Source organism: Lissotriton vulgaris, chromosome 5 (genome assembly GCF_964263255.1).
Source record: "Lissotriton vulgaris chromosome 5, aLisVul1.2, whole genome shotgun sequence".
Lineage (NCBI taxonomy): Eukaryota > Metazoa > Chordata > Amphibia > Caudata > Salamandridae > Lissotriton > Lissotriton vulgaris.
The window spans coordinates 1,840,523,299-1,840,595,387 of record NC_141693.1 but is presented as its reverse complement, the minus strand read 5'-3'; positions in this window follow the sequence as shown (position 1 = coordinate 1,840,595,387).

Sequence of the window (72,089 nt, the reverse complement as noted above, 5' to 3'; positions counted from 1 at the left end):
CTTTGGGGGGGGGGGGGTGGATGGAGTGGGGTTATAGGGTCGCAGGAGGGGTAGGGGGTGTACAACACAACACCCCATGGGAGTGGGTATGGAGCTGTGGATAGCGTGGGGTAGGAGTAGTGCCACAGGGTCGGGGGGGGGGGGGGTGGAATGGTGCACAAAAATTAAGTCTTGGATGTTTTTTTTTATCAATACTTGGAATGTTAAGAATGTTAGGAATTTTGGACTGGTGTATTTGAAGCTGCATGTTGCTGACAAAAGGTTTTAGAGAATTGGTTAGAGGGGGGATCCATAAGGGCTCTGAGGTGATCTTTCTGCACCCCTTTGTGCTGATTGTTCTTGTATTATGGGTCTGAAAATTATCTCCTTTAACGTAAATGGTTTAAATAACAGGAAAAAAATGTGTGCAGTAGAATTATGGGCCAAATCTGAACAACCAGATGTGATCCTGTTACAAGAGACCCATATTCAAATGTCAAAAATCGAGGAGTTCTCTATGTTTAAAGCCTGGTCTTCTTATCGAGGATTCTCTTCATTTTCGGAGTCACAGAGGGGAGTTGCGCTCTTTTTAAATAAGAACCTACATGCCCAGATTGTTCACACAGAGCAGGGGGGGTCAGGCCGTTGGTGCTGGGCTTCATGTGCGATTCCGAATAGAGTAAGCCGGGTCACTTTGGTTAGCTTTTATGCCCCAGTAGAGGATAGACCAGAGACCTATGAGGAACTGTTTCAATCTCTTTTAACGGTCAAAGGTGATATTATCATAGGCGGGGATTTCAATATTACTATGAATGTGAAGTTGGACTCAAGCAGCTATTCGAAGAAACAATCCAAACCTAAATCCCTTCGATCTATTAATAATAATATGTCTTTATTCAATCTGTGTGACCCCATGCGCATTCAAAATCCATCCAAAAAAGAATACACCTGCTGGTCTGGCAGGTTTAAATCTTCCTCTCGGATCGATTTTTTTCTCATTTCACGTCAAATTAAGTTTTCTAACCAGACGATGCTCTACAATGGGTTCTCGGATCACGAGATGATAATTATTTAACTGGCATTAGTAGATAAGGTTAGAGCCCCCAAACGCTGGGTCTTCAATAAAAAATATCTGAGTGACGATATATGGGTGGCAGGTCTTAAAACTGAGATTTCTGAGTTTATTACTCGCAATATTGGAACTGCCCCTCTTAACTATGTATGGGACTCTCTCAAGGCTTATATTCGGGGGTTAGTGATCGGGAGAGACGCTGCGGATTCCCAAGCAGCCAGAAATAAGAATAAATTGCTTCAGCAAAAAATCCAGCCCTTGACTGTACTCAGGCAGCAAAACTCAGCTAGTATTGTTCAGGAGCAATTAAATGAGGCTAAAAGAGAACTTTGCCAACATTTCTATTCTCAGAGTGAAGAGATTTTCTTTAAGAGCTCGCAAAAAATGTACGCGGAAAGTAATTTTACCGGTAAACTCCTGGGCTGGCAGGCCAGAGAGCAAGCCGCTTCTAATCTCATTCACTCTATGAAATCTCCGGATACCTTAATAGATACTTCTGTCCCAGCAGAAATTGGAGAGATAATGGTTGCCCATTATAAGAAGATCTACAATACTCAATCTATTACAGACCGACAAAAGCTATTAAATTATCTAGAAAAAAAACTCCCTTCCTGTCCTTTACCCTATAGAACAATTCACAATGGTTAATTCATTTACCAAGGAGGAAGTAGAGCGGGTAGTGCAAGACCTTCCAAGAGGTAAGGCTTGTGGGGCTGATGGGTTCCCAACAGAGTTTTTCAAGACTTTTTTTAGTTCTTTTTCTGAACTTTTTGTGCAGTTGTTAAACTTTATGTTGGAAGGCGGCTCAGTCCCTGATTCATTTCGCGAAGGAACCGTAGTTAGTTTTCTAAAAAAGGGCAAACCTTCTAATGACCCGAATTCATACAGACCTATCACGTTTTTGAACATGGATGACAAAATTATCACCAAATTATTATCCATTCGTTTTAATTCTTTTTCTTCAGATTTGATTCACGCAGATCAAAATGGCTTCATTGCCGGTCGGCAACTTATGTCTAATACCCACTTTTTAATTGAGGCTCTAGATTTTTTTGAAACTCGAGGGGTTGCAGCTCTAATTTTATTGTTTGATGCCGAAAAAGCTTTTGATTTGGTGGTTTGGGAAACACTTTTTATTATTTTAGATCACTTTGGGATCCCAGTGGCTATTATAAATTTGATCCAGAATCTTTACTCAAGGGCCCAAGCTAACATTATTATTAATGCAGTGTCTGTGGGCTTAGTGTCGGTCAAGCGTGGTACCAGGCAAGGCTGTTCGCTCTCCCCCGTTTTATTTGCATTTTTTATTGAGCCCTTAGCAACCGCAATTAGGAAGTCTGCTTATATACTTGCCCCTATTACTTTGATGCCAATTATATGCAGACGATATAATTTTGTTAATTAAGCCTCAAATGCAATGCCAAACCTATGCTTTGCATATATTCGACGAGTTTGAGGCTCTTGGCGGCTATCGGATCAATAGAAAGAAAACCGAAATTCTGGTTTGCGGTGGAATCGATCCTGAACTCCACCTTGATTTAAGATCCTGCATTAATAATAAACCGAAAAGATACTTGGGGGTTTTCTTCTCCTGTTTCAGACTTATATAGATTACATTTTGTGCCCCTTCTTCAGAAAGTACGTTCAATGTTGGAAAGATGGAACCCTTTACCAATATCTTTTCTTGATCGCGTAGCATTAATAAAAATGTCGGTTCTCCCTTTATTCAACTTTTTATTCTCAACCATTTCTTGTTTTTTTACCTGGATTGTTTTTTGCTAAAGCAGAATCCTTGTTTTCATCTTTTATTTGGGCTAAAAAGATACCACGAATAGCCTTAAACACATTATATGAGGATAAGGAGCTAGGAGGGCTCGCTCTTCCTAATCTCAAAGATTATTACAATGACTATTTAGCTCAATTCCTAGCTAGATTTAAAGACCGTAACCAGAAACTTTTTATAAATTTCTTCTTTGATTTAATTAGCCGAGAGACCCAGATACCCTCTCCTCTTCAAATATTCAAATCACCCAAACTGGTTTGTTATAAGGTCTTGAATTGTTTTTTTAAGAGGCGCGTCGTGATGCTTAAAAGATATTCTCTCCCTTTTCTTAATCCAGTTTCTTCCTTAAACAGTGCATTTTCTTTTTTAGGGGCTGACATTAGTCCTGAAATATCAGAAAATTGGCACCGGATAGGGTTTACCATGTTAAAAGACTATATGAAAGATGGGGCTTGGATTACCCTGTCTGAGATGGCATCTCGGGTCCATGGACATTTTTTACTGCTGGGATCATATAATTTGATTTTCAGTGTTCTGCGTGAATTGGATCCTACTCTCCTTTCTCCTGCCACTCAGTTATTCAGTGAACTGTTTGTGGTTGTACAGGAGAAGAAACCAGGGGCATGGAAACGCTGTCTAACTTTGAACACGGCCCCGGATTTATGCCTCAAAGCAATTAATACATGGCAGGGGCAGGAAATTGTAGCGTTAACCTCCACTATGTGGCAGGAAATAAACAGACTGAACTTTTCCGTACTAAGAGGCGCTAATTGGCGCAGAATGCTGTTCTTTAGTAAATGGCTCTTGTATTTTACTCCGGCGAATGTAACTAAAATGTATCCCAATAGTTCACCTAATTGCTTCAGGTGCCTGCATTGTAATCCCGCCAATTGGTCTCATATTATAGCTCATTGTCCCAAAATAGTATCCTTTTGGGAGGATATCTTTGCGTTTCTTCAAAACTAATATAAAATTATGATTTCTGTGAATATTAAGCTGGTTTTGTTTGGATTTGATTCGGAGCTGATGTTAACAGAGCAATTAGCCAAACTAATGTATATAGCTATGGCTATGGCTAGATCGTTATTACTTCAGAATGGGCGTTCACAATATTGCCCTACTGTACATGAATGGCGCCATAAAATGGAAAGAGTCAGAAAATGCGAACAGATCTACGCTCAAAGAATTGGGGTGGTTCGGAAATTTGAGTAAAATCGGGGGATCGTATTTCGATTGATGCATTGTAATTGATTTGGCAATGTATTATTATTATTTCTGAATTTGTCTGGTTTCGGACGTAGTGTGTATATGTTACTGCATTTTTTCGTTGCTGTGGTTCATCCAAGACCTCAATAAAAAAAAAAAAAAATAAAGAAGTGGAGGTCCTTTGTTGCTGCCCTACATGCTAGTCCGCAAAAAGGCCAGTAAGTAAGTAAGCACTGTGAAGACAGAACTCAGTGGAGCGAGAGAGGCAAAAGCATCACATGTATTGCAAGCCCCACGATGCATGTCCTTCATTGCAGTAACATGCCAAGGGTGCTGTAGCGAGAAAATCTGCTGAATTTCCTCATTTGGTGCCTGCACAAGGGCAGGAGCCTTTCCATTGAAGGGATCTGTTTTTTTCCTCCGTTCTATGTCTGCTGGCTGGAGTTGATGAGGAGCTAAGATACCTTTGTGGCCTATGGTTGGTGTTGATTAAGCTGAGGGGAGAGTTGTTAAGTCCATGAGAAAAGATCCCTGTGGTAGTCCCATCAGCTTCTTCAAAGAGTTTTCATGTAAACATCATAATTACTAATGGGGGATGTTTCTGGAGGCAGGCATTGGACAGGACTCTATCACCATAAGCCCATCTTGCTACCTGTACCTGCTGGGGGTTGGAGAGGGTGGGGCAGGCACAACATCATGCTTATAAGCGTGCTTGGTGTCCCACAGGTGGGGCTGTTTCTGAAGGCAGATATTAGGCAGGACTCTATCGCCCGTAATCCCATCTTGCTACAATGTCAGGCCTGCCCCACCTTGGAAAAGGTGGGGCAGGCCTGACATCGCTCTTATAAGCGCAATATGTGTCCCAAAGCATGGTACGTGCCTGGGCGTGTGCCTGGGTTAAGATAGGGCCTGTCTGAACCAGTCCGTGCCTGGACAAGGATAAGCTGGGACCCATCTCTTACTTCTTCAACACAAGATTTTCTTTGCCTCCTAACATGGGAAAGCACAAGTCTATAAGTAATGCACGTGCACCAACTAAGGAGACTATTATAAATTACTCTCTCGCTTGTGCAGCAGAGGTAATTTCCAAAGAAATAGAATTAGCAGCAAGATGGCTTTCCTTTGTGAGTAATACTTCTATTACAGCATCACCAACCCGATCATATCCATTTCAAAAGGACCTGCTGACATCGTCAGGCAGGGTGTTCCCTGCGAGCTATTAGTAACAATCACAGTTCCCACCAATTGAACGTGCGGTCAAACGTAAAAAAAGGACTTAATATATGTTCAAATTGCTACATAAGGGTGTAAACACTTATGATGATCTTTTTAGACCTTCTATAGTGGAGGCACCTCCATTGACTGAGTTCTGTTCCAGGATTGATTCTGTTCTCAATGATTGAGCTAAAATTGAACATGATGGGGAGGGGGGTTGGGGTGGGGCCGGGGGGGGAGGGGGGAGGCCTTGCTCAGCCAAACATTCGACCGAAACTGACTTTGCACATGATGTTAATGTGTGGCCTCAATTGCCTACTTCTTGTACACACTTGGCTGTTTTTAATTAGACTGATTCCAAAGCTTATGTAAATGCTCATGTCTCATCAAATTTGTCCAATAGTTTCCCTATTTTCCAAGAAGGAGGGAGTTAGAAGTGATACTGGGTTCGCTCACCTTCCCGAACATCTAACCATACAAAACCATACAAAACATCAGGAGGGAATGTCATATAGATGCTGCTTTTCTATATACTGTGTTAAGTTAGCATGAGTTTATTAAGTGTTTAAACGACATATTTTTCTTTGGCTTCAGTTTGCACACAACACATAATTGTTATTGTAGCTTTCAACCTAGACAAAAGATGTGATTTATTTGAGAATAATATGTTATTGCTCTGATATCAGTCGTGCTTGGTACACTGTCTGAACAGTGAGTGCTGAACCCTCTAAGAATAACCTAACACAAGGTTGCTGGGAGCTCTGATCCTCGCACCACTAGACATAACACAAATACAGTTGCTGCCAACATTGGGCTCTAAGCGGGCTTAAGATAGAGTTACTGAGAATGCAAAAACACACTTGATGGTGCTTCGCATGCAGAGAGCTGGTAGCTGATGATGTGATCCTCTCCTCCTGACATTTAGAGGTATGGGCCCGCCCTGCTAAAACCCAAATGAGACCTTCTTAGATATAATATAGTATGCTAAATAGGGAGCGCGAAAAATAGGTGATACAAATTTCTATTGATTTTTGCATTATAATATGCTATCACCGTTTGCTTATTATGGATTAGTGACAATGCTGATAACTCTGATTTGTATAATATGTCTTCTTGTATTATATAAGATACTGCGTTTGAGAACCTTGCATTGAATAATAAATATTTCAAAATTGCACATGCCCTCTTTTACTCCACGTTCTGGTTTGAAATGATTATAGAGCGAAAGAGTGTTCATGTGTTCCACGATACCTGAGGTACCCTAAGTTCATGTTCTGGTTTGTCTAAGTCATTGGGAGTTTGTTATGACCATTGAGACACTGTAGCTAGCTAGGTAAGGGGATTTTGGATACTGAGGTGAGTTTTGGGTCACCCTAATTCACGGAGGTTCCTGATCTCTATGCACAGTTCTGTAAGAGAACGGAATCCCTGCTACATGGCGCCCATACGTTGTTGGCCTTATATCATGACACTCGAGTAGTATATCATTCAAACCTTAACCCCTTCATTCCCGTTTCCGGTAAACGGTGGTGTCGGAAAAACCTACCTATTTTTGAAATAGGTCTTTTCAAGCTGGAATCTTACTAAAACGGTTTCCCTGAATTACTACCCTGTTGTGCTACAAAGTACACTTTGTTTTTACACATTCCTGTGCAGTCATGGCACAAGCCGTGGACATCCCGCTGCATAGTCGCATTGCGGTGCGTGATCATTTGCGGGCTTATGATGTTCCTGTGGAAGGCTTGGCTATGGTTCTGGTGGTGAGTGCGGAACATGCTTACCCATACGAACTGTTTTATTCGTGGGTGACATTTCCGGCGGTGGACGCAAATTCTGGTGTGTTCCACTCGTACACTGCATCACCTGTACCTGCTGAATATGCTCTGTACAGAGCACAGGAAGTACCTATTGATGTTTGGCAGCATGGAGTTTGGTTTGGTGGCGCCCTACCCCACTCTTTAACCGCTCCGAGATTAGGTCCTTTGCCATTCCGGGCGCAAATTGGCCCGCTTTGGCTGGATTTACTCCTCACCCTAATCACGGCAATTGTAACTTAGGTGAGCTTAGGCGACTTCATGTAGTCGCTATTGCCGTGATTAGAGCCCTTGTACATTACACAAGTCGTAATGTTCATGGGGCAGCCCCTAGAGGTGCAGCCCTTCCTGCAGGGCAGGCTGGTTTGAAAATCAGTCCTGTCATGGTGAATTCCGTAGTAGGCAAGAAGCCCCAGGATAAGGATGATTTTCCTTTCTGGCTTGCCGAGAAATTTGACCAGCTGGAAGCGGTATTTCCGAATACGACTCCTGGTGAAAAACACCGGATTCTAACGCTTAGCTTGCCAAAGGATTTGGCCCCTGAGCTTGTTGACTGAGTCCTGGGGTAAGACTTTTGCAGCGGTCTATTCGAGTTGCTATGGCACCCCGTCAATGTCCAATCTGTCTACGGTCCTTAAACGTGTTCAAGATGATCACGGACCGGAGTCTGCGGTTGAATTGGGTATGCGGCTGTGTGGCACTTTTGATGTGGATCCTTCCAAATGTCAAGGGAGATGCAGTGAACTTTCAGGTGGCTAACGCGTTAAAGGCGATTCCCGATCCCGAGAAACCCCGACAGTTAGCAAGGATAATTGTGGCGGCTTATAAAACGGTTGGCCGCAATGCAAAGGGTCTTAAGCCTTTTTCTGATAAAGAGAAAAAGCAGCCCCAGGGACAGACTTCGGCAGCGGCGGTTCAACCCAATTCCAATAAAAAACAAAATTGGCCTAAAAAACAGAAACAGGGTAAGCAACAGCAACAACAGGCTCAGACATCTCGCCCTGCGTCTCCCTTGCCTGCGCAGTCGGAACGTGTTTATGATTTGCGCGACCGTGCGATGATTAAATCACCTGATCGGTTTCAGGCTTCTGACCAACGCTCTCCTCGTTCCTTTCAGGACTCATCGGCTCCGTCAAGCGGTGGTGGAGGGGGCGGCAGGGGCCGGGGTGGCCAGCAAGGACGTGGTTAGCCCCACCCGCGCAATGTTGCAGACAAGCAGGAGGGCTCTACGCCTCAGAGACCGCAGTTTGCCAAGAAGAAAGTCGCAGCCTTAACGGCGCATCGATATGCCCCAGATTGTGAGAACGCGGCTTCGGAATCTGACGTGGGCTCTGACCTTGCTGGACAGCGCGGTGGAGATTACCATAGTGAGAGAGGCCCACCGTCCACTACTGAAGGTGACAGCGACTGACACTTATGTTGTGATTGAAACAGCTGATACAAGAGTTGCTCCCCCTGATAGACTATTTGAAATTGTCCTGTTAATTGAAGGTGACATACAGCGTACCATAAAAGGGGTGTTTTGGGAAAATCTATCGTCTACGTATGACATTTTGCTTTCGGAGGCTGACTGGCCCCCACCGTTTGTTCTTGCAGCTGCGCGTGGGGAGGAGGTCTTCCTCCCCAGTTTCGCAAACACTGTTTCGATAGTGGAAGCGCTGCACTTTGCAGAAGAGTGGGCTCTGGCGCTTGCACCGGCTGTGTACCGCAATCAATGTGGCTGGGATAAATTGTCCCCAAGCCATGAGTATCCTTTACGGTCTCAGCCGCAGCCTCAACCTCAATATCCCATCCGACGTGAAGCAAAAGCTTCAGTCGTGGCAATCCTTGAACAATTGGAATATCAAGGTGTAATTGAAACATGTGTGTCACCGATGAATAACCCCCTCTTTACTGTGAGCAAACCGGACGGCTCATATCGTTTGGTTTTAGATTACCGGCATTTGAACTCGCATTGCCGTAACTGTGCAGTACAGAACACCCACGGCTCTGCCCTTGTGAATAGTCTTGTGGGTAAGTGGTTCAAAACCACGCTTGACATTTCCAATGGTTTTTATGCCCATAGTTTGGATGGTCTAAGTTCCCAATGGACCTCCTTCACATGCGGCAGTGTGCTAAAAATGTTTAGGCGTCTCCCAATGGGCTATAAGAATAGTCCTGGAGTATTTTCCGCCCGCATTGTCTCTCTGTTGGAGAGGGTCGACCTGGATGCTTGTTCTTATGTGGATGACATCTATCTCACAGACGACGAACTTTGGGAGCATCTTTGTCGAGTGAACAGTATTATTTGTAACTTTGCAGACATGGGTTACAAGTTTAACTTTGCAAAATCGCACATTGCAGAGTACACAGTGTTGTTTCTGGGCTATGAACTCAACAATGAAGGAAAAGGTTTGGCTCCTCACTTCCTGGAGAAATGCGCGCAGTTGCGCTCTCTGACAACACTGAAAAAATTGTAATCTTTACTGGGCTTTTTGAATTTCGGAAGAACATACATTCTGGAATATGCCCAGCGTATCAAGCCTTTGTATGCTTTGATACAACCATCTTTTTCATATCATGCTGGCTGCCTGAGCATTCAGCTATTCTGCAGTCTTTGCAAGCTGATTTGCTCGCTTCTGAATATTTACAGACTCGTGATAACCAGACCAACCTGGTGATAAGAATTGTCCCTGGGACGGTAGGTTTCACGCACCTAACTTATAATGAAGGAGATACAGTACTTATTGCTTACAAGTTACACTTGTACACTTCGGCTGAAATGCTATTTTCCACTGTGGAGAAAGTTTTGACGGATGTGCAGATGGCAATTCTCAAGGAACGTACCCTGTCACAGGGAAAACGCATGTTGGTTGTTCCCCCCTGTCCTGCCTTGGAAGCAGTTACGAAATCCAGTGTACCAAATTCCAAAGCTTTGCACCCTCGGTGGATTCAATGTGCTGCGTCCTTGACATCCCAGGATGTCACATTTATTTTTGACGCCACTTTACGGTCGCAGGAGTACTTACAGTATGAATTCGTTCATCCTGCTCCTTTAGCAATGCGACCCCTGGAGGATTTCCATTGCATCATTTACACCGATGGTTCGGCGCAGGTTGCGCATGGCTCTAAACATGCCTATGTTTCCGCATGCGCCATTGTGGTCGGTGCCATGGTGAACGATGAGTTCAAGTCCAGTGTCGTGCACACGCAGACGCTTGGGGACTGCACCGCACAATTAGCAGAACTTTGTGCTCTGATGCTTGCATTGGAGTACGCCGATCCTTGTATGACGACATTAATCGTAAGTGACTCTTACTACTGTATCCAGTCTTACAATGAAAACTTCTTCTTTTGGATTCAGAATGAATTTCGTGATTCCAAAGGTAGCACAATAAAACATAAAATGATCTGGGTCCGAGTGGCGGAACTTAAAGAAAAGTTACCACTCGTGTTTGTGATTCATACTCTTGGCCACCAGCGTGTGGGAGTCCACGCTGTCGGTAATTCGCTTGCTGATGAAGCGGCGAAGTCAGCAGTATCAAAATACTTAGTTGCAGCAGTTACACGGTCCTAAAGTAAGATAGATGATGACATCTTGGCGGCTGTTGCTGCCACTAAGAAGGGAGGTAAATATCCTGCGGGGTTCCCTTCGAAGTACACATACCACTTAAGTCCCGATAAGGTTCCTTATGTGAAAATTCCTGATGTTGGTGAACGTTTAATTCCCAACTCGGATCGCAGAACTATGTTGATTACAGCGGCTCATGAAGGTGTGGCGTCTGCGCATGCGGGCGTCTCAGCCACTGTAACTCAGCTACAACAGAGGTTCTGGTGGCGGGGACTGTACAAACAGACGCGCGATTATGTCCTTCAATGTGACATTTGCTAGCAGATTAAACCTTCAACTGCTGCGCGTCCGCCTCAGACACAGTTGTACATTTCTAATAAACCACTAGGATGTGTTTATTTAGATCACTGCGGTCCTTTTTCTTCTGATACTGCGTATAAATACATCTTAGTAGCAGTTGATTCATGCACACGCTTTGTATGGGTATGGCCCCATCGTAGCGCTGATTCACGAACTGTCATAAAGGATTTGCGTGTCTTTGTAGGGATTTTTGCCTGTGGTACCTTCTATTCGGATCAGGGTCCGGCCTTCGCCTCTAAGGCGTATAAGGATGCTATGGTTTCGTTGGGGGTCCAAGTCAAGTTTTCGTCTCCGTACAGACCTGAGGGTAACAGTGTAGTGGAATGAATGAACCGTGACTTAAAGCAATCTTTGACAGCTCGAGTTATAGGCACTGGCAGAAACTGGTTGGCCCATCTCAATGGCGTGCAGCGTGCGCTTAATAATCTCCCTAGAAGGTCTCTGGGTGGGCGGACCCCATACGAAATGCTCTTTGGTATCAAGATGTATGTCCCTGGCATCGACGGTCTAGACTGCAAGGCCCAGGCAGCGGCATATGACGTAGATGAACATTGCAATGTTTTACAGGATCTACAAAAGACCAGAGACAGTCTAGCTAAGGAACATTTGCCCTCCACATCGGATGATGCGTTGCAGATCCCGGTAGTTGGCTGGCTACCCCAAGTTGGTGAACTGGTTCGAGAGAAGATCGATAACAAGAAAGAGTTTGGTCCCTCATATCGTGCACCGGTTCGAGTTCTTGGAGTGAAGGGCACGAGAACAGTCATATTACCACCACTTCCAGGTTGTAAGGTAAAAACAGATTTATCTCAATTGACAATGTCAAGACACACAGGGTGGCCGATTCTTCATAGCATGACACCGGCAGTATCCTGTCCTTCCATGGTAAGGCACTCTGTGTTGGCCATTACTTCTGGTGCTGAGCCAGAGGTGTCCCTAGAGATGCCTGCTATTTCCAGTCCTTTATTAAATAATATTCCTGTTACTAACACTGATGAGCTGAACTACACCTATCCAACTGATTTATCAATGCCGGATTTGCAGACTCGTTTGGCCGGCCAGTCCAGATTCTCTTTTTACTCTGTTTCAGAACATTCAAAGAAACCCTCAACTATTGAAAAATATGCCACTTTATTTAACCTCTTCGCCGCTAATGACAAGGGTAACTCATCATGGACTTTCCATTGATTTCAATGGAAATTATATGAGGGCAGGAATAATGCCTTAGCAGTAAAGGGGTTAAAAAACATTTTTTAATTCCCCCTTGGACATACATTTGGATGATTCTGTTTTCATTTTATCTTTTTATGTCAATTGGTTTTGTGTTTTATTTTTTCCGTCTGATCGATGGCCACTATGTCAAAGAAAGAACAGGAATTCGGTACCTTAATGGAACATTGGCCCCTCTTTCCTGTTCAGATTCAGCACACAGACTGAAAAGAGATTTGAATACAGTTAACATTACTGCTTGGCCTGTTCTTGATGGGATTGTGTGGGATGCGGTTAGGTTTCAAATACATGGCCCCACTGAAGTGATTAATGTTCCAAATGTGCTTAGAGTAAACATGGGGGATGTGGTAAAACAAAACATACGTTCTGATGATTGGGATATTCAGGCCGTGGAAGCATTATTCTCTGATTTGAATTACTATGCTGCCTTTGATGCCTGAGGCTTTATACTTAGATTCTGTTAATTATGGTGATTTGTTTTGCTTTCAACATTATGGTAATCATTTTCTGCATAACACAAATTCCAGGAGGGTTGCTGTAAATTACACACAGTGGGAACATTGCCCAGCTCCATTGGGAGGCAGCTCCAGTACATTTCTGAAAAAATTCACTTATTTTACAGACTTTAATCAATCAAATCCTGAGTCATTTTATTTCAAAATGACTCAAAAGTCCATGTCCGAAGTTAGACTTACCGATACAAAATTGTTGTATTCGAAGTCCTTTCTGGACAAGTTAGCTGTAGATGGCTACGAGCTATGGAAAGGAACAATTGACCTCAAATCGGTTTGGGGTACCAAAGATTGGCAGGTACAAGGCACTGAGGCTTTGCACCGTGCATGTCTCATCCCGAATCACATGTTGTTTCTAAATTCTACTATTTCCCAGAACACATGCTTTGGATTGGCTACTTCTAAAAAATTAAATACACCAATTATCCCCGAATTGGAAGAATATTCAGGTTGGGGTAATTATACTGAATTGTCCATTCGTGAGCTACAAACTCTATTGCATAAATTCATCCTTTAATGTATCCAGTTTGGATCCGAAGGGTTGGCTGATGTGCCATAGAAGTGCTGACTCTTGCCAACGTCGTTTTCTGGGTTTGGCTGAAGGGTTTACACAAGTCAGACCTGATCCCCGTTTTGAAACTGATTATACTGTCACAACTTACTCTGTGGGGAAACTGTGTCAGAATTGGTTACAACATTCCACGTTAGCTGCAGTCAAACTACATCTATCTCAGTTAAATGATAATGTGGATTTAAATGATTTTATAAAAGGCCCGGCTAATGGTAGGTCTAAACGGTGGATTTATGCGGTTTACAATGAAATTTGGAAGTTTTCACAAATTGAGGCTGCTAAGCGCCTAAGGGCGATTGACCAAGCAAATATGGAAAAAGTGCTTGCAGTTGTCGATAACAGTATTAACATGCTTTCTTCCCGAATTTACACGTTGAATAATATTGTTTCTTCTGTGGTTGACATTGTAAATGATGAGGTGTCTGTATTATACCATGGTCAAAATCAATTGCGTTCTGTAATGCAGTTTGCATGGACACTACAGACTCTTAAGGCGGGCCGCGTGCCCTGGAGTTACATGAAGGTGTCCTCCCTATTTGCCCCATTTAATTTGACTGACAAGCAGCGCATGCTTTCAATGCGAGATGCATCATTTTCTATGTTACATATTGAGAAGTTAGAATCTTTACCCTTTTCTGTAGCTGAAGCTGCTGCTGCAACATGGCTTATCCATGGAGTTATTAAGTTACCATTTGCTTTGTACAAATTTACTAATTGTATGCGGTATATTGCAATAGGGCGATATGAACCATTAGGTAGTGCATTCCTCCATGAGGCATGGTCTTTACCATACACGTACAGATGTCTGAAAGATGGAAAGGAAGTGAATCTTAATGGTGAAGAATGCACCCAGTCCCCTGACCGTTCATTAATATACAGACACATCCAGTTGCATGGTTCTTGTAATCAGGACCGACCTAATTTAGCTTGTGTTTTGAAAGGCACGCCAGTCTCAGCAATAGTTCCCACATTTACTTTATTGACAAATGGTAGTTATTTGCTTTTGAATAACGAAGAGTGTTGTGGGTTAATGGTCGGTATCGCTTATGTGGTTACTGTATCAGAACGTGCGGTGTGTTGCAAAAATGTGCTATATCCTCCCACACATGGGAATTCAGATGTTTCCATCTGGCCGCGCATCCCAACCTTGAAAGCGGAGTTCAATGGAATGAGTAGAATAAGGGCTCTTTTGTCTCAAAAGGAAGTGGCCCTGAGCTCGGCCCGTGAAACTTATGTCCTTCACATAGCTAACACACGCACAGAGGTGCAGGCACTTTTAAATACTGACTTGCCGTTTCATTTCTGCGAGTTAGTTCATCAAATCTTTAATGCCTCCTCCACGTCTGGCTTAGCTCAATTTTTTAAATTGGTTAGCAGTGGACTCTTGACTACATTTGAAAAGATTTTTGGTGTCATCCCCGCTTTCTTCCATTCTATATTTTCGAGTTTGTTTGGCGGATTCCCTGTTTTGCAGGCATTCTGATATTATTCTGCTTCCTAAAACATGGATGTCCGTCCTGCGCAAGAATCCGCTCAGCTCCTTCTGACACTGTTTCGTAACCGGATGCTTGATTACTATGGCACCCTGCCGCTTGCGACTTTAAGCACGGCATTTGGATTATCATTTTGATTTTTCTATTTCACATGTGTCCAGCCTGTGTTTCATTGCCTGAGCTGCGATTTCGACTGGCCCATTGATTTGTGTCTCTGCTTGCCGATATCTCCTGACGTCGATTTTAATGACCTGATGGGCCCCGTAGTTGCTCACGAGTTGGTTTGTTCTGGCGAAAGGATTATGGCCTTGGCAGCGATGCATGGACTAATGGGTCAGTGGGACATACACGCAGCGGCGCATGAGTTTCTGGCACATAGCGTTATTGAGAACCCACCGAGTTGTCCTCTGATGTTGCTAGAGGATCCGGTGCTGGAGGAGCACGTATGTTCTTTCCCATTACTTAATTGGATGGCTGAACTGTTTTCGGATGATGACAGTGATTTCATGTTGGAAGCTGTTGCTGCCTATTTTGCATATTCTGTCCAATCATGAGAGGCCTTGGAGACTCATTATTTTGGCACGTGCCTTTTTAGTATTTTTTGAAAGGTGCCTTTTTCTTACAAACATTTAACTTTATATGATGAAGGCCAATGATTTTATATTAGGCCTCGAGTTCAAGACTTTGGATTACTTTTTGTTTGGCCACTATAGGCATTCGTACACATTTTTATATAAATTTTATATACACTTTTAGCTTGGCTCAATATTGTTGAACTCTGCTTTCATGTTATGTCTCTATTCTAGTATTGGTTTGTGTTTTTTTTTACCGTCCTCGGATCATTGGGGGGGTGGGGGGGTCATATAGATGCTGCTTTTCTATATACTGTGTTAAGTTAGCATGAGTTTATTAAGTGTTTAAACGACATATTTTCCTTTGGCTTCAGTTTGCACACAACACATAATTGTTATTGTAGCTTTCAACCTAGACAAAAGATGTGATTTATTTGAGAATAATATGTTATTGCTCTGATATCAGTCGTGCTTGGTACACTGTCTGAACAGTGAGTGCTGAACCCTCTAAGAATAACCTAACACAAGGTTGCTGGGAGCTCTGATCCTCGCACCACTAGACATAACACAAATACAGTTGCTGCCAACATTGGGCTCTAAGCGGGTTTAAGATAGAGTTACTGAGAATGCAAAAACACACTTGATGGTGCTTCGCATGCAGAGAGCTGGTAGCTGATGATGTGATCCTCTCCTCCTGACATTTAGAGGTTTGGGCCCGCCCTGCTAAAACCCAAATGAGACCTTCTTAGATATAATATAGTATGCTAAATAGGGAGCGCGAAAAATAGGTGATACAAATTTCTATTGATTTTTGCATTATAATATGCTATCACCGTTTGCTTATTATGGATTAGTGACAATGCTGATAACTCTGATTTTTATAATATGTCTTCTTGTATTATATAAGATACAGCGTTTGAGAACCTTGCATTGAATAATAAATATTTCAAAATTGCACGTGTCCTCTTTTACTCCACGATCTGGTTTGAAATGATTATAGAGCGAAAGAGTGTTCATGTGTTCCACGATACCTGAGGTACCCTAAGTTCATGTTCTGGTTTGTCTAAGTCATTGGGAGTTTGTTATGACCATTGAGACACTGTAGCTAGCTAGGTAAGGGGATTTTGGATACTGAGGTGAGTTTTGGGTCACCCTAATTCACGGAGGTTCCTGATCTCTATGCACAGTTCTGTAAGAGAACGGAATCCCTGCTACATGGCGCCCATACGTTGTTGGCCTTATATCATGACACTCGAGTAGTATATCATTCAAACCTTAACCCCTTCATTCCCGTTTCCGGTAAACGGTGGTGTCGGAAAAACCTACCTATTTTTGAAATAGGTCTTTTCCTGATCTCTATGCACAGTTCTGTAAGAGAACGGAATCCCTGCTACAGGAACTCCTATTGCGCTTAGCCATTTCTCCATACCAGCCCAAGGAGACCACCCTATGCTTTAAAAAGGAATCCAACCCACTAGGATTCCAAGTGGCATGCTTCATCATAGAGTCCTCATTCAGATACCTAGTGTATCTGGATGGGCTCAATCTTGCTAGCCAAGGGAGCTCTTTGGTTATTGCGTGGAATCCTAGATTTAAAATAGTATAGGGTGTCCTGAGAGTTTTTCTATTTTCAAAGGGCACCTGAAGTTAAAAACAGGTGGAGATGCACAAAGGAAGTCAGTATCCTCTTTATCCCTGGGTCAACATGCTTCAGCCATCACACCAATCAATGCCTCACCAGGCTAGTTTGCTTTTTTCAGGACCTCTCAAGGATCCTGTTAGTATGTGTGCAATCAAATGTGAAACTTCCATGCTCTAACATGCCATACATACCGACTCATTTGGTCTCCATATTCACATTTCTAAGTAGATATAGCAGAGACACAAATAATTAATCAACTACAACATCATTATATATATATATCTGTGTGTATCTTTATACATGTCTCCAAGTGATCCATGTGATTATTTAACATCAAACAAGACCAGTGTGTAAGCAGTACAAAGTGTGAGTTTACATCACAGTTCCGCTAAAAATGTGCACATACTCTGCAAGCACTAGGTTGGTATACAGTGTGCAACTATTATCCTTGCGAGTGCCATGATATTGTATGTGCTATACTCATCATGCATTTAAAGGGTGTTTTTTGGTCATTCTCCTTATAAAGTAGCATCAAAGGACCCATCAAAGCCTCCCTTTATGCCCACTTACTTCATCAAAGGTCTTTTACCAGCCGTGAACCTATTTGGTAACTTTTGCATATGTTTTTAGTGTTGTACTTTTATGACTATAATTTCAATTTGAATAAAGTATACTTTGATTCAGATTGTGAAATAAGTACTGTTTAGGCAATGTAAGATAAATAACTTTAAAGAAGCCATGGCTCTGTATTAGAGGAAGGACCATGAAATCTTTTTTCGACCAGTAGCCAGTGCTTGAATTGGGAACATAGAAGTGCAGGTTCTCTTTAGCAGAGTACCTGCTTGTTTGTGACAAGAGCTGGTACTCTCCAAAGTATTACGTCGCTCTTGAGAAGTGCTGGTACTCTCCCTTTCAACCTTTCAAAACAGAAAGTGCTGGTACTCTGTACCAGGCAGTACCGGCCCATTTAAAACACTGCCAGGAGATAGATATATATATATATATATATATATATATATATATATATATATATACATACATTTATTTATTTATTTAAGGTTTTTGTAGAGCGCGTAGTAACCCTTGAGCATCCCAGCGCTTGAACCTGAATTCAGGAGGGAACAGCAGCGGAAGGGGCTAAGAATCAGGGGAAAAGAAGAGTTTTCAGTGCCTTCCTGAACTGAAGGAGGTTAGGTTCAGTTCTTAGTCTCCGGGGGAGACTGTTCCAATGTTTGGCCGTGTGTACCGAGAAGCGGCAACCTCCACACCAAGCTTTTTTTACTCTGGGGACAGTGATGAGGTTCTCTCCGCTTGATCGAAGAGCTCTTGTGGCTTTGTAGGGAGTGATAAATTCAGTGAGGATGGGTGGACCTTTGTTATGGAGAATTTTGTGGGCCAGACAGAGGGCTTTGAAAGCAACCCTTTCTCTGACTGGGAGCCAGTGAAGAAGCTTCAGAGCTGGCTTTGCCGAAGATCTGGCAGGGGTGTGAGTAAATAGTCGGGCCGCGGCGTTTTGGATTCTCTGCAGAGTATTGAATGTAGCTTCAGGGGCACCAAGGTAGATTGTATTGCTGTAGTCTAGCCTCGCCAAGATGAGGCCCTGGATCAATAGTTTCCGGGAGGTGGCAGAAAGCAGGGGGAAGACCTTCCTGCATGCCCTGAGCAGTCCGAAGCATATTCCTGCCGTCTTTTTGGCCTGAGTTCTGAAGCTCAGATCCTTTTTGAGCCATACGCCCAAGCTCTTAACCTCCTCCTTGGGTGCAGGGGGGTCACCTAGACAGTCGGGCCATATGTTAGGCGGCAAGGAGGGCCCTTTATGTCCGAGCAGCAGGATTTCGGTCTTGGACCCATTCAGTTTCAGCGCTGAGGTGTTCATCCAGCTGTGGATTTCGGTGAGACAGCTGTGAAGGTCGGAAGGGTCTTGGTGAGGGTGTGAGAGGGTCACCACCAGCTGGGTATCATCGGCGTAATTGATGGTCGTTACGCTGAACAGGTTGACCAATTCCTCCAGCGGGGACATGTAAACGTTGAATAACGTAGGGCTAAGAGATGAGCCCTGCGGTACTCCACAGCGGAGGGGGATTGCGGGGGAGTGGCTGTCATTCTCCCAGACTTGAACATATATACAGCATGACTACAAACAAGGGACTTCTTTCATTGTTAGACTAGTTAAGTCAGAAGCTTTTATAGGAAGATATGGTGACCATTTTGAGAACAACAGCCATGCTACAGACAATGTGCACATTTTAGTGCTAGCCCCTCTACCTCCAAATAAAACGCTGTTGATATTATGTTGCCTTAATCGTCTGTTTTTCTGTTTTACTGATTGTTGTTTGAAATTTTAAGACTCAGAAGTGTTTTCTTTTTGTATATGTCGTATCATTTGTTTTTAGCCCTTTTATTATTTCTTTTTTTAGGTCTCGCGTGGCGTCTGCGCACATGCGCAGTCGAGCTCGCAAGATTTTATTTTTTAAGGAGAACTTCACTATCGAGGATTAAGCCCCGCCCCTCTTCTCCATTGGCTGGCCTCCTAAACGGTCGCCAGCCATTGGCGAAGAGGTCCTAGTGACGTTCTTTCTCTTTAAGCCCTGTCTTTTTCAGATTGACTTCCCGGACTTACTGCTGCCATAAAAGCTTTCTTATCTTCTTTGCGGGTCCAGATGGGCCCATAAAAAAGATAAGGAACCTTTTACCCCAGCAGGAAGTCGGGCACCCAGTTTGAAAGGGACGGGGCTAAAAGAGAAACTTCTTTTATGTTAGTATAATCGCGGCGCATTATACCAACATGAAAGAAGGCAGCCTGCAGCTGACGGCGGTTCTGCTGGCGGGAGAGGAGCGACGGCTCGGCGGGGCCGGCCCTGAGGTGATATTGGGCTCTGTGATGCCGCTGCAACCCTCTGCTGTGGAAGAGAGGCGTGCTGGCCCTGCATTGTGTGCAGTGGAGCTGTCGTGGCACCTCTAAAGTGCAGCTCAGAGTCCTGGCTGGTTCCTGTGCACGTTGGCTTGAAGCGCCAAGGCAGGGTGAGAGCGGCGAATTCGCACTGCAAGTGGTACTGCAGCAGTGTAGCCCCCTGCCGTCACTGCCCGTGTTCACTCCGTGACTCTTAACACTGCTGATATCCCCACACAGGTGTCTCCGGCACAGGTGTGGCATCCTGCATGCGGCCTGCAAGGAGGAACGCTAGGAGCCAGCAGCGCTGCATTAAAGGTACATGCAGATAGGAGACCTCTGTCCGGCCTACTCCCTGGGTGCAGGCTGCTCCAGGTCCGTGCCCAAGCTGCACCCAGTCTGGAAGTGGCAACTGCCCCAGAGCAGCAAGAGCAGTCGGGGACCGCGGGCCGGACATCACCCGCGGAGAAGGAGGAGCCTGTGAGCGGAGAGCCCCTAACGCCTGGACCCGGAGAGGCTTACCGGTAGCGGGCCCCGAGGACCTTCACCTGAGCCGGGATCCACCGGACTGACTGACGCACCTGGACGGAGCCTCCATGGGCCAGCAGCAACGGCCCCGCCCGGAGGCTTTGGGCTCCTCCTCTGCCTCCTGCTACAGGTATGGCCGCGCATGGCTGGACTTCGTACTCTGGGGCGCACCCCACGTCCAGGGGTTGGCTCACTCTCAAGCCCTGCATGCTCCTCATACAGGTGTTGGCTCACTCCCCAACCCATGCTCTCTTCCTTCGTGTGTTGCTCTCCTCCCTACCGCTCGTCATCCTCGCCCTGGGTGAGGCTCGGCCCCTCCCCTACCTATAGGAGTGAGCAATCCCAGGAGTCTGGAGCAACTAAGGGAACAAGGCGTGGGAGAGTATCCTCAGCGTCCAGGGAGAGGTAGTGAATTTACCCACCGGAGTGCGCACAGCCCCGGATACAAGCAGTTGCATATAGCCTTCCGCGCCCGGTAGGGGCCCCTGCATCCCCAGCCAGCTCAGCCAAGGCGTCCGAAGCAGCAGTGGCCATGAACCGCAGCTTCAGCAGGTCGCAGAACCTGCACGTCCTGGAGAGTAACAGCACTGTGGAGGTGAAGAGTAAGGTGAGTGGGTTCAGCTCTCAATTGCACTGAGGTACGGGTACTCTCTTTCCGTGCAGCTCCTGCAGTGTGGAGACTGGAGACTGCAGTGTAAATTATACCCGGAAATCCCTGGATAGTCAGGTGCCTGGGCATCTTGTACCAGCTCTCTTTCCCCACTTTGGACCTAACCCCTTCCATATGCGCCTCTGTGACAGGACACAGCAGCGCTGGAGACTAAGATCTCAACATTCTGTATGTTTCTACATTGTTATTTGCAAAGTTATCAGTTTGCTTGATAAAGTTCATTGAATAGTGGGGTCTGTCCATATTTGTTACTTGCTGGTGTTCCTGGAGTACACGGTTTCTCAATTTCATTTTGCACAACATAGGCTGTTGCTCAAACATGGAACAGAAGATTGATTGGTATATATGCACTTGCCTTTTGTCCTCAACCCATTTCTTTGTTGGTAGCTCCGGCGACTTTACTAAGTCACTTTTTTTTGGTAGACTAAGTCTACAGTATTTACATTTAACTTTTGTTGCTGTAGGATGAGCGTGTGGGTGGCGGTGGTATTATTTATTTATTTAGGAATTTATAGAGCGCATGACTCACCCCATAAGGGTATCTCCGCGCTAGGACTCAATGACACTCCATCAGACAGATCAGAAGAGAAGAGTTTTCAATTGTCTTCTGAATGACAGGAGGTCAGGACACTGTCGCAGGTGGATAGGTAGACTGTTCCAAAGCCGGGGGCCAAGATAGAAAAAGGCTTTGCCTCCTTGTCGTGATTTTCTAATACGAGGAACATAATCAGAGCCTTATCTCTAGAACGGAGCGATCTACTGGGAACAAAGTTTACGAATTTCTCATTCAAGTAGCTAGGCCCTAGTTTGTAGACCGCTTTAAAGGCCATACAACAGATTTTAAAATGGATCTTTTTACGTATAGGCAGCCAATGAAGTTTCCTAAACAGAGGCAGAGAGGCTGTTCTGCATGGGACATCAGCCACGAGGCAAGCAGCAGTATTTTGGACTACCTGCGGTCTATTGATGTCTTTTTCAGTTGCTGATATAAGGAGTGTGTTGCAATAGTCAAGACGACTAAGAACTAGTGCCTGTATTAAGGTTTTCCTAGCAGACAAGGGTAAAAATGGGTATACTCTTCTGAGCATCCTGAGAACATGAAAGCAGGCTCCGCCGGTCGTGGAGACATGATCTCTCAAAGTAAGTTTTTGGTCACGGCGAACTCCAAGATTTTTCACCACTGATTTAGGAGAGGAGGTAGGGCCCAGTTCCTCCCAAGTGGGTGACCAAATCAAAGTAGCCTCTAAATAAAAAGTATTATCTTTGATTTGGTGGCATTCAGCTGGAGATAGTTGTCTTTCATCCACTGTGCTATAGATTTCATACCGTTGCCAAAAATGGTTTGGCAGTTAGGGTTAGATTTGTCTAGTGGCAAGAGTAGCTGGGTTTCATCCGCATGGGTATGAATCCCAGTGTTCTCAATAGTCTAGCTAGGGGCGCCACATAAACGTTGAACAAAGTAGGGCTCAGGCATGAGCCCTGGGGCACTCTCTTGGGGACCATAGAAGTTTTGGAATGGAAAGGACCGAAGTTAACAGTCTGCGTTCTGTCCGTGAGCAAGTTGGTAAGCCATTCTAGGGCAAGCCCAGTAACACCAATACCACTCAGTCTTCTGAGCAAGATTTTATGTGATATGGTGTTGAATGCTGCTGAAAGGTCAAGCAGCACCAACAGTAGCGCCTGACCCCTATCCAGCAGCATTCTGTTAGTATCTGTAACTGCCACTAGAGATGACTCCGTACTATAGCAAGGACGAAAGCCAGATTGAGAGGGATCTAAACTGTTAGTTGTTTCAATGTAATTAGAAAGATGAGTGTTAATGTGTTTTTCAATAATTTTTTGTGTGAAGAGGAAGCAAAGAGATCGGGCGGTAGTTTGTTATGTCTTCTGAGGGAATTTTTATGTTCTTTTTAATAGGCAGAATCTGTGCAGCTTTTCAGGCTGGAGGAAGGACTCCTTCAGTCAGGGAGCAATTAAGAATATTGCAGATGGGGTTAGCCAGCTGTTTAGCCAATGTGGATGTTTTTTTCGCCGGAATTAAATCAAGCTGAGACCCGGATTTGGCGTTTTTAAGGTGCATTTCTGTCTCTTCGATCGTAAGCAAAGGAAAATTGTAAAAAGAGTTGTTCGCTAAAGGGGTTGATTCAAGCACCATATCTGCTGTAGAATGTGGATTGCCAGTCAAGATGATATTGTTAGAAATCGTGTCAATGTTCTCAATGAAATGACTAGCAATGCTATCGCACTGTGTATGAGAAGGTAAGGAGGAGGTGGCGCAGGCTGCGGGGCTAGTAAAAGATTTTAGGGTTTGGTAGAGACATTTCTGAGAGCTCCCGGCCTGTATGAGAGTAGCTGCTATATGGGTTTTCCTGGCATTTTTTAAGGTTACGGTGATACTGCTTGAGAGCCTCTCTATATTTTTCTTTGTCAGTAGAGCGTTGAGATCGACGCCAAAGGCGTTCTAATCTTGTACACAAGCCTTTCTCCAGTCGCATGGGTGCCGAATACCATGGTGCCTGGTGACGTTTTGCGGTAGGAGGGCATTTTTTTAGAGGGGCTAATCTGTCTAGAGTAGCCAATAGTTAGAATTGAAAGAGGCAAGGCGGTCCTTTACGTTATCCGAATCCTTGTGATCAGGGGGACAAAAGGTATCTGAGAAATGTTCAGGAGAAACCAGATTCCATTTCCTATACTTTTTAATTGGTAAGTATTTAAGGCAGGGGGGGCCTCTTGGGTGTTAAATTGGAATTCCACCATTGAGTGATCAGCGGGGTCGTGGCCATATATGATATGTGTGGGGAATTTGTTAGGATGATATCTAGAGTATGCCCTGCCCGGTGGGTGGGATCTTTGTTTATGGCAATAAGATTAAGTGCTGCCAGCTCCATAAGAAAAGATGAAGTTTCTTGATTATCTAAGATCTCACTATGTATGTTGAAGTCACCAAGAAGCAGAAAATCCCTAGATGCGATGACGTAGGGGGCAATGAATTCAATAAGCTGCGAGGACGTGTTGGTAAGGGGTCCTGGTGGGTGGTATACTAACGCTCCTTTCCAGTTCATGTTGTGCTGTAAATTAAAACTAAAAATCAGTATTTCTAATTGTTTATTATTCATTTGGCCTAGGATGGAGATATTCACCGAGTTTTTATGAACTGTGGCTATCCCTTCCCTATTCCTATGCGGTCTATCGAGTTTTAAGATATGATAATTATCGGGAAGCGCCACTGCGATATCCGGGTTAGAATGGGGCTTAATCCATGTTTCTGTGAAAAATCCTAAAAGGGGATTATTAGAGGTTAAAAGGTCCCATATATTGGTGGCATGTTTAGGCAGTGACCTTACATTGGCCAGAAAGCAGTTGTGATTAAGATCGACATTCGCTCTGGTATGTTGTTTGGATTCTTTTGGATGGAAGTTCTGCTTTAAATTAGGTATGTTTCCTTCAGCATAAGAGTGAGCTGACGCGGATTGAAATTTGCATATGCGGCAGGAAAAAGGCCCTTCAACTATAGTAGGAGTAGGGCAAACAACCTGTGTTGAGATAGCCATAGTTGTATTAGCATATTTTAACCCCACTAACTCCTCTCTGGAATACGCAATGGTGGCTGACGAATTTCCAACCTGGGATGGAGGGAGACAGGCAGGGATAACCTGCTCCTGGCGACGTCCAGGCACGGACGGGCGCGCCTTTGTCGCACCCACTGCACGCCTACCAGAGCATCCATTTTTATAGTGTAAGCAACTCGACCGCTAACCTCCCGCCAAGCAAGGAGAGGGCGTGATCGGAGCCTACTTCCGGTTGGTGGCCAGTCTCAGTTCGCAAGTCACTGCTGTCTGTGCATCCTCTGCACTGTGAAACGTTTGCATCGCTGTACTTGCATGTATGGGAATCAGCTGTTTGGTTCAGGTTTAAGTCACATGTCCCTCACACAAAATTACACAAAATTACCACAAACAAAATCCATTTAAGATGGAATCGATCCTATATTGTAACTTTTTTCACCAGGCAGTCGCCTCTCACGTCCCACATCAGTGTTAGTTTGAACACGCTGTATTCGTATGGCTCTGGCTATTACTTTCCCAAACAAATTTAGTGCAATACTAGTGCATTGCCCGCCCTGTGTAACATGCTGGTGCATTGCAGGAAGGTGTCATATGTTCTCCGTTCAGAGTAGGCATGTTTAATGTTTACTTTAGGGACGTCTGGTAGATGCACTTGTGTGTCTGTGACGCCGTGCGTGACTAGGCTATGCACAAGGTATTGGATGGCATGGAAATTTGTGGCATTGTCCCTTGTTTGGTGTGTGTATGTGAGGGTGCGCACATGGCACCGGACTGTGTGAGTAGGACGTGCAAAGGGTTATGAGGGTTGCATCTGTTGTGTGCTATGTGACAGGGTGTGCACATGGCACTAGGTGGTGTGAGGAAAGTCTGGTTGGGGTCGTATCACTTATTTGGTGTATGAGAGGATGTTCACACAGCACTGGTTGGAGTGAGTAGGGCATGCAGCTGGTTCTAGAGGCTCTATCCCTAGTGCTTTATTTGAGCCAGTGGTTTCCAATGCTTGACAGGGGCACTTAATTTATCAACACTGGCACGTCTGACAGTCTGCAACATGGCGGCGCTTCTTGTCTAATTTATAGATCAACACACTTTGTTTCTTATTCCAATAGATCAGACCTTAGAAATAACTAATACCTGCCACCCAAGCCATTCTTACAGTTGTGGAGACCCGGAATAGTCATAATTTTCTCACTTGTAAGAGCGTGGTGGTTAGTAGTTGTCTTGGTACGGTCACTAAAAGTGCAGGCAGGGGCAACGGGAGGTGCAAGCTGCAGTGGCCTCCTGATGAAGGCCCTGGCACTTATTTATTTTACAAATTTAGCACCGTCTATCACTCATCTGGCGCGTGAGAGGGTGTGCACAGGGTGCCATTTGGTGAGTTTTTAAGGCTTTGCCCCTCGTCTGGTGTGTGTGTGGGCAGGTCACTAGATGGTGTGAGTAGGCCAATGAAAGGGTTCTGAGAGCTGTCCCCCAGGTCTAGTGTGCGCGCAAAGTGCACTAGATGTTGTGAATTGGGCGTGCACGGGGTTCTGAAAGCTGTATCCCTTATTGAGTATGTAAGAGGGTGTGCACAGGGAACTGGAAGGTGTGAGGGGCTGTACACAAGCTTCTGGGGGGCTGTACTCCTCCTCTGGTGATGGGAAGGGTATGCACATGGCTTTAGATGGCGTGAGGAGGCTTTGCAGGGAGTTCTGGATGAGCCCACATAGAAACAAAGGTAAAAAACAAAAAGTGAAATTAGTCATTATAAAACCCACCGTGTTCTGCTGCCAGTAAAAGATCAGGTCACGGGGGCAGGCCAAAAGTGGACAGGGTGGCAGCCAGGAGGGATTAAAATACCTCTGGTGCAATCATTGCACCCGCTTGTGCATAATTTGTGACGCCAAACGACGCACACAAATGAAAACTGCAGGCGGAGCAGAAACACAACCTCGGAATCTGTATTGATTCCAAGAAGCTCTTGAATGCCGAGAGCAGCACATGCGCGCTGCTATCCCCAGCCGAGACCTAAAAAGCCCTGAAGACAAGTCTTGTCAAGGAGGCTTCCAGCTCAAACCAAAACAGGGCCATGTCTTGGTTGAGTCGACTAGTCACCTCAATGAGCATCTGAACCAACTTTTAACACCACTATCCTAAAGGGCAATGTAACAAACCCGACTAGAAGAGTACCGTCATAAATGTAAATGTAAATGTACAGGAATTTATATAGCGCAAATCACCAACCGGTCTCTAAGCGCTTGCTTAGGGAACCCGTCCTGGTATTCCCCTGTGAGATAACCCCGGCAGGGTATCCGCAAGGTGAAAGCCAGGCATCTCGCCGCGAGGGGCCGTTGTGGAGATTAAGCAAGCTATTGCCCAGAGTCGCAGAGTGTGAACCCGTGAATCGAGTAGGCACCGGAGCGAGAATTGTCGAGTTCATGGACATTTTAGGACTCAAGACCCCGCCGAGCCGGGAATTGAACCCTGGTCCCGGGCTGACCGCTGCTTCCAGGTCTGCCTCCTCTAACCAGTGAGTCACACTTCTCCACATCCCATACCCATCTCTTTGGAGAAAAAAAATCCCAAGGAGCCTTCGACTATATAATTCCTGGTAGCCTTAGACTGTGTAATACTGGTAAGTGACCACATGGACAAACATTACAAAGACAGATCATAACCAGCCCGTCATCTTGAACAGCTATGTCGTCAACAAGCTGAAGCCCCCAAATTGCCAGAACTGCAGCCAAAATAGTTAACCTAAAATGTAACTTCGAGGTTACGGTAGGGCGCTGGTCTGGTAGAATTTAATGACTAATTATGTAGCAACATGTATTATTGAATTCAGGTGCTATATCCCTTAAAAGAATTACCACATCCAAGTAGAATGCTGAAGCCTTTCTCCACATCATTTAATCAGTAAATTGTAAATAGAGGTTTGGTTTTACTATTGACACTTACTATAACAGAGTTTTTTTTAATACTAATCGGCCGTAAGTGGTCTTTCTACAGTAATAGGAAACCACTCAAGGTAGGCAGAGGTAAGAGGAATGTAAGCTTTTCACCTCGTCCCACAGGTTCCAGCCCTGGACAATTTAATTCCTTGCGGGAGTTGTAGCCTTGACTTCCTTCTGACCCAGTGGTCCAAAACATTTGCAAACAGTGATTTATAACACTAAAATATGGAACTGGAAACGTGGTCTCCTGACAACCCGCAAAGTTTGATGAACATATGCAAAGCTTTTCTTAAGAGCCCACCACAGGCTTTGCCTGATGCCTTGGTTGCAAATACCAAGGCTGCTGAGCCTTGATTGCACACAATGTCTCTTTATTCCACCACCCTACACTCCCTGCCTTTTTTATCTCACTATTGCAGGTTATTTTTCTGCCCTAGTCAGGGTTCTTATACATTTCTCTTACTCATTCCTTCTACTTTTTCCGCAATCTCTCTTTGGTTCTGGGGTAGAATCTAATTATCAAAAATAAGTTTCTCCAAAACGAGGTAAGCTGCCCACCACATGCAAGCACCTGCATAAATTAAGTACTGCTGGCAACCCTAAGAAAAGAAAAGGAAGGCAGGTTTCAAAATGTTGTTGACTGGCTGCAGCGTTTTAAAAAGAGAGGTGCAAAGCATGTTTTAGAGCCTTGCCATAAACTGAATTCTGAATAGAAAAGCTTGAAGTAGCTAAGTTTACAACAAGGAGATTTTTTATCACATGAAGGGTGAGAAGGGGGAAGAGGTCAGGCACAAAAATGGCAAGAACAGTCGGGCGACAAGAATGAGAACGGAGAGGAGGAGGAAGGCCTGTCCTTATTTAGCCGAGAAAATACAGGCTTTTTGTTCACCGACTTTGAACTCCTCCAGAAAGCTGGGGAAGGCTGGTGCTTTCCAGAGGCACCGAGCACTGGTTATTAATAAGATCAGAGGCATCCATGTCTGGCATCTATACATTGAGGAGTGAATTCCATGTGCTCCAAGAAAGGAGTCTTTATGGAGCTAAGGCTGGGACTGCAGCCAGCGGAACACAGCTGGACTGCTAACCCCAAGGTCTGCTGTTGGGATTGAGGGCGGACAGCAACATCTACGAATTACATTTGCTTAATTTTTGTTCGGCAATGAAGCAAATGGTACCTGCACCAGAGCAAACCCCGCACGAAGTGATTTCACATCATGTTTGCTAAGTTACATATGAGGAAGAGGGGAAATTGATGTGATAGATGGGAGTATGTTTGAGTTAGAATGGGTTTGTCTGTTATTTATCAAAAGGGTAGCAAAAACTAGTGTAACTATATAGTTGTACTGTTTTATATGGTTCCTTATGGACAAGGATGTTTGATAAAATCTATTTTACTAATTTAGGCTTAAAGGCAACAAAAATGTTATATAAGCATACCATTAAATGTTCCTGCATTTCGCTTTTGTGCAAAAGCTTTCTATAATATGAACAGGAGCAAAATGTGTTTGCCCTGTTTACTATACAAAAGCAGCAATTGGTGCAAATGGGTTTGCTCTGTTTGTTGCACCCCTACAAAATGTGTGCGAAATGGTGGCAGGAGTGGATTGATACGCAGGATTGGCCAGTTCTTGCAACTAGTGAAGAAATGGCAGTGGCAGCTGAAATGTTCAGGTACAGTAATTCCGGAGCCGATAATTCCAGGCCTGTCTGTTCTGTCTGCTACAGAAGCTATGAGGCAGATTCACAGCCTAGCCCCGGTTCGACGTCGTGCATCAGTACAGGGGGAGAAAAATATAGTCCCCATATATAGGCAAACTCCTGCCCTGCAGCCTTCGCCCACGTAATTCTCCTATGGTCCTATAGAAACTGTTCATTCCATCTGCTCAGCTCTTCCTGAGGAATCCATAAAAACTGTTCAGAAAAAGACCCTTTGGTATGGCTTTGTTCTCCTTAACTTGGCAGGGTATGCCCAGACGTGGGTCCCTTGCTCACTATGCCACTGGATTCAAGATAGCCTGGCTGATGAGGGTTATGAACCCGAAACCGGTCCCAGGATGCTTGTTTCCGGTCCAGGGAAGGCATGGCTTGGCAGTTCGGGCTGGACTGTTTCCATGAGGCACAGGGTCAGACTGATTTGCATATGGCCATGTATGAACTGGGGTATGGTGGAGTGAGCTAAAGAATGATGATGGATTAAACCAAGATCAGTTGACTGGGGGTGAGTGTTTGATTTGCTCAAACGCTCCGTCCATCATCCCCTTTGGTATCGCTTTGTTCGCCCTAAGTTGGCAGGGTATGCCCAGACGTGGGTTAGAGCATACAGTGGCGGCTGCTAGGGAACAGAAGTGGTGGATAACAGAGAAAAAAAATATGACTTACTTACCTGCTGGCCAGAGCCTCTTCCCCATCCACTTCTGTTCTTGACTTTTGGAAGCACACATGCTCCCAGACTCCCCTAAGCCAATCACAATGCTGCTGTCATAGTATTACCGCAAAAACAACAGTTGATGGACAGAATGCAGTACAATGTCATACATTCACCCCAGTACAGAGATCTGGGCCTAAATCCATCGTTTTTTTGCTCACCATGCCATTCCAGCTTGAACCCAGCCATATTCAAATCAGTCTTGACCCTGTGCCCCATGGGAACAGTCCAGTTCGAACTGCCAAGCCAGGTCCTCCCTCGACTGGAAACAAGCATCCTAGGACCGGTTTCGGGCTTTCAGCCCTCATCAGCCAGGATAGCTTGATTCCAGTGGCCTGGAGAGCATTGGACTCACGTCTGAGCAAACCCGTCCCACACGTAGTCACAAATGCAAAAACAACAGTTGATGGACAGAATGCAGAACAATGTTATACATTCACCCCAGTACAGAGATCTGGGCCTAAATCCTTCGTTTTTTTGCTCACCATGCCATTCCAGCTTGAACCCAGCCATTTGCAAAACAGTCTTGACCCAGTGCCCCATGGGAACAGGCCAGCCCGAAATGCCAAGCCAGGTCCTACCTGGACTGGAAACGAGCATCTTAGAACCGGTTTCGGGCTTTCAGCCCTCATCAGCTAGGATAGCTTGATTCCAGTGGCATGGAGAGCACAGGACTCACGTTTGAGCATACCCGTCCCACTCGGGGTGACAAATGCAAAAACAACAGTTGATGGACAGAATGCAGTTATACATTCACCTCAGTACAGAGATCTGGCCCTAAATCCATTGGTTTTTTGCTCATCGTGCCATTCCAGCTTGAGGAACAATTGTTACTTAGCTGTAAACAGGTGCCATCTGCATTGGCCATGAGATTCAGGGACGGGCTGACTGCAGTGGCCCAATGGATGACTGACAATTGCTTGCAGCTTAATGCAGGCAAAACGGAGGTGCTGCTTGTAGGGAAGAACACCTCCCATTGGAATCAACATTGGTGGCCGTCTACCCTGGGCTCCATGCCAGCACCCAAATCTTTAGTCAAAAACTTGGGAGTCTGGATGGACTTCTCTCTCAGCTTTCAGACCCACACCAAGAGAGTGGCAGCCACCTGTGTGGGTCTATTGAGGGGCCTCAATCCGATACTGAAGTTTTTTTACTCGAAAGTACGGCAGCTCATTGTCCAGGCTACCATCCTCTCACGTCTGGACTATGCCAGTGTGCTGCTTTTGGGTGCGAACAAAGCGGAGATATCACATCTGCAGAGAGTTCAGAACTTGGCAGCCAGGACCCTGGTAGGTCTCCCCCGTAGATGCTCGGCCAGAGCCACGATCAGAAAGTTGCACTGGCTTCCTATAGACTCTAGAATCCAGTTCAAAACTCTCTGTATGGCATTCAAGATTCTTAAATCTAGGTGCCCAGACCTTCTATGTCCGCTTCTTACTCCATATGTGCCCCAGCGGAGTTTGCGTTCATTGGGACAACATCTAGTGACTGTACCTCGTACCAAACTATGTCGTATTGGTGGTCGCTCCTTCCGGGTACTGGGAGCCAAGCTTTGGAACTCCCTTCCGCTGAGCATCCGTGGCATGGAGGATTTGTCCCCATCTCGCTCCTCCCGTTTCCGTTTCCGGCCAAAGTCATCGAGAAGACCGTCAACAAGCAACTGGCCGCCTTCCTCGAGACGAACGGATCCCTCGACCTCTCGCAGACTGGCTTCCGGGCCAACCACAGCACCGAGACCGCCCTCATCGCAGCCACCGATGACATCCGAGCCCTGCTCGACAACGGGGAAACTGCGGCCCTCATCCTCCTGGACCTGTCCGTGGCATTCGACACTGTCTGCCACCGCACCCTAGTGCAGCGCCTAAGCAACGTCGGAATCCAAGAGAAGGCACTAGATTGGATCATCTCCTTCCTCGCCGGGAGGACACAGAGAGTCAGCCTCCCTCCGTTCAGATCCGAGGCCACCGAAGTCATCTGCGGCCTACCACAAGGATCATCACTCAGCCCCACCCTCTTCAACGTCTACATGAGCCCCCTCGCAGCCATCGTACGCAAGCACAACCTCAACATCATCTCTTACGCCGACGACACCCAGCTGATCCTCTCCCTCACCAATGACCCCGCCATCGCCAGAGCTAATCTACACGAAGGGATGACAAACGTAGCAGAGTGGATGATGAACAGCCGCCTGAAACTGAACTCAGACAAGACGGAAGTCCTCATCCTGGGCTCCGCACCCTCCGCCTGGGACGACTCCTGGTGGCCCCCAGCCCTGGGCAGCGCACCCAAACCAACAGACCACGCACGTAACCTGGGCTTCATCCTGGACTCCTCCCTCTCCATGACCAGACAAGTCAACGCCGTCTCCTCGTCGTGCTTCAACATCCTGCGCATGCTACGTAAGATCTTCCGGTGGATCCCCACCGAGACCAGGAAGACGGTCACTCAGGCCCTCGTCACCAGCCGACTGGACTACGGCAACTCCCTCTACGCCGGAACCACTGCCAAACTCCAGAAGAGACTCCAGCGGATCCAGAACGCCTCAGCAAGACTCATCCTCGACATCCCCAGACACAGCCACATCTCCGGACACCTGAGAGACTTGCACTGGCTCCCGGTCAACAAGAGAATCACCTTCCGTCTCCTCACCAACGCTCACAAAGCCCTACACAACCAAGGCCCAAGATACCTCAACAGCCGCCTCAACTTCTACACTCCCACACGCCATCTTCGATCGACCAGCCAAACCCTCGCCGCTGTCCCCCGCATCCGAAGTGCCACCACAGGAGGAAGGTCCTTCTCCTACCTGGCCGCCAAGACTTGGAACTCCCTCCCGACCCACCTCCGCCTGACCCAAGACCACCTCGCCTTCAGGAAGCAGCTCAAGACCTGGCTGTTCGAGCAGTAGCGAACCCCCCCTCCCCAAGCGCCTTGAGACCCTCCGGGTGAGTAGTGCGCTATATAAATGCTTTGATTGATTGATTGATTGATTGACTTTCCCGAAAGCCGTCAAAACCCTCCTGTTTCCTCCCCCTTAGAGCGGCTGCTCCTCCCAGCTTGCCTGCCTCTTCGGTACTGCACATGATCTATTAGCGCCGGGACACCCTTTTGCTGGGGCAGCTGTCGCGCTTACACAAACTTTAAACATAACATAACAAAGTTCATTATCTGGAACCTTTATGTTGTATCTAGAGGGAAGTTTAAAAGACGACCATTCGATCTTTTTCTAAGAGTCATAGAGTTTTGTTTACAACTTGCTCCTACACCCGCTACTCATTACCTTTTTTATTTTTCTCTGTATCGATCTTTTGTTTCCCTTTGGTTCTCTTTATGGCTAGTTGTCCCTCCGGCTTTGAGTGGCCGTACAAGTTCATTTCTGTAGAAATATGATAGAGCTATTTATTTTCTAATATTATAGAGATTATTTATTTATAGAGATAGATTTATTTATAGAGCTATTTATTTTCTAATATTATAGAGATATTCTCCAAATAGATCACAGGTTTCTCAGGGTTCACAGTCACGTGCCCAACAGAAGTGACGCAGGAACACGCACTAATCCAATTTGAATCTGTTTTAAATTCACAAAAATAGAATAGTCTCAAGTTGGTTCGTATAGGGAGAAAATTAAATTCAGCCAAGAGGTGGCCCTGCTATTCGAGGCAGCAGCCTGCAGTAGATGTCACTAAGCGAACTTACCCGAAATAAATATCTTTCTACGATGTATAATTCATTAGTCTCGAGAGAATCACAATTTCCTGCGCCAAACGGCAAGGCACCAGTTTGCCTAAATAGAATATACATAAATAGATCAAACATAGTTGCCCTCGGGAGGAGCCAAGCCGGAGACCGCGATGGCCGCTTAGGCACTCAGCTCCGCCGTCTCCGTTGCTTTGTGCACTTATCCTGAACTCTATCCTGACCCCGAGCCGCATTCCTATGAAGGGAAAGTGTGGCGGCTCCCGGTGACGTGCTCCCGAACTTTCCATCATCTGTAGATCCGGAGAAATGCTCTCGCTACCTATTAGGCCCTCCATAGCTGTTGGTCCGGGGCTTTGCGTGCGAGGAACGGCTGGCCCCTGATACAACGATAACGATTGCCTGTGACGGGGAGGAGCCGGCTGACCGGAGTGATCCGCCCGCATTGTTTGCCTCTTGCTACGATCTCCAGCCCACCAAGCGGGTCGAGTGCCGGTGGCGCATTGAGGAACCGGGGGATTACACCTCATTTGGGGTTTTTCCGCCCGTGCACTGCTCGGCTGTTCCTTGCATTTCTCCCAAAGTAAGTCTGAACGCCATTTTGTTCGCCTCGGGATCTGTGCTTGAGACTTGGGGGATCTGGTGTGCGATCGAGATCCAGACACCGCTGAGGCCGCCTTCGTGACATTTTCTGCAACATCATGGAGTTCGCCACTTTCGCAATTGTGACTCACTTGTGCTCTGATGGGGGGGCGAGAGGATGCCCGATCAGATGCGTGGGTCAGTGGCACCCTTACTAACATGGCGGAGCCTGCTGAGGAGCCTATGGTAGGGATGAGTGCCATGGATTGTGCTCATGGGACGTCGCCAGGGGTCCGGGATGTTATGATTGCCCTTGGTGCCCTTCGTGTTGCCATGGACTGCAGTGCTCGCGACCTGGGGAGCAAATTGGAGGCCATTACTCCCGTAGCTGGACACGTTTTGCAGGACTTTCCGTGCGCTCAGGACATTATGCCACACCCTACACTCGAGCGGTGGGCTATGCTATTCCCAGTGGATATGGTGGCTTTGGGGGGCCAGTCTCCCATGATGACTACGGAACTACTGGCTGTCGCTAGGGACTGGGGCCTGGTGCCGCTCATGGACCTCTCTCATGGCACCCTTGACTGCACACTGTTGTTTACGGCTGACGTTGGAAAACAACCCACCGGCCTCTCCTTGCCGCCCACGTTTATTATCATGGCGGCTGGTTGGATGTACTTTGCTGGTGCAATCGATCGCACAGGGCAGGGCTGAGACTGCTTCATTGATTAATGGGGTTGGTTTACCTGGTGACTAAGAGGGGCGCGCACTGTTTTGTCTGCCACTGTTCTCGCTTTCGTGTTGATTTTGTGGTCCTGGGCTCGGGGGGTGGGTGACTGGGTGCTGATATATTGCTTTTTCTCCTCCTCCGCTCTCTTTCTTTCTTCTTTTCTACCTTACTACATTTCGGGTCTCTCATTTAGGGCGACAGGCACACTGCTGGGGGGGGGGGGGTTTAAGCCGTGGCCTTCTGCAGGGGTGCGGGGTGGGGGGTTGATTTTTCTTTCTAGCTCTTTGTTTCTCCCTTGGTTCTATGGCCCTCTTTTCTTTTTCTTTATTACCGTTCCTTAGGGTCTCTGCAGTGTTTTCGGTTTTGAGGGATGGGGCGTTGGTATACTATGATACGTGACTGTGTTGGGATTCATCCTGATTTTTACGCGTAGCCCTTTTTCCCTACTGCATTCGTGTTGCTTGTTGACCTCTCCCTTTGTGCGGACTACCTGCAGGACCTGGAACGATTGCTTGATAGTGATCCTGTGATTTAAAGATTTGAAAACGAACCTTCATTACTCCTGACTGCCTACACACATGTTTGCTTATACGTTCTGTCCTGCATTTGCAGGAACTACTGGCCGTGTGCTGCTATGTTTTCCTATTATTGCTTTGCTATTATCATGACTTCCTTAGTGGCCGGCCAGGTGGTTGTAGGCCTCTGCCTGTACTTGCTTGCACTCATAATAAAGGTTCACCAAAAATAAAAAAATTAAAAAAAACATAGTTGCCCTCAAATTGCAGGATGATTCAACAGTTCAAAGCGGTGACAATAACAGGGCTTCGTTTCACAGGCTAAGTAAAAACCCGATTATTTTAGTTTATGGCAGTTTTGTAGGTCGAGAACAACTTGACTCTAAAGCTGCGATTTATGATAGTTCTTCAACGGGAGACTAGATAGATATCCCGGGCTTAACATACCGTAAGGTCAAGAACACGGAGAGTTGTCACAAATCCAGGAACTCGGTCGGGGGAGTCGGCTAGGATTTCCGCACCAAGCTGCAGATCCTTAGTATTCTGCGGAGGATCGAAAAAGCAGAAAAACGATAAGAGCCATAAAGCGGGATGGTATTTCCTAAATATACACTACGGTAATAGGTACTTGTCCTTTAAGAGATCCGTATGGGGGTAGCTCCTTAATCTGCACTGCCTTCTAATGGCAGAAAGTCGCGTGTTACCAAAATAGCCGTCACTACATAGCATGAAGGCAGATAGAAGATAAATCAATCCCACAAGAAGAGCAAGGTCTGAATAAAGACTTCTTACTTGACATGTTGAGAAGACTGGAAGTAGAAGATTTGAGGCAAAGAACTGAGCAGAGCTCAGGGAGACTCCCTTCACACGACGTGCGGTAGAAAATCTGAGGACTGGAGCTTCTGAGGAGAAGGTTCTAGAGGGAGCTTGCGCCTGATTGGCTGTAGTTTGGACTAATATAATGACACTAATGTGTTACAAGTGTTTTTTTCTCTTTACCATGTATTCCTATGTAGGAATTGTTCTGGAGGTTTTCAGTTGTATTTACCTCTTCTTTTATTATGTATTATGTTTTCACATATATATATATTTAGCATTATTGCTATTTTATGTACCGTGGGACTCCCACTTCGACGACAGGGAATATTCAAGTATGTGAATCTATGAAAGACACCCCTAATACTGGAGAACCCAGCCATATGCAAATTAAGTCTTGACCCTGTGCCCCATGGGAACAGTCCAGCCCTAACTGCCAAGCCAGGTCCTCCCTGGACTGGAAACAAGCATCCTAGGACCGGTTTCGGGCTTTCAGCCCTCATCAGCCAGGATAGCTTGATTCCGGTGGCCTGGAGAGCACAGGACTCACGTCTGAGCAAACCCGTCCCACACGTAGTGACAAATGTAAAAACAAAAGTTGATGGACAGAATGCAGAACAATGTTATACATTCACCCCAGTACAGAGATCTGGGCTTAAATCCTTCGTTTTTTTGCTCACCATGCCATTCCAGCTTGAACCCAGCCATATGCAAATCAGTCTTGACCCAGTGCCCCATGGGAACAGTCCAGCCCGAAATGCCAAGCCAGGTCCTCCCTGGACTGGAAACAAGCATCCTAGGACCGGTTTCCGACTTTCAGCCCTCATCAGCCAGGATAGCTTGATTCCAGTGGCATGGAGAGCACGGGACTCTCGTCTGAGCATACCGGTCCCACTCGGGGTGACAAATGCAAAAACAACAGTTGATGGACAGAATGCAGTACAATGTCATACATTCACCCTAGTACAGAGATCTGGGCCTAAATCCATCGTTTTTTTGCTGACCATGCCAGTCCAGCTTGAACTCAGCCATATGCAAATCAGTCTTGACCCTGTGCCCCATGGGAACAGTCCAGCCCGAACTGCCAAGCCAGGTCCTCTCTCGACTGGAAACAAGCATCCTATGACCGTTTTCAGGCTTTCAGCCCTCATCAGCCAGGATAGCTTGATTTCACTGACCTGGAGTGCACAGGACTCACGTCTGAGCATCTGTGGCTCTATATGCTGGAGTCCCTATCAAAGACATTTGTAGAGCAGCTACGTGGAGCAGTACCCACACTTTCACGAAGCATTACTGCTTGGACTCTTCCTTGAGAAGCGAAGCTGCTGTTGGACAGGCAGTCCTGAGAAATCTTTTTCAATGAGAGGTGAGCTTTCCCTACAATCCCTCCTTCCTGTATTTCACATTGTGTATCAGATACTATATTCTTTTCTATGGTAACATGTTAAGTTTTGTTTCCTATAAGAATAAGTATAATAAGAATGTATTGATACTCATGTAACAAAATGTGCTTTTTATGGCTTACTGCTAGCTACTCTGATACAAAGCATGGGAATCTATGAAAGTTCCAATACTGGGGCAAGAAAACAAGTTACTTACCTGTAACTATGGTTCCCCAGTATTGGTAACTTTCATAGATTCCCATGCGCCCACCCTCCTCCCCTGGGAAAGCTCAGCCATTTTTTTTACAGATGTAGTTACTGTTACACAACGGCTACGAAAATCTGAGGCTCTGAGGCTCTCTCAGGAGGGTTCTATGGGGTGAGGCTCTTCTGATTGGTTGTTGCATCTTTTTTGGTCTCTTTTACAAAAAGAGGTGGATATGCTACAAAATGAGATGAGGCCTATGCCTAGTTTCTCTTTTATACCTACTGCTACGGTATTTTCTATTTACAGAGGCTGCCATTCCGATGACAGGGGAATGATACAAAGCATGGGAATCTATGAACGTTCCAATACTGGGGCAACAATGTCATACATTCACCCCAGTACAGAGATCTGGGCCTAAATCCATTGTTTTTTTGCTCCCATGCCATTCCAGCTTGAACCCAGCCATATGCAAATCAGTCTTGACCCTGTGCCCCATGGGAACAGTCCAGCCACTTTGCCACTCGATTCAAGATAGCCTGGCTGATGAGGGTTATGAACCCGAAATCGGTTCCAGGATGCTTGTTTCCGGTCAAGGGAAGAAATGGCTTGTCAGTTCGGGCTGGAATTTTATTTATTTATTTTGAAAGTTTTATATAGCGCGAACAAGATCTTCGCAGATATCAGAGCGCTTTACAGAGGAGGGGAGCATTTATACACAGATACATCAATCTTGTTAAAAGTACAGTGAAGTGATATCATAAACAATCAAATAAGTCAATTTCAAAGTCAAATAGAAATACAAAGGGTTCGAACAAGTAGTACAGAGGAGTATTGAGTCTTTGTAGTTTTTCCCCAGTAGTGGTTCAAGTGTATTTAGCCATGAGGATCGCTTTCACTTCTTTCTTGAAAAGTATGGTAGAGGGGATGAGCCTGGTTTCAGGGGGGAGCGAGTTCCAAATCCTGGGAGCCATTCCTGAGAAAGAGCGTTTATAGCTTTTTTCCTTGCGGAATCTTTTAGGCTTTAGCAAAAGACTGTTTGTGCCTCTAGTGATTCTGGAGCCTCCAGAAATCGTCAGCTTCTGTGCGAGGTATCTAGGTGAGCTCAGGTGGACAGCCTTGTGCGTCAAACAAGCGATTTTCAGGTGTATTCTGGCTTCAAACGGCAGCCAGTTCAGGGATTTGAAGTCAGGGGAAATGTGTGAGTGTTTTTTTGATCCAGTGATAAGTCTCGCTGCGGCGTTTAAAGAGGCTCTTATGGGTGCCGTAGTAGCTAGGGGGAGACCGCAGAGAGCGGTGCTGCCGTATTCTATTCGAGGTATGACTAGTGATTGTACCGCAGTTTGGAAGTCTTTGGCTGGAAGGAAAGGTTTAAGTTTCCTAAGGGTGTTGATTTGGTAGTTCGCTCCCTTAGTTGCTTTGTTGATGTGTTCCTGCATGCTGAGATTGGTGTCAAGTGTTATGCCCAAAGATTTCGCTGAGTCCACGATGGTGGGTTGAACATTGAGTGCCGTTAGGTGTTTAAGCCACAGTTGTGCGGTAGTGATCTTCGCGGGAGGTGAGATCAGAAGGAACTCTGTTTTAAGGGCATTGAGTTTGAGATGATTAGCGGCCAACCAAGATTGGGTGCTTCTGATCGTTGAGTTCAAGAGCGTGATGTCTTTGGGTGATTGTAGTTTGAGATAAAGTTGGGTGTCATCAGCATACATGTGGAAGAGTACATTGGATTCTTGCAGCAAGGTGGTGAGAGGTTCCATAACTAGGTTGAACAAAGTTGGGGATAGGGAGGATCCTTGTGGTACGCCTAGCGATACAGGTCTTGGCGCTGACATCAAGTTGTTGCTCTTGAATTTCTGCGACCTGTTATGCAGAAAGGACGTGAACCATTTGAGCACAGTTCCAGATAGGCCCATTCTTGCGTTTAATAGTTCAAGTAAGTTCTCATGTTTGACGGTGTCAAATGCGGAGGAGAGATCAAGGAGGATGAGGAGGCAGGTATCGTTATGATCTAGGATTTGGAGGGCGTCGTCGATTATGTGAGTCATAGCAGTTTCAGTACTGTGATTTGCTCGGAAGCCTGATTGATGAGAGTTGAGGAGATCAAACTGAGTAATGTGTTTAGTCAATTGTATTTGTGCGCATTTTTCCAGCAGTTTGGCAAGAGTCGGAATGTTGGTAATGGGACGGTAGTTGTTTAGGTCAGATGGGTCGGCTGTAGGTTTCTTTAGCAAAGGTGTGACTTGTCCAACTTTGAGGGAGTCTGGAATGATCCCTTGTTGAAGTGAGCTGTTAATGATCCCATGAGGCACAGGGTCAGACTGATTTGCATATGGCCATGTCTGAACTGGGGTGGTGAAGTGAGCTAAAGAATGATGATGGATTAAACCCAGATCTGTTGACTGGGGGTGAGTGTTTGATTTGCTCTAACGCTCTGTCTATCATCCCCTTTGGTATCGCTTTGTTTGCTCCAAGTTTGCAGGGTTTGCCCAGACGTGGGTCCCTTGCTCACGTTGCCACTGGATTCAAGATAGCCTGGCTGATGAGGGTTATGAACCCGAAACTGGTCCCAGAATGCTTTTTCCTGTCCAGGGAAGACATGGCTTGGCAATTCGGGCTGGACTGTTCCCATGAGGCATAGGGCCAGACCGATTTGCATATGGCCATGTCTGAACTGGGGTGGTGAAGTGAGCTAAAGAATGATGATGGATTAAACCCAGATCAGTTGACTGGGGGCGAGTGTTTGATTTGCTCCAACGCTCTGTCTATCATCCCCTTTGGTATCGCTTTGTTTGCTCTAAGTTGGCAGGGTATGCCCAGACGTGGGTCCTTTGCTCACTTTGCCACTGGATTCAAGTTAGCATGGCTGATGATGGCTGATTAGCCAGAAACCGGTCCCAGGATGCTTGTTTCCGGTCCAAGGAAGACATGGCTTGGCATTTCGGGCTGGACTGTTCCCATGAGGCACAGGGTCAGAAAGATTTGCATATGGCCATATGTGCACTGGTGTGGTGGATTGAGCTAAAGAATGATGATGGATTAAACCCAGATCAGTTGACTGGGGGTGAGTGTTTGATTTGCTCAAACGCTCCGTCCATCATCCCCTTTGGTATCTCTTTGTTCGCCCTAAGTTGGCAGGGTATGCCAAGACGTGGGTCCCTTGCTCACTTTGCCACTGGATTCAAGATAGACTGGCTGATGAGGGTTATGAACCCGAAAACGGTCCCTGGATGCTTGTTTCCGGTCCAGGGAAGACATGCCTTGGCAGTTCGGCTGGACTGTTCCCATGAGGCACGGGGTCAGACTGATTTGCATATGGCCATGTCTGAACTGGGGTGGTGGAGTGAGCTAATGAATGATGATGGATTAAATCCAGATCAGTTGACTGGGGGTGAGTGTTTGATTTGCTCCAAGGCTCTGTCTATCATCCCCTTTGGTATCGCTTTATTTGCTCTAAGTTGGCAGGGTATGCCCAGACGTGGGTCCTTTGATCACTTTGCCACTGGATTCAAGCTACCATGGCTGATGACGGCTGATTAGCCAGAAACCGGTCCCAGGATGCTTGTTTCCGGTCCAGGGAAGACATGGTTTGGCAGTTCGGGCTGGACTCTTCCCATGAAGCACAGGGTCCGAAAGATTTGCATATGGCCATGAGTGAACTGGGGTGGTGGAGAGAGCTAAAGAATGATGATGGATTAAACCCAGATCAGTTGATTGGGGGTAAGTGTTTGATTTGCTCAAACACTCCATCCATCATCCCCTTTGGTATCGCTTTGTTCAACTAAAGTTGGCAGTGTATGCTCAGACATGGGCCCCTTGCTCACTTTGCCAATGGATTCAAGATAGCCTGGCTGATGAGGGTTATGAACCCAAAACCGGTCCCAGGATGCTTGTTTCCGGTCCAGGGAAGACATGGCTTGGCATTTCCGGCTGGACTGTTCCTATGAGGCACGGGGTCAGACTGATTTGCATATGGCCATGTCTGAACTGGGGTGGTGGGATGAGCAAAAGAATGATGATGGATTAAACCCAGATCAGTTGATTGGGGGTAAGTGTTTGATTTTCTCAAACGCTCCATCCATCAAACCCTTTGGTATCGCTTTGTTCAACTAAAGTTGGCAGTGTATGCTCAGACATCTGTCCCTTGCTCACTTTGCCAATGGATTCAAGATAGCCTGGCTGATGAGGGTTATGAACCCGAAACCGGTCCCAGGATGCTTGTTTCCGGTCCAGGGAAGACATGGCTTAGCATTTCCGGCTGGACTGTTCTTATGAGGCACGGGGTCAGACTGATTTGCATATGGCCATGTGTGCACTGGGGTGGTGGAGTGAGCTAAAGAATGATGATGGATTAAACCCAGATCAGTGATTTGCTCAAACGCTCCGTCCATCATCCCCTTTGGTATCGCTTTGTTCGCCCTAAGTTGGCAGGGTATGCGCAGACATGGGTCCCTTGCTCACTTTGCCACTGGATTCAAGCTAGCATGGCTGATGACGGCTGATTAGCCAGAAGCCGGTCCCAGGATGCTTTTTTCCAGTCCAGGGAAGACATGGTTTGGCAGTTCGAGATGGACTATTCCCATGAAGCACAGGGTCAGAAAGATCTGCATATGGCCATGTGTGCACTGGGGTGGTGGAGTGAGCTAAAGAATGATGATGGATTAAACCCAGTTCAGTTGATTGGGGGTGAGTGTTTGATTTGCTCAAACGCTCCATCCATCATTTCCTTTGGTATCACTTTGTTCAACTAATGTTGGCAGTGTATGCTCAGACATGGGTCCCTTGCTCACTTTGCCAATGGATTCAAGATAACCTGGCTGATGAGGGTTATGAACCCCAAACCGGTCTGTGAACGTGGGGTGACGGCGGGCTGGAAAAGCAGGCAAGGAGGACGGATATAGTGGGCAATATCGGTTCTTTTATTGCAACACAAAGCAAGTTTTCAGGGAAGCAGGGTAACAAAAGCGTGGCTCCAAGGTAAGGCCTCTGGATCCTCTCGAGCTGGGGTTGGGTCTTGGGTCCTCAGGAAGTCGCGTTGTCCGGATAAAGGGGAAGGTCCTCGGAGGTCAGGAAGAGAAAAGAAAATAGGTGCCGTTAGTCCTACTGGGTTGTTATAAGCACAAACGTTACCAACAGCAGGGTTCTAGTGAGGGGCGCGGAAGAAGACCGTGAGGGTAGGGAGATGAGGAGGAGGCTTTTAGGGAGACAGGAAGATTGGTGTCCGGTGGAAGGCGTGAAGGAAAGGGAATAATGCTGTACAGGGTGCCGGGTGCTTTACAAGAAATTACAGTGTCCTCAGATCCGTGCTTACAAGAGGGGGACTAAATATATAAATACAGGGCACCTAATGTGCTTACTATGTACAGAGCACCTAAGGTGCTTCAGGAAGGGGGGTGGTTTGTTGGTATTCACACGCTCCGCCGCAACTCTCCGATGAGTTTCGGCCGCTCTTCAGCCACCACCTGGGGACTCCATCAGTCTTCCGTCCACACGTCTGCTTCTTCGTTCGCCTGTTCCTCCTCCGCCGTGGTCCGAGTCTCCTGTCACGAGATCACTGCTCCGACGGCGTCTCTCTCTCCGCTTCCATCTTTTCCCTGCTGCGGCGCTGTAGGCGAGGCGGGAGTTCCGGGGTCAGCGTGATGTGCTTCCGGTATGTGGCCTCCTCCGATTGGTTCCTGCAAAAAAGAGAAGGGCGGGGTTCTTGTTGTCAGGGTTGCTTCCAAGGACGCCTCGGGATACGTTTCTGAGAAGGGCAGTCGTCCGAGGGGAGGAAGTCCCGGTGGGGTAAGTAGCGGGGTCGCATCACATCCCCTTTCCCTAGCTGTCCTTCTTGTGCGGGCCGGGGAAATAGGGTAACGGGAAAGGAAATCAGCATTGTCCTGGTCTGACCCCTTTCGATGGACAGTCTTGAAGCGATAGGGTTGTAAGGACGAAAAACCAACGGAGGACCCGGTCATTGTGTCCCTTGTTCCGGGCCATCCACTCCAGAGGAGCGTGATCTGTGTAAATGATAAAGTCTCGTCCCTCCAGGTAGTAGCGTAGGCTTTCAACAGCCCACTTGATTGCGAGTGCCTCTTTTTCCACCACGGCGTAATTCATTTCACGGGGAAACAATTTCCTACTAAGATAGAGGATGGGTCTTTCATTCCCCAGACCGTCTCTTTGGGACAGGACTGCTCCTAGACCCTGGTCAGAAGCATCGGTCTGCAGGACAAATGGTTGAGAGTAGTCTGGACTTACTAAGACAGGACTGGAGGTCAGGACATGTTTGAGGTCGGAAAAGGCACGCCATAGTACAGGCGTAGGGTGTTTTAGGGCAACATCTGTTCTGGCTGCTTTTTTTAGAAGGTACGTAAGGGGGGCGGCTCTCCGGGAAAAGTTGGGAACGAACCTTCGGTAGTAGCCTAAAAGGCCTAAAAACGCTCTGAGGTCTTTTCTGGTCTGGGGAAACGCAAGGGACTGGATGGCTTCTATCTTGTTTTTCTGTGGTCGTATTACGCCCTCGCCCAGGAGGTATTCGAGATATTTCACTGTCTGGGCTGCTGGTGGTTTTGGCGGGGTTGATGGTGAACCCAAAGGACCCCAGGGAGGTAACAACACGATACAGGTGTTCTAGGTGTTGCGCCCAACTATCGCTGTAGATGATGATGTTGTCTAGGTATGCCCTGGCATACAGGGCGTGGGGCCTCAGGATGTGGTTCATTGCTCTCTGGAATGTAGCGGGGGCGCCATGAAGACTAAAGGGTAAAACAGTAAACTGATACAACCCCTCAGAGGTGGAGAAAGCTGTTATTATTTTATCCTGTTCTCTGAGGGGTATTTGCCAATATCCCTTACAGAGATCAAGCGTGGATATATACTTGGCCTTCCCTATCCATTCGACCATTTCGTCGACGCGAGGCAAGGGATATATGTCGAAATCGGAAATTTTATTGACCTCGCGAAAGTCGATACAGAATCTGGCCGACCCGTCGGGTTTGGGTACAAGGACTATAGGGGAATTCCAGTTACTGATTGAGGGCTCCATGATCCCCATTTTTAACATCTGTTCGGTCTCTTGCTGTATGACCGCTCTGCGGGCTTCAGGGACTCGATAGGGTCTTAACCGAACCACCTTCCCTGGTTCAGTTTGTATGGAATGTTCTATGATAAGAGGTACGTCCAGGAGAGGAGAAAATACCTGACGCACTGGATATAGAACATCCCGCAGTTCCAGCGTTTGTGTTTTGGTCAGCTCAGTGCTTAAACAGGGGTCGAAGGGGAGAGGGGAGCGAATGCTGGACCCTGACAGGACTGGGCGGGGTCCTTCCCATTTCTTGAGGTGGTTTACGTGATATATCTGGGCAGTGCCCCGGTTGGGATCCAGTTCCAACTCGCAGGTAACAGGGGTCACTTGTCGGAGGATGGTATAAGGGCCCTGCCATTGGCCTAGTAACTTCTGGTCAGATGATGACATCATCAAGAGGACCGGGTCTCCGACGCTAAAGGCACGGATTTTGGTGCCTTTGTCGTACTGTCTCTTTTGGGTATTTTGTGCACTCTCCATGCTTTGGCGGACTATGTCCCTAATGACTGACAGGTGGGTTTTCAGGTTTTCATCATCTTCCGGAAGGGGACGAGTACGGTCTGGCTCTGCCTCCCAGGCTTCTTGAGCCATATCCAGAAGGGTATGGGGAGGCCGACCATACAACAGCTCATAGGGGGAATAGCCCGTACTACTCTGGGGTTTGCATCGGATGGCGAATAGGGCCAATAGCAACATCTCCTCCCACCTTTTGGCTTCTAGGCCCAATAACTTCTTCAGTGTCTGTTTTAACGTGGCGTTGTACCTCTCCACTAAACTGTCGGTTTGCGGATGGTACGCGGAGGTTCTAATTTGTTTTATCCCTAGGTGGGAGCAGACCTGTTTCATGAGGTCAGAAACGAAAGGAGTGCCCTGATCAGTCAGTATCTCCCTGGGGAACCCCACTCTGGAAAAAACAGCGATGAGGGCTTTGGCAATGTTTAGAGTAGTCGGTTGGCGTAGGGGTATGGCTTCAGGGAAGCGGGTGGCATAGTCCACTAGAACCAAGGCATAACGACACCCACTTCGAGAAGGCAGGAGGGGTCCTATGATGTCCATCCCGACCCGGCTAAAAGGGATATTAATGACGGGAAGGGGTTGTAAAGGAACTCTAGGGGGTCGGTATCTACTATGTTTTTGACAGACCGGGCATGTACGACAATATGTTTTGATCTGTTGGTGTACGCCTGGCCAGTAAAACGTCTCCAAGACAGTTTGGCTTTTTTTTTCGTCGCCGAAATGGCCTCCCAAGAGGTGGCTGTGGGCAAGGAATAGGACTTTATCTCGGAAGGGTCCAGGGATCAATAGTTGTGGGTTTTGTTGGGCCCCGCCTTTCCTGTATAACAGCCCGTTTCTCTTGAAGAAATAGGGACCTAATTGTAAGGGGTCCTCGTGGTCCAGGGCCCTTCCCCATGCTTCTTGTAGAAGGGGATCTTCTAGTTGTGACGCCCTGAATTCCCTGTCCGTCTGCCAGGGATGCTCGTCGGGTATCGCAGGGTATGCACCGATGTGTTCCTTCTTCTCCTTTCTCTTTTGGATTCTGGATTTGCAGGGTTTGGAAGCTGAAGCCGGGGGAGACAGTCCCTGAGGAAAAGGGGCTTTGTTCCACCACTGGGTCAGCGAGTCCGTTTTGTCTCGTAGAAGGTTTGGTAGACCGGAGTAATCGCTCCCCAGAATGACCTGTTCAGGAAGGGCCGGCACGAGACCCACTGTGAGGGTGGTTCCTGGATCTGTGGGATGCTGTACTCTTACTCGGGTAGTCGGGTACTTCTTGGTGTCCCCATGGACACATTGTATGGCCACCACACCAGTAGGAGGACCAACAGGGGGGGACATGTCTTGTGGCCTTAGAACGCTTTGTCTGCATCCTGTGTCGGCTAGGGCAAGTACGGGGTGTCCATCAATGTTCACCGGACAACGGAACGGGGTGGGGTAGCCCCCGGAGTAGCGCAGACATAGTTCTGGATGAGTCCGACCTCGATGGGCTCTTCCTTTTGTGGGCACATGCGGGCGATGTGGCCAAAACCCCCACAACTATAGCACTTGTAGCGAGGTGTGGCTCACTGGTTAGAGGCGGCAGACCCGGAGGCTGAGAACGGCCCGGGACCAGGGTTCGATTCCCGACGCGGCAGGGTCGAGGACCAGGGTCAGCAGACTGATAATTCTCGCCTCGGTGCCCACTTTGGGCAGTGATCACACTCGGTAACTCTGGGCATTAAGCTTGCCTCATCGCTACAACGGCCCCCCACAGACGCCGGGGATGCCTGGCTTCACCTTGGAGATACCCAGCATGGGACCATCTCACAGGGAAAGCCAGGACGGGTTCCCCAGCGGTCATTCGCGCCAGGATACTCCGGTAGTAATTGAGCGCGCTACAAAACACCTTACACTTACACTTACACTTACACTGAGGTCCTGGGTTGGGAGGATGGTACAGGACAGGTGTGGGTAAGAGGGGTGGAGGTTCTGTTCTCCTCGGTAACGGTGGTCGGTGAGGGCGGATGCCTGTCGTGTTGTGGGTTCTCTGGGGGTGTTCCTCTTTGCCTCGCTGGAGCTCTTGAGCCCGACTATAGGCACTGGCGATCTCGACAGCGGTCTCTAGCGTAAGGAGGGTGCGTTGTCTTACCCATCTCTGGGTGCCCGGGTGCAGGGATGCCAGAAACTGTTCTAAGTATATCTTCCCCAGGATATCGTCTTTTGCGGAGGTGTCGGGTCTAAGCCACCGGTTGGTCAGGTCTTTGATCCGGAAGGAGAGGGCTCTGGGGGTTTCTTGAGGTCCCTCTTTGGCTTGTCGCAATTTCACTCTGTACGTTTCGTTGTAAATACCCAGGCGTTCCAAGATACACTTTTTTATATCATCGTAGATCGTAGGGAGTGTTACCTTGGATGTTGGCCTGTTGGTACGCGGCCTGCAGGTCGCCAGTCAGCAGAGGAGCGAGATATTGGCCCCAGCGATCAACGGGCCATGAGGCAGTCTGGGCTAGTCTTTCAAAGTTTGTAAAGAAGTAGTCCGGGTCGTCCCCCGGCACGTACTTCTGTAATACCACTGAAGGGAGGGAGGCCATTGGTCTCTGGTGTCCCAGGGCATCGGTCAGTTTCCCCATGGCTTGCTCGTGTGCATCGCCCTGACCTTTGAGGACGTCATGTAACTGTCCTCTACGTCCTCAGCGGTTTTAAGAAACCTTTCCATTATCTTGCCCAGCTGCTCCTGGGATTCAGCCATCCTCTTTACCACGGCCTCCATGCCTCCAGCTGATCCCACTTCTGACACCAGCTGTGAACGTGGGGTGACGGCGGGCTGGAAAAGCAGGCAAGGAGGACGGATATAGTGGGCAATATTGGTTCTTTTATTGCATCACAAAGCAGGTTTTCAGGGAAGCTGGGAAACAAAAGCGTGGCTCCAAGGTAAGGCGTCTGGATCCTCTCGAGGTGGGGTTGGGTCTTGGGTCCTCGGGAAGTCGGGTTGTCCGGATAAAGGGGAAGGTCCTCGGAGGTCAGGAAGAGAAAAGAAAATAGGAGCTGTTAGTCCTGCTGGGTTGTTATAATCACAACCGTTACCAACACCAGGGTTCTAGTGAGGGGCGCGGAAGAAGACCGTGAGAGTAGGGAGATGGGGAGGAGGCTTTTAGGGAGATAGGAAGATTGGTGTCCGGTGGAAGGCGTGAAGGAAAAGGAATAATGCTGTACAGGGTGCCGGGTGCTTTACAAGAAATTACAGTGTCCTCAGACCTGTGCTTAAAAGAGGGGGACTAAATATATATATATACACAGGGCACCTAATGTGCTTACTATGTACAGAGCACCTAAGGTGCTTCAGGAAGGGGGGTGGTTTGTTGGTACTCACACGCTCCGCCGCAACTCTCCGATGAGTTGCGGCAGCTCTTCAGCCACCTCCTGGGGACTCCACCAGTCTTCCGTCCACACGTCTGCTTCTTCGTTCGCCTGTTCCTCCTCCGCCGTGGTCCGAGTCTCCTGCCACGAGATCGCTGCTCCGACGGCGTCTCTCTCTCTCCGCTTCCGTCTTTTCCCTGCTCCGGCGCTGTAGGTGAGGCGGGACTTCCGGGGTCAGCGTGATGTGCTTCCGGTATGCGGCCTCCTCCGATTGGTTCCTGCAAAAAAGAGAGGGGCGGGGTTCTTGTTGTCAGGGTTGCTTCCAAGGACGAAAATATAATGTAAATAAGGGTCTCAGGGGAATTAATTAAAGACTGAAACACCTCTGTTCCCCAATCACAGTCTACACAACTAATAAAGAGATGCTCAGTCAAATCTAGAAGGAACTGAAAACGGCTGAATGCTGCAAAAATGTAGAAGCCCAATTCTAATGGTTTTGCCGACCACCTGGCTAGATTCAAGAGTCCATCAGCCCACCCTTATTGGCGGAGCTTCGTCATCTGGAGCTCTAGGAGATTAGGATCTAGGACCACAGCCCTGAGCCACCTTGCCCCGCTGGGTACCTGACCTCATGCACCTGAACGGCTCATGCCAAGGTGGATGTTCAGACCATATGTACTCTGGTGAAGTGCAGTGCTCAAATGTGTGAAGATTTAAAAATGACTACTTGGACAAAAAATATGTTTATTAGGGATTGTCCAAGTGCCATACTTAAAATAACCTGATAGTGTAAAAAAATATTGACTATCTCCTGGCTAAGGCTAATGCGGTCGACATGTTTCAGCCGTGATGGTCAACTGACCCGGCTTTTTTCAGGACCCAGAAACTACGTAATGTAAGCTACTGCAGGAAAAAATTACAACAAGTGCATAGAAAACTGTGTTAAAGAATAGAATAAGAATGTTAAGGTAAATCTTCAGGAGCATGAGGTCATTAGAATTGGGCTTCTACATTTTTGCAGCATTCAGCCGTTTTCAGTTGCTTCCAAGGACGCCTCGGGATACGTTTCTGAGAAGGGCAGTCGTCCGAGGGGAGGAAGTCCTGGTGGGGTAAGTAGCGGGGTCGCATCACACGGTCCCAGGATGCTTGTTTCCGGTCCAGGGAAGACAAGGCTTGGCATTTCGGGCTGGACTGTTCCCATGAGGCACAGGGTCAGAAAGATTTGCATATGGCCATGTGTGCACTGGGTTGGTGGAGTGAGCTAAAGAATGATGATGGATTAAACCCAGATCAGTTGACTGGAGGTGGGTGTTTGATTTGCTTGAGCGCTCCGTCCATCATCCCCTTTGGTGTCGCTTTGTCATAGTATTACCAGTAGGACAGCAGCGTTGTGATTGTCTGAGCGGTCTGGTTTTCAAAACGGCTGGGAACAGAAATGCTAAGTTCGCATGTCAGTTTGGCATTCCTAAGACAGCCAGCCGAACTTATGATGCCCACCTCTCCTCCTCCGTGCTCCATCACACACCTCAGCCCCAACCTGCACTAGACGGACTCTAATGAAAAATTAAATTAACATTGTGTTATTATCATTTTGTTTTTCTTTTTTGCATTTGTCAGCCAGCAGCGAGGCAACGCTCCTCCGCCTTAATGGAGGAGCCGCTGGTTGCATACATGGCAATCCTCCCAATTCAGCTGGGAGAGTACAGATTTCAACACTCGCTCTAATCTCCCCTCCAAGAATTACCTCTGACATCAAAGGTTAATGCTTTATAATTCGTTCTTGGAGGGGAAGATTAGAGCATGTGATAGGACTCGACAATTTATTTTTGACAGTTTTACATAGTGCATACAAAAACAGAGTTTAGAACTCTTTTTGTTTGGGCTATGTTTTTAAACTGCCAAAAATTATTAAGTGCTAATTATTACCATACATGCCAATAGACCTGATTCAATCTAAGTCAATGGGGAAAATAAATTCTCCCAACTTTTTTTTTTTTTAAATCTCCCGCTTGCCTACTCTAACATGTATGCAGGGCTTGCCTTTAGCATGGGCGAGCTGGGCCTAGGTCCAGGGTGCCAATATCCTGAAGGACGCACAGAGCTGTGTGCATTAAGGTAATGTCAACAGCAGCAACCCTGTCATCTTGCTCCAGCCTGTTCCGTGTCCATGCCTACTTGTTTCTCTCTGATTTGCCAGTAATTGGTTTAATCCTAAATTATCATACGATGGGCAATATTTATAACACCCCGTTGCCCCATTCCTTGACTTCCCTTCACCATCTCACCCCTGCTGACACACCCAAAAAATGAGTGTAAGGCAGCTGAGCTTTCAATGATTTAGGTGAGCTGGGGAGGGCCACAGATGTTTGTGTTCAGGGATTGTTCACTGCTCAGCCAGGGACCTACCCGTGAACACCAAAAGGGCCACCTGCTGCCTCATTGTATTCACTAGCATCAGCACAGTCGTCAAATGTCTTTCCGCCCAGGGCGCAGGGCGCTATCTTAGCAAGTGCCGGCTTTGCATGTATGCAGCTGTCTCTAATTCCAGGAAAACAAGCATTTGCAATGCAATAGGTCTCGCATTAGGAAAGTTTGAGCTATTGGTCTTGTAAATGACAAATCATTTATTTATGTGTTGGTTTTGAAAGTAGTGAAATCGATAGCTTTGTCATTTACAATGCCAATACTTTTAACTTTTGCAAATGTGACACCTATAGCATTTGTAATGCAATATGTTTTGTATTTACGTGACTTAGAAGTATTAATATTACAAATAACAATGGCTTTTATTTTTTTAAAATAATGAATACTTTAATTTATAATGGCTATAGCTTAAACTTTAGTAAATAACTTCTGTGAAGATTACGTTAAGTGTATTTTGTTGTTGCGAAAATCCAAGAACAGAATTGAAATAGTAACATCTTTTTTTACATTTGTAATAGAGCTTGAAACATTGAGAGCACATATTTGAACCAGTTGTTTATTAGTTGCCCAGATTGATGCTGTGGTGGCGCTGAGTGATGTTGTGGTGGCGACAAGTGATGCTGTGGCGTTCAGTGATGCTGTAGTAGCACATAGTGATGTTGTGGTGCTCCTGAGTGATGTTGTGGTGCCCCGGAGTGATGTTGTGGTGCCCCGGAGTGATGTTGTGGTGCCCTAGAGTGATGTTGTGGTGCCCCAGAGTGATGTTGTGGTGCCCCAGAGTGATGTTGTGGTGCCCCAGAGTGATGTTGTGGTGCCCCAGAGTGATGTTGTGGTGCCCCAGAGTGATGTTGTGGTGCCCCAGAGTGATGTTGTGGTGCCCCAGAGTGATGTTGTGGTGCCCCAGAGTCATGTTGTGGTGCCCCAGAGTGATGCTGTGGTGGTGCGAGATAGATAGAGTGAGGGCGAAAGATAGATAGATAGAGTGAGGGCGATAGATAGATAGAGTGAGGGCAATAGATAGATAGAGTGAGGCAAATAAATAGATAGATATAGTGAGGGCGATAGATAGATAGAGAGAGAGATAGAGATAGATAGATAGATAGATAGATAGATAGATAGATAGATAGAGAGAGAGAGAGAGAGAGAGAGAGAGATAGATAGATAGATAGATAGATAGATAGATAGAGAGAGATAGAGAGAGAGATAGAGAGAGATAGAGAGATAGAGAGAGATAGAGAGATAGAGAGAGAGAGAGAGATAGAGAGAGATAGATAGAGAGATAGATAGATAGAGAGAGAGAGAGAGAGAGAGAGATAGAGAGAGATAGAGAGAGATATAGAGAGATAGATAGATAGAGATAGATAGAGAGATAGAGATAGATAGATAGAGAGATAGAGATAGATAGATAGATAGAGCTAGATAGAGAGATAGATAGAGAGATAGAGAGATAGAGAGATAGAGAGAGATAGATAGAGAGATATATAGAGAGATAGAGAGATAGATAGAGAGATATATAGATAGAGAGATAGAGAGATCGAGAGATAGATAGAGATAGATAGAGAGATAGATAGAGATAGATAGATAGATAGAGAGATAGATAGAGAGATAGATAGATAGATAGATAGAGATAGATAACTAGAGTGAGGGCGTTGGATAGACAGAGTGAGGGAGATAGATAGATAGAGTGAGGGAGATAGATAGATAGAGTGAGGGAGATAGATAGATAGAGTGAGGGAGATAGATAGATAGAGTGAGGGAGATAGATAGATAGAGTGAGGGAGATAGATAGATAGAGTGAGGGAGATAGACAGAGTGAGGGAGATAGACAGAGTGAGGGAGATAGACAGAGTGAGTGCGATAGATAGAGTGAGTGTGATAGATAGATAGATAGATAGATAGACAGATAGATAGACAGATAGACAGACAGACAGACAGACAGACAGACAGACAGACAGACAGACAGACAGACAGACAGACAGACAGACAGACAGACAGACAGATAGATAGATAGATAGATAGATAGATAGATAGATAGATAGATAGAGTGAGGGCAATAGATAGATGGAGTGAGGGCAATAGATAGATAGAGTGAGGGCAATAGATAGATAGATATAGTGATGCAAATAGATCAATATATTGATAAATAGATACAGAGTGAGGGCGATAGATAGATAGAGTGTGAGCAATAGATAGATAGAGTGAGTGCGATCGATAGATTGAGTGCGATAGATAGATAGATAGATAGATAGATAGATAGATAGATACATTGAGTGCGACATATAGATAGATAGAGTGAGGGCGACAGATAGATTGATAGAGTGAGGGCGATAGATAGATTGATAGAGTGAGGGCGGTAGATGTGTGTGGTTGTGTGTGTGTGTGTTATGTGGTTGTGTGTCGTGTGTGTGAGGTTGTGTGTGGTTGTATGTGTGGTTGTGTGTGATTTTGTGTGTGGTTGTTTTTTTGTGTCAAGTCAAGTCAAGTCAATAAATTTATATAGCGCGCTACATACCCAGAGGGTCTCAAGGCGCTTGAAGAAGGGAGGGGAATTACTTGTCGAATAACCACGTTTTAAGTTGCTTTCTGAATGCTAGGTGGTTCTGAGTAAGGCGAAGATGAGTGGGAAGTGAGTTCCAGGTTTTAGCTGCCAGGTAGGAGAAGGATCTACCTCCCATGGTGGTTTTGTTGATGCGAGGTACAGTGGCAAGGGCTTGGTTGGAGGATCGTAGCTGGCGGGAGGGGGTGTAGAAGGACAGTCGTGTGTTGAGGCATTCGGGTCCGATTTCGTAGAGTGCTTTGTGTGCGTGGGTTAGGAGCCGGAAAGTAATCCTCTTATTGACGGGGAGCCAGTGGAGGTTTTTCAGGTGGCCAGAGATGTGTTCTTTACGCGGTATGTCTAATATGAGCCTGGCTGAAGCGTTCTGGATGCGTTGGAGTTTTTTCTGGATTTTTGCGGTGGTACCGGCGTAGAGGGTGTTTCCGTAGTCCAGTCGGCTCGTGACCAGAGCGTGAGTGACAGTTTTTCTAGTTTCGGTGGGGATACAGCGGAATGTTTTCTTGAGTATGCGAAGAATGTTGAAGCAAGATGAAGAAACGGCGTTGACTTGTCTGTTCATCGATAATGGGGAGTCCAGGATGACGCCCAGGTTGCGTGCGTGGTCCGTCGGGATAGGTGCTGTTCCAAGGGCCTCTGGCCACCAGGAGTTATCCCAGGCGGAGGGGGAGGTGCCTAGGATGAGGACTTCTGTTTTGTATGAGTTCAGTTTTAGACGGCTGTGCTTCATCCATTCGGCTACTTCTTCCATTCCTTCATGCAGGTTGGTTTTGGCCGTGTTCGGGTCTTTGGTGAGTGATAGGATCAGTTGAGTGTCGTCGGCGTAGGGTATGATGTTGAGGTTGTGTTGGCGTGCGATGGCCGCGAGGGGGCTCATGTATACGTTAAAGAGGGTGGGGCTGAGTGAGGACCCTTGGGGTACGCCGCAGATGACTTCAGTGGCCTCTGACTTGAATGGTGGGAGGCGAACTCTCTGGGTTCTTCCGGTGAGGAACGAGGTGATCCATTCCAGTGCTTTTCCATGGATTCCGACGTTTCTGAGGCGTTGTAAAAGGGTGCTATGACAGACCGTGTCGAAGGCTGCGGAGAGGTCGAGGAGGATGAGGGCGACTGTGTCTCCATTATCCAGTAGAGTTCGAATGTCGTCTGTTGCTGCGATGAGGGCGGTTTCCGTGCTGTGCTTGGCTCGAAAGCGGATTGTGAGGAGTCGAGGGATTTGTTGGTTTCGAGGAATGCGGCGAGCTGGTTGTTGACCGCTTTCTCGATGACTTTGGCCGGGAATGGAAGGAGTGAGATAGGGCGGTAGTTTTTGAGTTCGGTGGGGTCAGCTGTGGGTTTCTTCAGGAGGGCGCTGAGTTCGGCATGTTTCCAGCTTTCCGGGAAGGTTGCGGAGTTGAGGGAGCAGTTGATGACGTCTCGGAGGTGCGGTGCTATGATGGAGTCTGCATTGTTGAAGATGTGGTGAGGGCATGGGTCTGTGGGGGATCCTGAGTGGATAGAGTTCATCAGACGGATGGTGTCCTCAGTGGAGATTGGCTTCCAGTCATTGAGGATGTTCAGTGGGGGTGGGGGTCCTGCAGGTGGTTGGGAGGGTTGGTTTTCGGGTCGGTTGTCGAAGCTGTTGTGGATGTCTGCAATTTTGTTGTGGAAGAATGAGGCTAGGGAGTCGCAGAGGGCTTGAGAGGGGGTGATGTCGTTGGAGTTGGCCGCGGGGTTGCTAAATTCCTTGACTATGTTGAATAATTCCTTGCTGTTGTGGGCGTTGTTATCTAGTCGGTCCTTGAAAGCGGCTCTCTTGGCAGTTCGGATCAGTTGGTGGTGTATGCGGGTGGCGTTTTTGAAGGACTCCTTGGTGCTGGTGGTTGGGTCTTTTTTCCAGGCCTTCTCAAGGGAGCGGCAGAGTTTCTTGGATTTCTTAAGATCATCGTTGAACCAGGAGGCCTTCTTGTTGCCTAGTTTGATTTGTCGTTTTTTCAGTGGTGCTAAGATGTCGGCGGTGTTGGATAACCATTGGGTGAGGTTAGTGGCTGCTTGGTCTGGGTTTGAGGAGTGGGCTGGGGGGTTTTGAAGAAGCGATGAGGAGATCTGGTCGACGGTAATTTTGTTCCAGTTTCTTTGCAGGGTGGGTTGGGGGTGGTTGTTGGAGGTGGGCTTGTTGTAGGTGAAGTGAACGCAACTGTGGTCAGTCCACAGGAGAGCTGTGGTGTGGCTGAAAGAGACATGTTTGCTGGAGGTGAAGATAGGGTCGAGTGTGTGGCCTGCGATGTGGGTGGAGGTGGTGACAAGTTGTTTAAGTCCGAGGTTGGCGAGGTTGTCCAAAAGGGTGGTGGTGTTACGGTCATTGTTCTTTTCAAGGTGAAAGTTGAGGTCTCCCAAAAGGATGTAATCCTCTGAGGGGAGCGCATGTGGAGTGATGAAGTCCGTGATGTCTTCACTAAACTGTGCGCGGGGTCCTGGTGGCCTGTAAAAGAGGGTGCCTCTGAGTGTTGTTTTGGGGTCGATGTGGATCTGGAAGTGAAGGTGTTCAGAGTTGGCGAGGTTGACGTCCGAGCTGGTTGAGATGCGGATGGATTTCTTGTGGACGATAGCGATACCTCCTCCTGTGTGGCCGGTACGGTCCTTGCGAGTGATCTTGTAGCCTTCCGGGATGGCAATGGTGATGTCTGGGGCTGAAGAGGCATTCATCCATGTTTCAGTTAGGAAGGCGACGTCCGGAGAGATGGTGTCTAGTAGATTCCAGAGGTCAATGGCGTGCCTGTGGACCGATCGGGTGTTGAGCAGGATGCATTTTACATGGTTGGGGTCGGATATCAGCTGAGTGATCGTAGATGAGGAGTTGTTCTTGGTGGCGTCGAACTTGCAGGAGTTGCATGTAAAGGGACCATGGGTGTGTCCAGGAGTGGCTTGGACGCAGTTGAGGGAACGGCCGGAGTTGAGGGCTAGGAGGGTGGTGGCATCGTAAGAAATGCGGGAGGGGTGGACATTACGAGGACCAGGGTCTCTGGCGCTGGGCGCGGTCCAGGCGCGGACGGGCGGTGTATGTGTGTGTGTGCGTGGTTGTATGTATGTGTATGTGCGGTTAGAGAAGGATGCATGTGGAAGAGAGCAGCAGATCTGCACAGGAGAAGAGAACAGGGAGTTGGAGAAGGGGGCGGGCTGGAAGAGAGCAGCAGATCAGCCCTGGGAGAAAAGAACAGGGAGTTAAAGATGGATGCAGGGTGAAAGAGAGCAGCAGATCAGCACAGGAGAAGAGAACAGGGAGTTAAAGAAGGATGTGTGTGGAAGAGAACAGCAGATCGGCCCAGGAGAAGCGAACAGGGAGTTAAAGAAGGAGGTGGGGTGGAAGAGAGCAGCAGATCAGCACAGGAGAATAGAACAGGGAGTTAAAGAAGGAGGCGGGTGGAAGAGAACAGCAGATCGCCACAGGAGAAGAGAACAGGGATTTGGAGTAGGGGGCGGGGTGGAAGAGAGCAGCAGATCAGCACGGGAGAAAAGAACAGGGAGTTAAAGAAAGATGCAGGGTGAAAGAGAACAGCAGATCAGCACAGGAGAAGAGAACTGGGAGTTAAAGAGTGAGGCGGGTGGAAGAGAGCAGCAGATCAGCACAGGAGAAGAGAACAGGGAGTTAAAGAAGGAGGTGGGATGGAAGAGAGAAGCAGATCAGCACTGAGTGGCATTTGGAGTGTATGTTGCATTGAGTGCAGTGTGATTATGTGGCGTGTAATTATGTGGCACTGAGTGGTATTTGGAGTGTATGTTGCATTGAGTGCAGTGTAATTATGTGGCGTGTAATTATGTGGCACTGAGTGGTATTTGGAGAGTATGTTGCAGTGTAATTATGTGGCGTGTAAATATGTGGCACTGAGTGGTATTTGGAGTGTATGTTGCATTGAGTGCAGTGTAATTATGTGGCGTGTAATTATGTGGCACTGAGTGGTATTTGGAGTGTATGTTGCATTGAGTGCAGAGTAATTATGTTGCAAATAATGATGTGACACTGCGGCAGAATGAGGCAGAGTGGGTAATGCTGTTACATATCTGAGCCCATGTACAGAGCCTGGGGCACAATAAGGTGGAATGAGGCACCGTAAGGAACAGTGAGGTGGAGTGAGGCGGAATGAGGCAGAGTGTGGGATGCTGTTTCACAGGTGACCTGGGTCCCTGGTCTCTGGGATGTCAGTCTTGCGAAGACGATTGCTCCATATGGACTTGGTCAAAGATGCAATATACCAAAATGTCTCTGGTTGGATACATATAAAAACGTATTGTTGATAAAACGTTCTGCAATGATGAACAGCACCGTTTCCTTGTGTTTTATTTGGGGCATGGGAAGGAGACCGGAAATTGTGGGAAGTTTGCAAACCGTGTATGGATGCTTTTTAACAAAATATAATATAGGAAAGTGAAAGGGCGATGTTTATTTTGACTCAGACCGCTGGCGAGGCTTCTCCAGTCACTGATGCAGTTAAAACTCGCAGAGCGGAGTGGTTGAACACGAGAAAGCTCCTCGTTCTTTGGCATCTCACCTCACACGCTGCAACCCAATCCCCGAGAAGAAAAACAACTAAAGTCTGGTTACTCTAGCCTTGGGTTCCCAAGTAGTGCAAAGCAGGCCTTCAAGCGCTTCAAAGTCTAGTTAACACTAGACATACAATTATAAAAAAATAGAAAAATTAATAGCTTTGTCATTCACAATGCCAATAGTTTTAACTTTTGCGAATGTAACACCTATAGCATTTGTAATGCAATATGTGTTGTATTTACGTTACTTAGATGTATTGATATTACAAATAACAATTGCTTTTTTTTTAACCCCTTCCATGCTGGTGACGAACCCCAGCCGTCATGCACTACGGTGCTCGTGTGCTGATGACGGCTGGGGTTCGTCATGGCCCGCCCGTGTTCGGCCGGCGGCCGCACACGGGAAAAATCGCGGCCGCACGGAAGGGGTTAATAATACTTAAATAAAAGTTGTGTAGAGAGAGAGAGTGCGAGAGAGAGGTGTGTAGAGAGAGAGAGTGATGCATATAGAGAGAGAGAGAGAGGTGTGTAGAGAAAGAGAGAGAGGTGTGTTGAGAGAGAGTTAGAGAGAGAGTTGTGTAGAGAGAGAGCCGGGAGTACCATTTATTCGCAATTTTAAAACTTGTATGTTATTTTAAAACTTGTCTTCTTGACTTGTTGCGCACTTACCCTTCCCTCTCCTCCTCACTGTGCTTTGTTTTGCCCGTGTAGCCGATTAGGCGCTGCTACGGGGACTGTGAGGGAGCCGCCATCTTGGGAGTAGCCCGAGTTGCCGCTGCAGTCTGCCTGTCACTACCATCTCAGTCAGCATATAATGTGTATCCCTTCCCGGCCGCGCAGCGGGTGCGTTCAGCGGGCGCCTGTCCGCGCCAGACCGGGTGTAGGGGCCTGTCCCCCTGCCCCTGCATTAATATACTCCACAGAGACCTTGCTAAATCTTCGTAGCTCAGCCTGCTCACTGTGCCCAACCTCCATTGATCATCTAAAATTATTAGGCATCTTTCAACTTCCCCCCTGTCCCCCGAGGCCCCTGCCCCAGGAACTCAACCGGCACGGGCAACCTAAGCCTGTTTTCGTCGATATTCAAAGACTAAACATCTTTTATCTTAACACCAGATCCCTAGTAAAACATCAACTTGATATCTTCCTCCTCCTGGCATGCCAAAAACCTGACATCTTATTTCTTACGGACACTTGGCTTAATATTGAATCATCCCCAGATATCTTAGCAGCTCTCCCTGATAATTATTACATCTTACAGGTAAACCGTGACTTAGGGAAAGTAGGGGGTGGAGTAGCTGCCATTATCAACAAAGCTATGTATTTTCCAAAATGACGTCTCTTGACCTTTCTGCAGTGGACAACCTGGTTATTAAGCTCGACTTTAGGTCGGGATCACTTCTATGTGTATTGATATATAGACCCCCCCAGAGTATGCCCCTATTTCCTTTTTCTTTGTGTGATCAATTGGTCACCATGGTCACCGATTACACCAACATCTTATTAATCGGTGACTTCAATTTCTGGTTTAACAGCGAGCTTGGTGGCCCTTTGGCGAGTGAACTCACGGAGCTTCTCACATGGCTTAACTTCAGCCATCATATTAACACTGCCACCCATATTAAAGGGCATATACTAGACCAGATTTGGAGTACGAACCTCAGCATCTCCTCTCTCGTCGTCTCCCCTTGTATATGGTCCGACCATTTTCTGATCCAATTCAACATCTCCATCCCTGAGCCTAAAACAAATGTAGACACCAAGGAGGGCTTCATCAGAAAATGGGGCTCCCTGGACACTACAGCTTTTTTGGGAAATTTAGAGAACTCCATACCCGCTCATAACACTGACCTCAACCAGACCGTGGCTGATATCTCTAACTGGCTTGCAACTGCAAGTGATATATACGCCCCGCTGACAAAACTTAAAACTATCCGTCAATCTGATGCTCACAAATGGTTCTCCCCCGACCTCAAGGCGAAAAAACTAATTGTTCGCCAAAAGGAGCGAGTATGGAGAAGAACCTATGCCCCTCTTGAAAAGGCCCTTCATTCAGCCGCTCGCGCTGACTACATGAAGGCTATTCTTCTAGCCAAAGCTGCTTTCTTCTCCAGTATAATCGAGCAATCAAATAATAACCCCAAGGATATTTTTTCCATCGTCAATAAACTCTCAAACCCTGGAAGAACCCAGCCTAATCCCGCGGTCACTCAGGATTTCTGTAATACTCTCAATCAATATTTTCTGGACAAAATCGTGACCATTAAATTTAGCATTTCCGTTACCATCCCCATCTCCCCTGACCCGACACACGTTACCAGCATCCATTCCCTGGATCACTTCCCTCTCCTGGATGCCCCGTCCCGACTCACTCTTTTGAATAGGGTAAAGTCTGGATCCCCTCGAGACTGCTGCCCCCCTTATATTTTAAAAAATGTATTTGCTGCTTGTCCCTCTCCTATTTTAGGACTCCTCAACACATCCTTAACTCAAGGTACGGTACCTAACTCTTTTAAAGAGGCAGTTATGGTGCCCCTCCTAAAAAAGTTGGTTTGCCCCCCTTTGTATCTCCCGAACTCCACACCACTTGCGGGGTCCCCCAGGGTTCCTCACTGTCCCCTATTCTATTTAACATTTATATGCTCTCTTTGCTTCAGTCTCTTAAAACCTTTAAAGTTACCACTTTTAATTATGCAGACGATCTGCAACTTTTACAATCGACAATTCCCCAGATTCGATCTATCAATTTTAGAACACTATGCTCCATATACGTCATTGGATGGATGGTAACCAATTAAAGTTAAATCCTGACAAGACATAACTGGTCCTCCTAGGCAAAAGCCAGCTATTCTGGGGCTCTCACTACTGGCCACCTGAACTCGGCCCCCCTCCGACCCCGTCTAGCTCGGTTAAAAGTCTGGGGGTGCTTACTGATAGAGATCTATCAATAAAGCCTCAAGTGAACTCGGTTGTGTCCGCATGCTTTTTTCAGCTTCGTAAAATAAAAAAGATCAGTCGGATGCTCACTCAGTCAGCTTTGACCCAGGTGGTGATGGCCTTGGTGTGGTCACACCTTGACTACGCCAACGCCATCTACCTGGGCCTCCCCGTGGTCCTTAGTAGACGCCTGCAGATGGTCCAAAATCAGGCAGCTAGACTCATATATCGACTTCCGCGCTGGCAGTCAACCAGACCCTTAATGAGGCAACTTCATTGGCTACCTATCACACAACGTGTCATTTTTAAAGTTGCCTGCATGACTTTCAAGACTCTACATGCTCGTAGCCCGAAGTTCATCCAAGACCTTCTGCCCTGATACATTCCCCCTTGTAGCCTACGCTCTGCCTCTCAAATCCTCCTTTCTGTCCCTCGCTACAAGCTCCAACGCAAGGGTGGGCGAATGTTCGCTACCCTTGCTTCCAAATTATGGAATTCCCTCCCCATGTAAATTCACTCCTGTACTACTCTTCTTCCGTTTAGGAGGTATCTCAAAACTTGGCTGTTCGTCCAGATCATGGCCTAACCCTCTTTTAAGCCTTCTAAAACTGCAGTTCCATATAATCTGTCGGTTAGCGCCATGAAACCTCCGGGTGTGCGAGCGCTTTATAAAACCTTGTTAAGATAAGATAAGATAAGAGCGAGCTTGTGCTCTCCTGGCTCCTCGGGTCGGTTTAGTGTTAACCCGTAATTGACAAACCCATCGTCAAGCAATGTTGTTGCCCGCTGGCGCCTGTTGTCTGTTTCAAGCAGAAGAGCTGGAGAAGGCGGATGCACGTGCTGCTAAGGGAGAAGGGAGGGGGTACCCCCATAAGAATGGCTCTGTCTGCCTTGTCCCCAGTGGCGTCAGTTGTCGGTTCGAAAGTAACACTTGCTAATTAATAATTGTAGCAGAGTTATGAAAAAAAACGACACAGAGATGTGCACCAACAGAGTGTAGAACCAGTATTTCTGTAACAAAATGCACAACCACGCAGTTGTTTTTCCCTTCAGTAAATACTTAATGTAATAAAAGCGCTTGTTTTTTGAAAATTACCTTGCACCTCGCAAACAGAATTCCTTAATGCACGCGCTCTATATATTGTGAAACAAGCATACTAAGCCCTGTTGAGTTTTCAAACTACATGTAATATAATTGGGCATGTATGAAAATGAACTGTGCTTCCCTTGTGTACTTGTACACAAATGTAAAGGAGTAGTGCGAAATAATTCCAGGCCATATCATGAAAAGCGATCTTTACAGGTTATAGGTTGAATCCCTTCAATCTTGTACGTCTGTTTGGGTACGTTTGTTTCGGTTCCAAGTGAAATGTTGGTGGTTTGCATGTGAGAAGGGATAGATGTTATATTTGTCTCAGAATACGTAGCAAAATAATTAGATTATTTATTAATTTAGTGTAAACCTTTAAAGCTTGTAGAGTTTTCTCTGCATTGCGCCGTTAGTTATTGTCACAAATCTCGGTTTTAGTAAAAAAAACTTTCATCCACCCCAGAGACTTTTAATTGCAATTAAATAAAACTTCTAAATTCACCGATGCACAGAGACATACAAACGTGCAAGCACAGAAGAAAAAAAAACCATGCAAACACAGACCAGGCACACCTTTGGAAACCCATCCACTTGCAGCCGTATACACTGATGTATGCAACTACACAAGCATGCATACACACCCTCATGCACATATGCATGCAGCGACCAGCACATACAAACCTACACACGCACATAAATATACACACAAGAAAGCATGCACAAACATATAGGGCATTAGCAATTTACACACACATATAAACAAGCACACCTACCTACCCACACATGTGCATACTCAAACACACATGCATGAAGGCATGCTCCTGCACACATAAACGCACACGCTCTTGTCTGCGAAGCGTCTTTAAAAAGTTGAATTTTTTGAAGGATTAAAATAAATGTTTCATTAAAGTGCTAATACGGTGGCAGCATGTGGGAATGCCCTCTGTGTGGGAGTAGGCATACTAAACGTGGTTAGTGGGCGTGTGAAGCGTACGCTGTGTGGGAGGCGGGTTCAAATAAAGGCATGGAGACATGCTTCCGCACATATACACGAACACTCTCTTGTCTGTCATGCGACTTTAATTAAAAATGTATTTTAGCCCTTTAATAATTGCAAACTTTTACATTGCTAAGACGGTGGCAGTGGGTGGCCTTGTCCTCTGTGGGGCAGTACGCAAAGTAAACGGGGCAGTGGGCGGGTGGAAGCGTCAGATGTATGGGAGGCGGGTGCAACTAAAGGCACTGAGGCATGCTCACGCACATATACACGCACACGCTCTTGTCTAAAATGCGTCTTTAAATAAATGTTTATTTTAAGACTTTATAAGGAGGGTGGAAGAGTCCGCTGTGTGGGAGGCGGGTGCAAGCAAAGACAGGGGAGCTGATGGAAATAAAACTGCTAAAAGGAAATGGAAGAAAGGAGTAGGTGCACGCGAGATGGAAGCATCCGCTGTGTGGGAGGCGGGTGCGAGTAAAGACGAGAGCTGATAAAAGTGAAACTGCTGAGAGGGATTGGGAGAAAGGAGGGGGTGCATGCGAAAAAAACAAATGCCAGCTGTGCACGTGAGGCGGGTGCAAAGAAAGACGAGAGCTGATAATAGTATGCTGTGTGGAAGGCGGGAGCGAGTAAAGACGAGAGCTGATAAAAGTGAAACTGCTGCGATGGATTGGGAGGTGGTGCAAACAAAAAAAGCTCTCGGCATTGCGGGGGGGGGGGCGGGGTAACAGCGGAGCGCTGTGAGGAATTGGGAGAAAGGAGGTGGTGCAAACAAAAATAGCTCTCGGAATTGCGGGGGGGCAGGGGGCAGGGGAGGGGTGCGAGGAAAGACGAGAGCTGATAATAGCATTACATGGCAGTGCTTTGGTTACTAAACTGTGTGTGTTAGAAATACAGCACGCCATTTGCAGGACAGCTAGGAGTTTGACAGCGGAGGGAAGGCAACAAGTTAAATGTAAACATCAGGCAATTCATTTGACAAAACTAGAGTGTGTGGATAAAGGGATACACAAAGGAATGGCGCATGACTGTCATGTCAAAGTCAGTGAGGCAAGCACTACTTTACTTAAAGAAGAGGCCTTATACACAATGAATGCTTCAGTTCGAGTCTGGACAGTGACGTTCAACATCATGTGTTTTTGCGCAAACCACTTAATCTACCCGTGCCTAAAAAAATGAATATGTCCGTCTGTAATGCAACAGGTGCTCAATGTACAACTAGCTGACACCTTCAGGTCGAGTTCACGCTAAATAAAACTGCCAGCAAAAAAAAAATTTGATCTCTGTAAGTACATAGTTTTATTGCTCACGTCTTGTGATTTAGTTAAGTTAATGTTACGCAAACAGACATGGAGACTTCAGCACGCTATTGCAACATCGCTAAACTACGTTCTTGGGCGCTGAGCAATTGAATCTTTGTAAGTCCTGTGAGGAGCAGAATTGTTTTTTTTACTTGGCAGTGCTTTGGTTACTAAACTGTGTGTGTTGGAAATATAGCACGCCATTTGCAGGACAGCTAGGAGTATGACAGCGGAGGGAAGGCAACAAGTTAAATGTAAACATTGTTGCATTGCTGGGGGCGGGGTAGCTGGAGCGGTTTTCTTTGAAGTCTGATGGCGGGGCGGGAGAGGCTTGAGAGCGGATTCCTCTGAAGTCGGACACGAGCCAGATGGTGTTTGGTGCGAGGCTGATGGGTTTGACGTGCACGCGCGTCTCACACGAGTGCATCACATGAACTGCACGTAATCCGCGCTTGGTCAACAGTTTGTTTCAACTACTATACACTCGTCTATTAATCCCTGCGGGATATAATAGTCGAGACCTAAAAACAAATAGTCGGGTAATTCGGGTGGGGAAGAGGAGAAGAAGACTAAAATCATAGATACCGACCCCCGGTATCCTTAACCAAATTCTTCAACGGAGTGCCTTAATGAGCAAAGAGAGTGACTGAGTGAAAATCTATTGAACATGCACTTGGAAAAAATGGAGGCGAATGGTGAATTTCACACCACATTTCTTTTGTAAATTAATGTCATATGATTGAGGTACATCCAATAAACTGGGAATGATTTATGAGCAAACCAGGACAGGTGAGCTTATCAATAATATTTTGGAAATCCAGAGTGTTAATGAATAATACCATATTCAGTGTAGTAATAGATTTAAAATTTTCAAGAAAATCCAAAGCGCAGAATATAGTGATTTTTGTAGCATCAGAATCACTAAGTCACAACCATATGTTAGTTCAGCCTGAACCAACACTTTGAATTTCCAAAATATTATTGACACACTCACCTGTACTGGTTCACCTATTTGTCTAGAAAACTAATGGATGAGGGGTTCCCCATTCCCCAGGACAAGTGCCTAAAAACATATCCTTATTAATACAGGACGGGCAAATTAGCAGGATCAATTGCCTCTTATGTTTTGGCAAAATGAACTGGGTATGCAATTGTACACTGGGGCTAGAATTATTCCAACAGCATTAAGTATCATTATTCAATGCAACAGCCACTTACTTTTAAATTCCCATGATGCCCTCTTACTAGATTGTGGGTCCTATTATATGACTGAGAATCAACTTAGAAGACGTTAGATGGGAAGATCTCATTGTCTCAGGCCTAAGATGGCAGAACTATCCCTCAAGATATACGGATCTTAGAGGCTCAGATACTAGAGGTGCCACTCAAGTGCCAGAGACCTTAAAGGTTCAAGCAGAAGAAATATCCCTCAGTTAACACCAACTTAAAAAGCCCAGACTTCCGACTGTAGTCCTGATGATAACGTTAAGAAACACTGTCAATATAGGTCATGAAATGCTCCTATGAGTCACTAAATAACCACAAAGCAGCAAGTGCAACCTCGCATCAGAAATAAGTGCCTCACAACTCAGCAGAAATTACAACTAAAATGTATACTTAAAATATATTTTGGAAATGCATTAATTTTGTCACCAAACATCAGCCTGACCTTTTTTAAAACTACACAGAGCTTGCCTGAAATATCAGCTTTATTATTTACGTAAATGCAGTACTTTTATGCCAAACAAACAAAGTACAGCAGCTTGGTCTCCAAAACACATTTTCATCAAGAATTATAGCATAAGCTATCAACTGAATGCTAATGATATTCAAAAAGTGTCAGTACAGTCACCCCATACGATGGGAGCCTACCAAAAGACATGGATGCTTAACAAATACTAGGAGTGGCCACCTTATGAAAGAGATACCCTCTTTTTGCCATCGTGCCTGGAATGGAATATCATAAAATGCCATGCACAAACACGGTTATCGAGTTACACACACATATATACACATTCCAATGCGCACAAACACACTCACACTATCACTCCATCCACAGACCATCTTCCACTTATTTTTTCAAAGAATTCATGGTTATGGCTATAGAAAGCAAAATTAGGACACATTTTAAATGAGTTCTCAAATATCTCCTCTTCTATTTCATTTAAACATTCTGACAAGCAGACTGAAACATGCACTTTTAACACCAGCAGCTGTCTGCCAGTTAACTCTGGTGATCAGGTGCTTTACCACAGTGTTCTAATAAGTAACTAGAGTGTTAACATTCTGAATTTATACCAAAAGTGTGGCACATCTGAATGCCATCCTGATGGAATTGGAGTGGAAAACTGAAAGCATTTTCTACTGAGGATAATGCAGGAAAAGACGAAATTAGCGAGATTCATAACAAATAAGATTCCCCAAGATAACCACCAGAGACAAAAAAGACCAAATGTAGCACAAATATAACCCAAATGTAGCCGAAATATAGTTCAATTAAAGAAGCGTGCAAAACGCTTAATTATTTCTTTTTTGGCAGTTTTTTACAGGTCGGACTTGACCCGAAGGTATTGGAGTGCTTTACATGAGCATAAATCACATTACACACGGACACATTCATTTTGGTTTTAGGCATGGGGAGATTAAGTGATTTGTCAAGAATCACAGGATGTTGAGCCAACACTGAAACACGAACCTGGTTCCCCAGCTGCAAAGTTGGCAGCTCTGACCGTAACGCCACATCCTGTCCCCTAAATGCAACAAATAATCAAGTGATCAACTGGATAAAAAAAATATAAATATACTAAATAATTTAACAGCGCTTTGTCGCTATTAGCAAACTCATTTTACTTTTTTTGAACACTAACCATAATTTCTACAGGAAAAAGACTATTATTTTTATCATTTCTAAAAGAAATGCTTTAGGTATTACAGTTTGAATTTCATAAATATGACTTCAGGTAATAAATATAGAATGTTAGCAATCTAGTTGTTCATTAGAACACTGTGGGGAGGCAGAGGTCAGGGGTACGGACTGGGACAATTAATGGCAAGGAGGAGGGGGCAGAGACAGCAAGTTGACCACACTGGCCAAGTGAGGGAGGAAGTGGCAGCACAAAAGACCATTGAGGGCAGGGGATAGGGGGCAGGGGCAACATACCAAATCATGCAGGACAGGCAGGAGAGGCTGTGGCAATTCAACAGACTATTGAGGGCAGAAGGGAGAGGCAGAACAGTACAACCATACATGCCAACATACTTGACCATTGTGGGTAGGCAGGAGGGGCAGTGGCAGCTCAACCGAACACTCAGAGTAGACAGGAGGGGCAGTGGAAGCTTCATGAAACATGGTGGGCAAAAGGGAAGGAGCAGGATCAAGCACACAGACAATGGAGGGCAGGGAAAAGGAGGGTAGGCACAGCAAGCTAAGCACGGAGGCTAAGCAGGCAGGAGTGAGCAGGGACACCATATCGGACCATGCAGGGCAGGAAAAAGGGAGCAGGTGCATGGACTCGAACAACTGACTGCAGAGAAGAGGTGGGGAGGGGCGGCAAGCTAATTGTAAGTGACTGGCGCGAAGGGCAGTGGTAAAACAACGTCCACACAGGGCTAAACTGGCGAAGTGGTATGGACTTGGACAGTGGAGGGGAAGGAGGAGGGGGGTTAGGGGCAGTAAGCTTGGACTGGGGCAGCACAATGGACAATGCCAAACCAGACCTGCGTCCGCCCCTGCCGTACATTATAAAGGACATCTTTACGTTAAAAAGCCCCAGAAATTCACTGAAAAAAACAAAGGTTAAAGTGACGTTACAGTTAGGAATTGTAAGAATATCTAACTTTACATTTTAAAAAACTTCAAAATTCACTGAAACTATAAATAGTACTCTAAAGTAGCTATAACTTGCGCCCTCGCCTAAAGTAGATATAACTTGCGCCCTCGCCATGCACTGCTTTTACACTTGCACATTAAATTCCTCAGGACAAGTTAATTGACTACATTTATATCATCCCTAACCACATCTGAGAGCCATCATTGTTGATAATATTATGTATGGCAGGGGCGCGAGTTACAGTTACTTTAGGGTACAAGTTATATTTAATAAGACAACTACAACTTGTGAATTTTAGTGGTTTTGTTAGTTTCAAATTGCATGTTTTACATGACATTTTCACCAACCTATAACATCCCTTTATACTTAGTTTTTTCAGTGATTTCCTAAGGTTTTTGTAATGTAAAGTTAGATATTCTTACAATTCCTAACTATAATGTCACTTCAACATTTGTTTTGTTCAGTGAATATATATATATCAAAACAAAACCCTTTCAGGCATAGTGACGCATAAATTATGCAAAAAAGGAGAGAACTACGGGTAGTTCTCAAGTTTAGATGGAAAGCAACTCCTGTTAGAGCACTCTCAACACCAGCGACACTCTAGATCTGCTCACCTCAAATGTCTGTTTTTCTATCAAAGTCTTTAAGCAGAGGATTAGCAAAGTGCCATCCACACCGAGATAGAAAAGGACAAAGACATTTGCCATTTCTACAGCAAAGCCTTTAAGCATAGGACTAGCACAGTGCTGTCCTTGCCGGGCTGTAAAATGACAAAACCCATTTATCACTCCAGGCACAGTATTACAGCTTTGAATTGGTGAAATACCAACTCAAGCCAACCTTAAATGAATAAAAGCAACCCCTGACACAGTGTTTCGCTCTAATTAGAGCTCTTCAGAGAGGTATAGCTTTGTACAGACACAAGGGAGCACCCAGTATAAGTCAAAACAATACCCTTTCAGGCATAGAGTGATGTATAAATTATGCAAAAAAGGAGCGAACTCTGGGTAGTTCTCAAGTTTAGGTGGAAAGCAGCTCCTGTTAGAGCACTCTCAATGAATAAAATCAACCCCTGACACAGTGTTTCGCTCTAATTGGAGCTGGTATTTCACCAATTCAAAGCTGTAATACTGTGCCTGGAGTGATAAATGGCTTTTGTCATTTTACAGCTCGGCAAGGACAGCACTGTGCTAATGGCAGCACTCAAGGATTTTCCGAAACGCGTTAAGTGCTGCCATTAAAACTACCTTTTCAGCCGTTTGGTGCCGTGTCTCTGTATTCTTTACTGGACTTACGGAGTATTGTGGGATTTAAACGGGCTGTCGCTACCCGCCACGGTATATGTATGTATATATATATATATATATATATATATATATATATATATATATATATATATCCAATCTTGCCAAACTCATCCGATACGAAGAAGGCGCTGACACCATGAATCTCAATCCAAACTCGATTTATTTACTCACTGTCTGCTTAGACGCGTTTCGGCGTTGCCGCCTTGTTCACTATATATTCAAAAAAGTGTTTCTAATAAGAGCTCTTCAGAGAGGTATAGCTTTGTACAGACACAAGGGAGCACCCAGTATAAGTCAAAACAATACCCTTTCAGGCATAGAGTGATGTATAAATTATGCAAAAAAGAAGGAGAACTCTGGGTAGTTCTCAAGTTTAGGTAGAAAGCAGCTCCTGTTAGAGCACGCTCAACACCAGCGACACTCTAGATCTGCTCACCTCAAATGTCTGTATTCCCATGTATAAAAGTCCTCAGAATTTTGCTTGCTAATAACTTGCCCCCATTTGAAGAATCTCCGTGAAACTTTCCAGAGCCATAACATTTCTACATTGGCAGATGATGGAAAGTTTTGCGTTGATTGTTCAAGGGGGTACAAAGTTAAAAAGGAGGTTCCAAAAAACATCTTTCACCAATGCATTTTCAATAGACTTTTGTATCGGGTGTAGCACAAAAAAGGCTGAATGGATTTCCAAGAAATTTGGCAAGAATACACATTATGGTGTGCAGATGATTCTTTTGGGCACTTCAGGTAAGTAGGGTAAGTATTTTTTAAGTTATAGGGCATTTTAACCCCTTCGCTGCTCATGACGAGCTCAGCTCGTCATGAGGCACGGTTGAGCTGTGCTCATGACGAGCTGACCTTGTCATGAACAATGAGATATTCCATTTTTCAGCACAGGAGGAAAATGCCTCTAGCAGCCAAGGTGTTAAAATAGTGATTTGTTGTTGCTGTACTTTCGCAGAATCTCATGGTATTTCATGTTATTTTGAGTAGTACCACAGCACATAGTGATGGCAAGGCATTATGTGATTTGCTAATGACTGCCTTTACAAAAATTAAAGGCATACATGTTGTTTTTAAGTACACTTTGGCAGTGTTCTGCATTATACCGTTAGATATAGGTAAGTATTAGGTTTTATATTTTTCCCTACCTATAACCATTTTGTCAAAGTGTAAGGAATCGCAAACGTCAACTTGGTGGTAATTTGCGATTTCCCCCCCCAAAAAGCAATTTTTTTTTCTTTTTTCAAAGTGCTATGTCCACATGTGCACACATGCTCATTTATAGGGGTGCAGCAGGGTGTCATTTTGGAACCCTTGCAACCTTGAAATTGCATGCGCAATTTGCGAGTACCTATTTTAATTCCCATTCATTCCTATGGGCCTCATGGTCCATAGAAATGAATGGGAAGCCATTCCTTATTTGCGATCGGCAATTTGCGAGTCGCAAATAAGGAATGCGTAGGAATCGCTATTTTAAATGAGATACCTGCCTACATAGCAGTTTGCGAGTCCTTAATAGCGATTCGCAAAAAATCGCTATTAAGGACTCGCAAACCTGTACTTTCATACCCGTGTCCCATAGTGTACCACAGTGTATTTTTAATTCTTAACATATTTAAATCTTCATAAGTCTCCAGAGCACCGCAGTAAAACCAACAAATTGCGCGCTACTGAAATATGTTTTTTTTTAAAAAGCACAGTCCTTCTTAAACTGCTGTAAAATTATATAAAAATTATACATATATTTCTCTAACCACTAACACTTTAGAAAAGTGGTAATAGGTAGGGAACAACAATAAAACATAATACTCACACACATATATATATATATGGCCCACACCAGAGTACAGCAAAGGTGTGCTGAAAACTACATGGCTGCCTTTTATGTTTTGTAAAGACAACCTTTAGCCAATCAGATGTGAGCTTCTTATGAGCATGTACCGCGGTATACCGCAAAGTTACCATGGTACAACATATTATCTATTCCACTCAACTCTACGCAACTCAACTGTACGCAACTACACTCTACGCTACTCCACAGTATGCCACTCACTCTGTGCCAATCCACTCTACGCTATTTCACTGTATGGCACTCCCCTGTACACTACTACACTGTACGCTTCCCCAGTTTACAACACTCCACTCCACCCCACTCCACTCCACTCCACTCTATGCTATTGTATTGTATTGTATGCCTCTCCACTCTACGCTATTCCACTGTATGCCACACCACTTTACACCACTCCAGGGTATGCCATGCTACACTATTACATTGTAAGACACAACACTAA